Genomic DNA, 71,876 nt, shown 5'->3' on the forward strand with positions numbered 1-71,876 from the left:
GTTCAAATTTGACCCGCTTTGAGCTGGATCGATGGAAATTTGTCTTTTTCACGAAGGTGGATCAAAGCTTTTGACACCCAAACATTTGGTCAATTGTACATTAAATATGTCATAGTATATTAAAAAATTGATTTGGTCCAATTTTGCAACAAATATATAGTAGGTCCTTCACAAAAAAACTCATTTTGGGCACTCGAAAAATGGAAAATGAAATTTTCGTCCAAAGAAAATCAAAACTTTCTTAGAAAACATTGTTTGTCATTCCAAGATGCACCCCTCAGCAAAATATGATATTACCTGAACAAACTATGCCATGAATGTTGCCATAACAGTGATCATTTGCCTTGATAATTCACTTGTGAGAACACTTTTTTAAGACATTTTTCATAGTCCAAGATTATTATTTTTTCTGGATACTAGATCACATATAATGACACGATGCGAAGGTTTTCAATTCTTTTGATTTTTTTGAATTCCTTATGCCGGTTTCAAAATGTGGCCAAGTTTGTCGGTATGACCGTTCTTATCTAAGGGTGGAAGCTCGTGATTTTTGTGGTGTTTCTAGGACCAAATATACTTGTGTACCTAAAAATGATTTTTGTAAAAAAATAAAAAGCAAACTATGAGACAGCTGCAGTTCAATTTTGACCCGCTTCCAACCGAATCGATGGAAATTTATCTTTTTCACGAAAGGTGGATCAAAGATTTTGACACCCAACAATTTGGTCAATTGTACATTATGGCCTAGTATTTTGTAAAATTGATTCGGTCCAATTTTGCAACAAATATATGGTAGGTCATTCACAAAAAAACTTATTTTGGGGATTCGGAAACTGGAAAATAAATTTTTCGTTCAAAGAAAATGAAAACTTTCGTAGAAAACATTGTTTGCCTTTCCGAAATGCATCCCTGTGCAAAATATGATATCATTTGAACAAACTATGCCAAGAATGTTATCATAATAGTGATCATATGTCTTGAAATTAATGAATCTTCATACATGATAGCTCATTTTTTAGAACACTTTTTTTAGACATTTGTCGTAGTCCAAGATTGTTTATTTTTCTGGATACTAGGTCACATATAATGACACAATATGAAGTTTTCACTTTTTTTATTTTTGTTCTAATTTCTTATGGCGGTTTTAGAATGTGGTCAAGTTTGCTGGTATGACCGTTCTTGTCTAGGTTTGGGATCTTGTGAAATTTTTGGTGTTGTATGATCAAATGTATATTTGTGTATCTAAAAATAATTTTTGAAAAAAATAAAGAACAAACTATAAGTTCAAATTTGATCGGCTTCGAGCTGAATCAACGACAATTTGTCTTTTTCATGAGAGGTGGAATATATCTTTTGACACTCAACTATTTGGTCAATTATACATTAAATATGACCTAGTATTTCAGATAATTTATTTGGTCCAAATAGGCAACAACGATTTGGTAAGTCCTTCACAAAAAAACTCATTTTAAAAACTCGAAAAATGAAAAATGAAAATTTTATGCAAAAAAAAACAAATACTCTGTTTGAAAACATTGTTTGCCATTACAATATGCAGTCATGTGTACAATAAAAGATAATTTTTTTTATTTTTCATGTAAAAAATTATAACTACATGTGCTCTATTCTTATTGACGAAATTAGGGGTGGACTCATAACGCGTCCTTGCAGCGGCAACCTCTCGTGGTCCTTGGTGATGATCCTCACGTGCTCGCCCTAGCCTCGCGAGGGTCTTCCTTCTTGGCTTGCTGATGGGCCAAGAAAGGCTTGTAGAGCGCGTCGGGCGTGGAGACGCAGACCGACTGGCGTGGGTACCCCCGGTCACAGGGGCCGATAGAGTTTATCATAATTTATTAAACAAATGAAAATAATTATTTTTTCAAACTTTTTTCTTTACAAGAAACTACTTTTTGTTCAATTAAATTGGTAACAACTTATTTTTAAATAGTATCCAACGGCAATATCGAGTATATCTTGATTTGATGTGATATTAGTCATATTTATTTATAATAAACTTTTTTACTTATTATAGCTCATTTCTTTAGCATGTTATCTAAATAAGAATGGTATATTTGTTTTCATATTTTATTAAATTAAACGTATATCAATGAAATATTAAAATACAGTAATAGGTTTATAGACCTCTTGTGTCTATCAAATGTAAATACACTTGCATTTAGTTATATTATTATGACCAATTTTGTAACGAATTTGTCATTGTTATCAATTTTTGTTTGGTACATTGCATTAAAACCATATTTTGCAACTAGATTTATCATATATGCCATTGTGATTAAATTTAGTTTGATACATTGCTCTTTAGAATCCTCACTCGTTAAATCTACCTATACATATTCAAGTGCATTTTAGTATCTTCAAGACCTGAGAGTACATTTCTTGTAAAAATCTTGACAAGGTAGTCTAGAGTTTGTGGTGGTTTATAAAAAATATCCCAATGTATGAGATTGAATCTACGAAGATATAAGTAGTTTGTCCATGAAATGTGAGCTCGTTTCATGTTCTTTTCATTTTCAAGTATGATTTTCATGTACCATGACGTTCATATACTTATCATGCAAAGTTTGCATGCTTACTGTATGATCCAATAAATATTTTTGGAAATAAGCACACAAGAGAATTTAGGTTGCAATATTTTTTGTGTTGCTTTTTCCTAGGTTTGACACCAATTTACATAAGTTTTGTAAAACTATCTATACCTACTAATAAAAGAAAGGGAATCGTTTCCCACCCGTGCGCCGGCCGAAACGATGCGCCGGTCGCCCCCTGTCGCGCGCGGGTCCTTGCAACATTTTCCCCATCCACGCGCTTCTCCGGTCAATGGATGCAACATTTTTCGTCTAAATATGTTGCAACCTGCGTTGTTTTTGTTGCAAGCGTTTTTTTACTATATTTTGTCTCAGTAAAAAAGCTGCATATACGTTTGAGTGCAACTCTAGTTCGTCGGATTTTTTGTTACAATCGATGTTTTTTTACTTTTTGCTACAACCGTGTTAATTTTTGCTACAACCCGCATCATGTTTTGCTGCAACCGTTCACTAAAAAGTTGCATACACGTCACGTAAATTTTTGTTACAACCGGCGTTTGACTTTTGCTACCACGTACCATCAGCTTCGTTTTTTTGCTACGATCACGTAGATTTGCTACAAAATTTGTTTTTTGTTGCAACCGTTGAAAAAATTGCTGCATGGCATCGAAATTTTGCTGCATAGGAAGAAAAATATTGCATACGGATCCAACGATGCGGACGACGCGGGGTTGGTGGATCCTGCGGCCCGCACGCGGCCGGCCGAAAATCTGGACCGGCGCACCGGCGCAGATCACCCCCCTAAAAGAAATAGGTATTCTTAGTCCGTCTTGTTATTTTATAAAAAAATCCTGATGTTTCGATTTTTTTCTCCCGTTGCAACGCACGAGCCCTTTTGCTAGTAATTATATATTATCTCGTCTATACTGGTTTTACATATACCATTATAGATCTTATAGAAGTTACATGTTTTTTTTCGAGAACCACCTTTTGATGTTATTTTTTGATCCAAAAAATTCTAACCTCTTGGTGGTCCATCTTGTAGCTGTGGTCATTATTTAGTGTCATGGTGGCTTTATTCCTACACGGAGGAGCTCGGGCAACATATATACCTGAAGGACTCTAGATGTCAACGAGAGAGGGGGGCATAGACCCAAATTTAATCTTTTTCCTAGATACTTTTAGAGGAAAGTACGGATATGTAAGCTATATAGATATGCAACTAGGTGATGCATCCTATACGACAAGTTACAACAAGCAAGAAGGTACATAATGGAACAAACAAGGAAGTAATAATAAACTAAAGCTAGGGTTAGGAGACAACCGAATGTAATGGAGATGAAGATGTAATCTGAAGTACACACTCTTGAGGGAGTGTTAATCTCCGTTGGAAACAACTCCCATGACAAATTATCACGTATGTGCTTCTAACTTCGACTGCTTCACTGAATCGAAACTCAGACGTTCTCCTTACTAAATCTTGTTCAAAATCGAAGCTACGTTGTCTTGACATGGTTGAGTTCTGGCACAATCTTTATATGGCCCCACACAACCTCTATGATGTGGGTTCGGCCGACGAGCATCTATGGTGAAATTGGAGTTGCTTGCTCACGGTTTTAGGTAAGATGATGTGCCTACTTGGGGAGAAATGATGACGATGACACATGTGTGATACCTCGACAAGGCCCTCCTTAGATAGATGTGTATTGGTTCATGGATTGTGGTTGTTTTTTACTTGTTTTTCCATTAATTAACCAGACAATTCTCACTTGCTGATTTAAGTGGATAAAACAAATCTTTTGCCTCGGTATAAAATTGTTATATCACATGCGTGCAATGTCTCTTTAAACTAAGGGCCTTATCAAACCATCGCGAGGCATTTGTAATATTTTAATACAACATCCATAATTGAAATGCAAGAAAGTACATGATTTTATCAAACAGACCTCTGTCATCGTCCCAAACCCAAAATACCGCCAACACGGTTACAAATCCGTTTGGTCATCCTTGCTGCTCTGATACACCCTACTCCGCCGGGCATACACCTCAACCGTCATGTGTTCGGCAAAATGCATGTCCTAGTTTTTTTAGATTATTTTTCTCATTTGCAGGCAAACAATGGATTCATCGGATGATGACTTTGATTAGTAGGAGTTTGATCAGTACAAATTCAAAGAGTTCATTCGTCTGTTAAATATTAATGATGAGCATGATGTTGCCATGATGGTGATGATGAGCATACATGAATAAATAGATAAGCAAATCTTGTTCTTAGCTTCAAGGTTTCAATAAAAGGTAGAATATTAGTTGCGTGAGATAGGGAAAGTGGCACGAAGAGTCTCTACCGTGACTACTTCAAACCCATCCCGATATTCCATGAGTTCCTTGTTTGGCGTTGCTTCCGGATGAGTAGTAACTTTTTCTTGTGCATGGTGGATGCTTTGAATAATTATGATCCCAACTTCATGTCGAGGCAGGATTGTTACGGAAAACTGTCACTCACTCTTATTCGTAAATGCACGGTTGCTCCGAGGATGCTTGCATATGGTAAAAACACAGATGCTATTGATGAGTATGTCCGGATGGGGGAGAACACATGCTTTGAGGCCATGGAGAAATTTGCCTACACCATAGTGAAGGTGTGCGAACCGGAGTACTCAAGGACAGGTCAATAGCGATTGGACTAGAAAGGGGTTTTCCATGTATGCTCGGTTCAATCGAGGCCACAAAAAAAGTTCACCATCATATTTGAAGAAGTAACATCAATTAACTTGTGGATTCGCCATGCTTTCTTTGTCATGACAGGTTCTCACAACGACATCAATGTGTTTCAACCGTCTTCCTTGTCCTAGAGACTTGTGACAGGGATACTATGACATGCAAGTACACCATCAACGAGCATGGCTACAGAAAGGAGTACTACCTTAACAATGGTTTATGGTATCTATCGATGGCGGGTGGCGTTTGTGAAGACTATACACAATCGCTAACATAGCAAACAATGTCCCTTTGAATAAACATAAGAGGACAGTAGAAAGGATGTAGAGATGACATTTGAAGTGCTCCAAGCTTGTCTGGTATTTTGGTGGAGTTACAATTATGTGGGATCTAAAGACACTGTGGGAGGTCATGACATGTTGTGTAATCCTACGTGACATGATTGTGGAGGTTGAATAGCACAAACACATGATTTTGAGAAGGACACGGTGGATCATGACCCCTACTGGCAGGAGGGCTCCAATTTTATATGTTTCTTCTAGTTTTGTTAGGGTGTGTATTTTGGTGACAAAGACGAGACGACGACGGCTTCGTGAAAATGGAATAAGGTTCTCCCTGCCTAGCCCATGTTTCACTGATGCGTCTAGCATCGTCGGTAGGTGTGTGAAGGTATGTCTCTAGCGGATCTCGCTGGGATTCGGTCAGTGGTTGTCTTTAGTGGATTCATTTGGGTCGAGTCTTCGTTCGTCTATGTGAGTGTGTCTTCATGTTGAATACCTTCGATCTATTCTTTTCTTCATCGATGTCGATTGTTGTTTTGGTGTGCTTGGTCCGATAAGGCCTTAGCACGGCGTCATTCCACCCGTGTATTGCAACAAGTTTTGTGTGGCTCCAGTGAGGGAAGGGTGACGACGGTGGCGTGCCTTCAGTTTGCTTTAGTGCATGTTGTCGTCGTAGGCGGTCTATGGGTCTGGATGTAATTTTTATTATTTTTGATGTTCGTCGTATGTACTACCATGATTGACGACGGATGGATCGGAAGTTCTCCCGCATAATTAAATAGAAGGAAAATCTAACTAACCGCGTCGCATTTTGTCATTACCGTGCGAACGGCTTGCAGACCGGTTTGTGTGTGCTCTCTTCTTCATACATGCATGCAATGATGTCATCAGATTTATTTTAAATGACCGGAATTTAATTTTTTTTATCTCTTAAACCGTTAATTCGATCAATGATCCGTTTTCGCCGTTGACTTTGTTTGAACGAAATCTTCAAAACTAGATACCATGTCGACATGTTTCGACAACTTTTTTTTTGCTTGTACTTACTACATTTGTTGTACTTATTTGTCATATTAGTAAGTACTTATTTGTCTGACGAAAAATAACTTAATCGCCATATTTTTAAAAACTGTGTATAATATGACATCTCGACGTAATCAAACTGGCAAGCACAAACAACTTTTTTTAGGCGATTACGCGCAAAAATATGACAACTCAACATATTTAAAATCGGTGACCACAAGAATATTTGGTCATCGTTTGTAAATATGACAACTCGGCATAGTTAAACTAACAAGCACACAAACTAGTTTTCTGACAAAGTTGTATGTAAATATGACAAGTTGGTATATTTTAAATTGACAAACACAACCTATGACATGCTTTTATATCATGTACAATGAAATCTGGTACAGAGCTTTTTTATACGAAACAACATTAAAAAGTGACAATCAAATTATTATTTTCAGGCAAGTAAGTGGTTAATAATATGACAAGTGGGTCCAAAATTGTGACAAGTATGAACGAAAAATAATAATTGACAGAACATATCAACATGGGATCTAGTTTCGAAAAACTCGTCCCGAGAAAGTCAAAGGTGAAAGCAGATCATCAATTGAATTAACGGTTTTATAGATAAAACCTTTTGAATTTCAAACATGAAAGGGAATCTTGTGTGTGGTGTCGTATATTTTCTAGTTACGGATAGCTCATCCATGTGATCCACTTAAAATGCATTAATAAGGAGATTAGTTGACCGCCGCACGATAAAACTTACATGCGGCGAGTGACTCCCTTAAATGAATAATGGAAATGGTACCGCACAATTTGTGTAGCAGAGTAGAGTTCCAGCTCGACACTGTGCACTGTGGCCTACATTCTGAGTGAGGCGAGTCTCTGCAGATGAAAAGCAGAGTTCCAGCTGAGAAGCAGAGTAGCGAGCAGAGAAGAGCAGGAATGAATAGATAGCTCATAACTCATCTTGCGACGAATGAATAGAATATGCCGTTTGTTTGTTGCTGGGTGCATTCTCGTGCTCGTGCGATCAGCTGCTTCTGTTTGGGTTGCGTTTGCATGGTTCTCCCGCGTGTTCTTGTGCCACGCGTCGCGCCGCCATTGGGGACCCTGGATTAGGCAACTTCCCTCTCTCTCTCTCCCACCACGAGCCTCTCGCTGGCCACCTCAGCTCAGGCCTCACTCCGCCTCCATTGTTCCACCGATTCCCTCCCCGGTTCTCGTTTCCAGACACTCCAAACCCCGCCATGGCGGAGCGGCTCGCGTCCTCGGCCACCCTCCTCCCCAGCGCGGCCTCGCCGTCCTCCTCGACCCGCCGCGCCGCCGTCGCCTCCGCCGGGCTCCGCCTCCGCCCGTCGCCGTCGCGCTTCTCACAGGTCGGTTCTCCTCATGCACATCAGGTTCGATTGCACCTACCGTTGCCGAGCTGCTTCCTTACCAGTTTCTAATATTCAACTGCGCAAGGAAGGCTGCGAGGAGAGCCCGCGGTGGCGCCGCCGCCGCTGGGGTGGTGCCGCGGCTGCGGGTGGTCCGATGCATGGCGGCGTCGGATGCCGCGCAGCTCAAGAGCGCGCGGGAGGACATCAAGGAGATCCTCAAAACCACCTACTGCCACCCCATCATGGTACTCCTGTCCTGCTCACCTCTGGCTCTACTCTCTAGCTAGGCTGCAAATCGATCATCTTATTAGTTCCTGCTAACAAACCGACAGCATATTGCATTGCACACCGAAACTGAATCTAAACAAGGCTTGAGCCCTCAGAGCATCTCTATCAGATCACTCAGAAATCACATGACCATTACCGCATCAAAAATTTCATCTGTGTCCATCAATAGTTTTATGAGCGCAAAAGCAGGGGCACGCTCGTCCGCCACCACCGGCGCCGGCGGTGAGGCTGGGCATTGGGCTGGTCGCCGGCTGCCGCCGCCTCGCATTGATCCAACGGACGGGCGACGAAAACAGTTGGTGCGCCACGCCGCAGCCACCCGTGCCTCTGTTTCTTCTGCTCTGCTGTGTCTTTTGGATGGAGCACGAGGTTGGCCTGTGTGCTTTGCTTGTTGGAATCTTGGCATCATCGAAGCTGCTATCAAAAGAAGTTGAGATGAGTGCTTCACATAGCTAGGGGCCACATGATCCATGCTCGGAATCTCGGATTAGTGTGCTCGCCTTGGATCAATTGGCCGTTGTCGCCACCAAGCAAAGTCTCGTGTGCGTCGAAGCGCAGCCTGTTTTCTCTCTAGTAAAACAACTAATTAATGTGTGAAGGTCACGGAAAACACTGGCTAACCTCATTCCTCGATGCCGTGCCCACTGCCTCCTCTGAGTAATTTTGCTGAGCCCATTGAGACTGCAAACAACATCCCAGTAGGAGTCGAGGAGAGGCTCCCTAACACTTACAGGAGTGAAGGGTGCAATGCCATTGATTGATACCTGATGAAGATGAGCTCATGTACAGGCATAATTGTGATGCATCAAATGATACGAAACGAGTCTCTTCTTGCAAAAAAAAAAATGAGTGAAGGGAGGATATCGTCAATTCTAGGACACAAACCTAAAAATTCTGATCATCATATATACATGTCGTCACACATCATATGCAGGTGCTAAAACTTTCTGTTATGTTCCAGGTCCGTTTGGGATGGCATGATTCAGGTACATATGACAAAAATATCGAGGAGTGGCCACAGAGAGGTGGAGCCGACGGAAGCTTAAGATTTGATCCTGAGTTGAGTCATGGAGCCAATGCTGGTATTTTGTCAGGCTAATTTTCTCAAACCTTGTACCTTGGCAAGTGTAGGGTAGTAGCTAACATACTGTACTGGGATGTCTTGTTGCCAGGTCTTACTAATGCTTTAAAGCTCATTCAACCAATCAAGGACAAATACCCAGGTATCACCTATGCCGATCTGTTCCAGTTGGCGAGTGCGACAGCAATTGAGGTTTCTGCCTTTTCTCTGCTGAATTATCTTACTTGGTCATTCTGACAGTTGACCAGCAGGTTATATGAATGTGTTAATTTCTTTTGTCGATCTCATTCCAGGAAGCCGGTGGCCCAAAACTTCCGATGAAATACGGGAGGGTAGATATCACAGCACCCGAGCAGTGTCCACCTGAGGGGAGGCTTCCTGGTTAGTGCTTCTGACAAATTCATCATTTTAACAGCGGTGTCTTCTTGTGCGTTTAAATGTCTGAATTTACAATTTGGGAGAGTACTTATCAAGGTAAATAAATTGACTGATTTCAAATGGGAATGTTACGCAGACGCTGGTCCACGCATACCTGCTGAACACCTTAGGGATGTATTCTATAGGATGGGCCTTGATGACAAGGTGTGGGATGATGCGAGGAATTTGAAAAAAAAAATCATGTCTGCCCGCTTGTGTTACTGATAACTTGAGGTGTTTGTGCAGGAAATTGTCGCATTGTCCGGCGCACATACACTTGGAAGGTCACGCCCTGACAGGAGTGGCTGGGGAAAGCCAGAAACAAAATACACAGTATGTTTTTCAATTCGGAGTCAAAACTCAAAACCCAAATCGTGCTTTAAAAATCTTCGCAACATTGTTCCTACTTGATTCTGATTAGTTTCAACTGGTCGCCAATCATCTGGCCAAAACTAAGCTCTTACTTTTACTGTGTGTCTACAGAAGGACGGGCCTGGTGAACCTGGAGGGCAATCATGGACAGCTGAATGGTTGAAGTTTGATAACAGCTACTTCAAGGTGGGCCCCATTTTCTATTTTTCTTTCATGCTTTGCTGATTAAAATTTTCATTGGAGCCCTGATCATTTGAGATGCGAACAACAATTTCAGGACATAAAAGAGCAAAGGGATCAGGAGCTTCTAGTATTGCCTACAGATGCTGCACTATTTGATGACCCATCATTCAAGGTAAACCTGATTGCCGTCACTTTGTTACCCGTGATGATGCTATGAAACAGTAATACGTAAATTCACCTTTTGCGCACGCGCAGGTATATGCCGAGAAGTACGCAGAGGACCAGGATGCATTCTTCAAAGACTACGCCGAAGCCCATGCTAAACTGAGCAACCTTGGTGCAAAGTTTGATCCTCCTGAGGTGAGCCCGCCATCCTCCCATGTCCATGCCTAAAGAGCAAATGCAGTAGAAAGGAAGTCAAAATATTTAGGCTCTTACATTCGACATGGCAATCTTTATGGCCAACTTCTCCTAAAATTGGTAAAACCTGACGCATGATAATGATATTAACCTGAAGGGATTCTCGTTGGACGATGACAAGGGTGCCGCGGCAACCGACGAGAAGGCGGTTGCTGATCCAGAGCCAACGGTTGTTGCTCCAGAGCCAATGGTTGCTGCACCAGCCCCAGCGGATGCTACTAATGGCGCAGGACCGCAACCAGAGCCCTTCGTTGCCGCCAAATACTCTTACAAGAAGGTTTACCCCTATACAATCTATGTCTGGCTGAAAGATGTTTGGACGGGGCATGCTACTAAAGTATCACGCCAAAATTACAAAATAGATGGCTTTGAGAGGATCTTTGATAATATTTGAAAATTATTTGACTGTGAACTTTTGCAGAGAGAGTTGTCCGACACGATGAAGCAGAAGATCAGAGCCGAGTACGAGGGCCTTGGAGGCAGCCCGGATAAGCCTATGCAGTCCAACTACTTCCTCAACATTATGATCGTGATCGCAGGATTGGCATTCTTGACGTCTCTGGTCGGCAACTAAGATCGGTGGTCTGATGAGTCTCTTCTTTTTCATCTGGTGTAATTAACCATTTTCCAGGGACTGGTGTGTCGACATGCAAGATGACCAAGGCAATGCTTTTGGTCATCTTACCTTGTCTTGAGTTTTCATCATTTGAAGTAAAGTGAGGCAAACCTAGTAAATTGCTGGAAACCATGGGATGTTTCCTACCTTTTTGTTGTCTTGCTCATCTTACATCATCTCGATTTTTTTGTTGCACTTGTGTTTTAAAAATATTATCATGTTTTTTGGAGGCTTTTTGTTTTTGTTGCAGCATTTTAACATTTATGTATGATAAATTCCCTAGCTGAGCATTGTGGAAATGAATATAAGAGATGTTCCTACGTAATTACGTATCAACCTTTCCTGCCCCCTGGAATGGATATATTGTCCAAATGGTATAAGATAAGTGTGGTTGCTGGGCTAGAAGGAACCCGGGACACAGGCCCACCTACGGACCTACCCGTACTTGTTGATCAAAAGAAAAACTGTGTCCAGGTGAAACTATCATGGTCAAAATATCCTCTAATGTCAAAGGTGTGACGTGGCATAAAAACACATAGTGCAAACCTATAGAGTACAGTAGAAGTACTCTAGAAAAACTCAGAGAATAAGAAGTAAAAGTACCCTTAAACCAAGTATTAACAGACTAAACTGTGTAAATTTGGAAACTGCAGAGGGTAAAATTGTATTTGAGATTGTAATACGGACAAGAGTAAAACCGGTACATGTTACTAGTTGGTATGCAGAGAGTGCAGTAGAAGAGCATATACTGCAGGGCAGTGCACAAACGTTACGAGTACAGGAAACATTATTGGTTGGGTGGATGAACTGGACAAGTGACACGTGCATCTGAATTCTAGTCAACTTAGATCTGGGCTGTTGATACCAGAACCATTGTGTCAATATTGATGGAGGGATATCCCTACAAATAATTAACCTACTAGTGATTATCCTTCACCCAGTGTCATGGCTAATTGTCAAGCAAACCATAGCAAACCTATATATGCATATCATACATGAACTTTTGAGTAGCCTGTTCCAGGGAATTGAGCCATAAGCTATAACCTATAATGGTTGAGGAACAGATCTTATTTTAAATTCGGTATTACTGTTGATACCAGATCCTGAAACCACAGTTCCCACAAAATCCTTCATTTAGTTCCTGCATATGTACATTTCATCACAACCTATCATATACTATTTCCCATACAAGAATCTGTTATGAGACCAAGTATGGGCACCTGTATTAATGCACAGTAAGAGATAAAACAGAAATGTTGCCTTGAATCGAACAATGTTAGCATATAAGCACATAATGGCACCTTCTCTTTTTGCCAAATACAGAGAATGCCGAATGCACACAAAAAAATTCAAAAGAAGAAACACATACATACTGAAGGATTACCACGACCCTTTGGTGGACTATCTCTGTTTCTCAAAGATTCCCTTGGTTTGTCTGAACTATAATCCTCTCACCCCACACAGATCATTCGCATAGCTGATAGGTTACACCGAAGAAGATCTACATACATATTTGCATTGCTGGATAATAAATGGACACCTATAGCATTTCTGCCAAAGTTCAGGTACCAAGTTCCAGTTCCTCGGGATTTCCTGCTTTTTGTCCTGATGCACATTACTTCAGTTACAAAAAGTGTATATAGAACAGAAAAGAAAGTACAGAACAACAATCAGCAAACACGGTTCTTTGTTTGCTAGTATCTCCCAGCGGAAAATTCAGCAAAATATGAAGAGGGGAGATAAGCTCATATTTGCATAGCATATTGTGGACAGCAAAACTTAACAGTGCAGCAGACATCCTGGTGGTGTTTGAATTGCTTAACTTAACTCGGAACAAAAACACTGCACTATCATCAGCCTATCGCTGCCACTTTGGTGGAAAATCCATATAGTTCAGCAAAGTACAAGATCACAACCAAGCTGAGAACGCCGAAATCGCCCCCCCTTTTGCTGCAGAAGAAATTACCAATGGCATCTGCAACCAGCAGCTTGAATGGATTCGAAGCCCGTGATCCTGTGGCTTGGCTAGGGTTTGGCGGGATCCTGGCTGGGGAGCGAGTCTGCTCCTCCAGTTCCGGCTCCGGCAGCGGCTGCGCGCTTGCGGGCGATGAAGGCCTGGAGGACCTCGCGTCGCCGCGCGGCCTTGGCGCGCGAGGGCTCGATGTTGGCGTAGGAGAGGCGGGCGGCGACGGCGATGAGTGCGGCGCCGGTGAGGAAGAGGCCGGCCGTGGCGGCGCGCTGCCGCCGGGTCGCCGTGTACTGCAGCCACACCATATCTTAGTCCTACGCTGCCCTCGCGAGTGTGGAAGACGGAATGGGATGGGCTCGCGTACGTAAAAGATATGGTGAAGACGGATTGAGGGCAGTACGTCTGCGCGTGTCGAGAGCGCACATTGCGAGCAGAGTTTTCTTCAGGTTCAGACTTGAAGAGCAAAGCAAAGAGCAAGAATTCAGTGTTCAGACAGATTGGCATGGCGTGTTGTTGATCCATCGGCGGCGAATTAATCAAGTCGCATCATCAGTTGATGGACGGAGTAATTTAATTACAGCACGCACGCATGAATTGCTCGATAGTAGTGCTAAACACACTGTCTAATTGATCCAGCCTGTCTATCGGCGAGGAGTTTGGGCAAGGTTGACGGTGGCGCTGCTGCTGCTGTGGGCGGGGACGTCGTCGTCGTCTTGGTCTTGGTCTTGGGCGCCGCTTCTGCTGCTGCTGGTGCCGGCGTACTCGTCCTCCTCGGCGATGGGGTCGAGACAGCTCTCTGCTGCTTGGCGGAGGCGGAGCCTCTGCAGTCGCACCACGTGGAGTGTCTCGAGCGGGGCCGCCTCGTCGGCGGCCAAGTGGACGACGGCGCAGGTTCTCTCGGCAGCGGCAGGGGCCATGAGTTGAGTATACCGGTGGGCTTCTTCTTGTGCGATCAGTTGCCGTTGCAGAGGCGTGCCGAGAGGGTTCTTGGCCTGCTGCTGCAGCTGTGCGGCGGCGGCGGCGGTGGTGGTGGTGCACGGGTCTGGTGGGTTCAGCGATGAGAAGAGAGCAGCTCTGTGCTTGTTGTTTATATAAAGCCGGCGACGGCGACGGCGAGGCCCACCCGTCGGCGTCGGATGGAGTTGAGTGGTGGAGCACGCGAGCGATTTTGTGGTGGCCGCCCGCGTTTGCGCGCAGCTTGCGTCCGTTTCAGTCGCTCTCCTCTCGCGGCCAAAGCAAGCCACTTGAGATGTGCCACGTACGCCCTTTCTCCGCAAGTATCTTCTTTCTTCTTGTAAGATGGTGCCACGTGCGTACGCCTTCTCGTCTACCTCGGCCACTCCTCTGCATCAATCAATATATTCATATGGGTGGTCAAGGTTGGCACGGGCATGCAAAACGTGTTCCTCTCACCGGCCGGGCGCCCTGCTTCACTACACCTCGGCCACTCCTCCCACGGGAAGCTCACTTGTTATCTAACAAAAATAAAATACATTTTACAACTCAATTTTGAACGAAATATAGACGGTTTCATTCATATTTATAGAAATTCAGAAACATACATAAAAATCTAAAAATACCACGTCGCCGTCACCGTCCCGAGCCTAGTTCATGCCGAGGAGCTTGTAGAAGGGCCGTGTAGTCGTCGTCATCGCTCGGAAGGCCACCGTCGTCCTTGCTGCAGCCTTGTCCTGGGTCGCCGCTGTGGGCGGGATTGGTCGGTGCGGGCGTCTCCTCGTCGTTGTCGAAGAGAACGATGACGTTGTTCTTGTCGCGGTTGCGGCGCCGCTCGGCGATTTTCTCCAGAGCGCGGGTTGGCGCTCCATCTCCTCCCGCATGTAGTCGTCATGCGACAATTTGAGGCCGGCGTCGAGGTCGTCTGCCATGGCCTCAAGCTCCTGCTTCATCATGACGGTCGCCGCCGGCTCCTTCTTTGGCTTGACAAAGTGAAGCCTGCTTGTGCGCGTCGGCGGGCAAAGACTCCCGGATCCGCGTGATCTCGGCCTACCGCTCCGCGTCGGAGGGCATGGGGACACCGTCGGTGCTCAGACGCCATGCGCCCAGCATGCGCATGTGCGGAGTCGTCGGGTAGTTCGCCTCATGGAGAAGGCGCACCTCACACTCGTGCAGAAACCGGCGGCGAAGCTGTTGGCCGTCGCTTCGTCGCCGGGGAATCGTTCCGCCATGGCCTTGGAGGAAATTACCGACGATGAAGGCGAGAGAGATGGACATGGATGGCGAATGTGCGGCGAGTGACGGCGAGGCATGACTTTTATAGCAGGGAGAAGGGCGGGAGCGGTGTGTATGCGTGGCGGGAAAGGGCGGGATGTGTGGCGGCTCTCCATCACCGCGTCGCTAGACCCTGTAAACCCAACCGACTGCATGGGAGCCAAGGTGATTAGAACGAAGCCTCTCGGCGACGCATAGTCACTGACTTGGCGCGGTATTTTTTTGCCACGGGCGCGCTGGGTTTGGCATGGGTCCGTCGACGCCAATTTTAGCCCGAACTGGCAAATTTTGGACTCCCAAGGGTGCGACCGGGCAATTTTCTTTTGCACCAGCAATAAAAAAGAGACTTGAGGGGCCTATTTGGGTTGAGCGATTGGAGATTATCTAACCCCTGATTGTTGTTTCCACTCCCTTAACCCCCTTGATGTATATACGTTGGAGTCCGAATTAATTTCATTTAAATTATGCAAATTAGAGTTCAAAACAAGAGCAAACGTGTTTGAAAAAGTAGATACGTTGGAGACATATCAAGTGTGTGTCTCGAAGCGATGGAGGGTGATACAACAAAAGTGCAATAAGTTTTGTGTAACCCTTGAGAGCATCCAGACACGTTCCGTGAGTGACCTTGGTATCAAAGATATGGTTTACATGTGTCACTTTCTGTATTCATTTCCGTTATGCTTGCATGTCCATTTGCTCGTATGCTTGCATGTTGTTTATTTAGAGGCATTTAAGCCCAATCTGATGGTAAGTCCTTCAACCTCATTCATTATTGGATGGTCATCAACGGAGAGGAGATGTTCAAGACACAATATGCCGCTGTCAAAGGACGTGAGGGGGAGGAAGCCGTCGAGGAGCATGGGGATAGAGAGAAGCCATGGTCGCGACCAACCTCAAGAAGGAGGACAAACATAATGCGGCATCAATTGCCTTACATGCCACCTTGGAAGGCATGATGAGCAAGAAGGACACAAGAGAAAAGAAGCGTCGACAAGACAAGGGAGATTAAATGAATGCGGTAAGTGGTAAGTGTGCTGGCATGATCATGGTTGAGATGGCATGATCAAACTTCTGCCCTTATTTATATGCTGGTATGTGCGTTGTTTGCTCGCAAATGCGTCAGCATAAATTGTGCGATGGTTTTTTTGGAGGCTGACATCTATACCAGTCATTGGCAATGCCGTAGGTATAAAATTTGGACGATGACATGGCCACTCACATGATGTGTAATCGTTGATCTTTTTAAAATTTTGTGTGGGCATTAAATGTGTTTTGTGTGGACATTAAATGGGTTTGTGCATCGAACGCATTGCTGACCCAAACATAAAGAGAGGTGGCGACGAGCAGACAGCCGACTCAGTCAGGCAAAAAAAAAACATATGTTTGCTTAAATCGGCGCGTTGGAGCTGCTCATAGGTTCAAACTTGATAGGGGAGAGCAGAGCAAAGATCAAGAATGAGATAAGCTCTCCAGTCTTCACTAGCATGACAGATTGGCAGCAAATTTAGAACAGTTGTTGCGGCAAAGTTTGTGAGCCGTCGGCAGCAAAATAAGCAACTCGCATCATCAATTCATGGATGGAGTAATTACAGGTCGCACGCATGAACTGCAGGGGAGAAGATACACATACCACAACCTACAGAGGAGTACTAGTAAACATGTAAATGATCCAGCCTATCGACGACGGCTTTGCTCAAGATGGACGGCCGTAGTTGTGCTGGTGTGGACAACGAGCGTGGCGGCGGGGACGTCGTCGTCGTTGTCATCTCGGCTGTTGCCACCGTATTCCTCATCCTCGGCGATTGGGTGGAGGCATCCCTCCGCCGCGCGACGGAGGCGGAGCCGCTGCAGCCGCACGACGTGGAGCGTCTCCGGCGGGGCCGCCTCGTCCGCGGCGAAGCGTCCCAGGCCGCAGGATCTCTCGGCGGGGGCCATGATCGATTTGATGGCTACACTACACCGGTGCGCGGAGAGGTTGCTTCGCCTGCTGCAGCCGCGCGGTGGTGGGTGGTGGACCGTCAGTTAAGCAGATGCAGATGCAGAGCGGAGCAGAGCAGTATCTTATCTCTTCTACTTGTCCGATCGTGCCACGTACGTATCGTCCACTCCTCTGCATCCATCATATGCACGTGGACGTGTGCTCCTACTACACATTACGTGGCCTAACATGCCAGTTTCAGCCACGGGCATGCAAAACGTGCTTTCAATCGTGTTACTTATACTTCCAACTTTATAGCGCTAATTGACATGCAAATACATACTCTAATTGCCACAACAGCTCACCCGTTTCGGCCTAATTCAGCCATATATCTACCGTTAATTAAACGACGGACGTCGCTTTCGAATCACAGTTACAATCTTGCTCCCTCCTCACTTTTTCAAAATAATTGCACCCTCTTTTTGTTGCTTTCATTTTGTATTTCTGTTACTCGCTAGTCAGCTCAGCTAGCTCTCGTGCAAAAGTTAACGATGCTACCAGGCACTACTGATCCTACAAAAAGTAACACGTTTTTTTTCTTGTTTGAACCAAAAAACATCTAGAAGCAGAGCGTGCGTGCGTGCATACACGTGCATGGTTGTTTGCTTGTATGCGTACGTGTTTTGCAAGGTTCATGAACAAAATCTCCTATGTAGGTGTGTGTATCTTTGTTAGGTACCGTTCCATTGCTGCAAAATACAAAAAAAAAAAAAACGCGCCCCTCCCAAACCCTGGCGCTGCCACAAGACCTCTCCCAAGGTGGCAACCCCTCTTCGACATTACAAGAAATATGCACGTTTATAACAAAATATATTGAACAGGGGTCAAATTGTTCATAGTTCTATGACCAAAAATTGCCACATGATCATGGTGTGTCTAAAAAGGTCTTGACCCTATGACATTATGACAATTTCTTCTGAGAAGGTTAACATTCCATTTCACCAAATGGCCATAAAAATGTATAGCTCTATTCATGCTCTTATTTCAGGTCTGACATGACCAAGCTAATAAGGTTATATGCTTGAATAGACGTGACTGGATAGACATCTCGGTAATTTGGCTTGCATGTCGTGTACAAATGTTAATTTTGTGTCTAAGCCGCATAGCATAACTAAACTAACGTGTGAGACCCACATATTGTGTGGCAAATGCAGCTGGCTACCGAAACCCACATTTGACGTCTGGGACCGACTAAGAGGCTCACCAAATGACTGATGGGACCCACTAGCCCATGGGCCCATGCATGACATGCTACTAATTCTTTCATATATTTGTTAGATACAAGGTACACATATACATAAAATAGTTAAACAAGATATTTGTCTGGCTCACATTTAAATTATATTCAATAAATAGTTTATAATGAATTGAATGTCTAAAAGATGGTCAAGAGCACGACGGCGAGACGATGCATCAATGATCGCAAGCTACAACTATTTTGCATAAATGTTGTCAGTTCATTTTCCGCTTGTGATGCAAATTAAACTCTTGATTATGCTTAAAAATGTTGTCACGTTCATTTTTGGCTTATGATGCAAATTTAACTTCTTAATTATGGTGTTACCCTTAATTATGCATTAAAAATGGTGCCATGTTCATTTTTGGATTGTGATTCAAATTTAACTTCTTAATATATATTCAGTCACACACCTGATTTGACAAACACATAATATTTAGATATCTAGATATTTAGATGTCACTACATATAGAAATATCATAATATATATTCCTCCACATACCTTAATTCATCGACGAATGTGATATTATGATTTTACTAAGAGTTAGGGGAAGAAATTATTTAATGTGTCAAACTAAAATCACCAAAAGAAAATATGCCTTCAATCTTCATCTTAACACAAAAGGAGCATTTGTAATGATAAAACCTTTTCAATCTTTGTACTTGTACGAACCTTTATGTTCACATATTTGATAGATATTATAATTATCTGAGAAATAGTTATTTTCTAGTCCTTTGAGAAAAAACAATAAAATAAAAATAAAAGCATCATAATGCTAAGATGTATTAATAGGAAAATAACAAATATTTTGTGATAAAACAAGTAAATTGGAAAAGGTAAAAAAGCTCAATATAAATAATAAATATTGTACAAATAATAGGATACAAAAATAAGTTTCAGAATATATGGTCCTCATAAAAAGAATTTGAATCATGATAATAATATAATTACGGCATGCGGATATTGTATTACTGGAAATCAAGATTTGAGTGTGAGAATATTGGATCTTGAAGTGTGGAATCTTACATTCGTGTATTTATAATGGTTTTAATTAGATTTACTATAAAAACAAAGATCGGAGGTGAGAGTGTATCTAATCGCGTAACTGCCTTTTTCTATTAAAATTGTTTTACATGAACCCCATTTAGAAAAATTAATAAAATCCAGAGCTGAAAATTATACTAATTCTCTATCTCTCCTCAAATCAGTTGATTGTAGGATATAATATATTGTGCTACTTTGAAATATAAGAAATAACATTTTAAAGTCTAATTTTAGTACAACTATTCATTTCTCTCGTTGTTTGCACTAATTAATATATATAGAAAAGCCCAGGCCAGATAATATTGAAAAGCAATATATGAACATGCATCAAACACTTTTTTCATAAAAACTTGCGTTGTTAGAGATTGGGCTCGATTGGCCTGTGAAATGCGACTTAGAAGGATGATTATTGAAACTGATGCAAAATAATTAGCCAATCTATGGAAGCAGAAGAGAAGTGGAAGGTTAGCGATCGCTTGCTTTCTACATGAACTTGATGAATTGAGTGTGAATTTCTGAACTAGTTAATGTCGGACGATAAACCAATGCATTTGCACACATGTGTGATGTACGATCTAGTGCTAATAGGAGATGGTGCCTCTGGATAAATTGGAGTACTTCTTTATTCCTTTCTTGTTGCTTCTAAGACGACTAGTTAGTTAATTCCGATCTATGTCAAAAAAAGTTAGTTAATTACAGGGACGGAGCTCCATTGTAGGCAATTGGGTCAATTGACCCCAGTAAAATTAGCAACTCTTTCACTAATTTAGCACTAATCATTACTCATTTATAAATGATGACCCCATTATGATAGACATTGACCCCGTTAAACCTTTTTTCAAGCTTCGTCACTGGTTAAGGCCCTGTTGAAACCACAATAGATTATAATAATCTGGATTATGAAGATAGATTATATAATCTGGTTTATGAAAATAATGTAGGTGGACATGTTTGAAGGTCAGATTATATAAACTGTAATTCAGGTTTTATATTATACAATGACATGTGTGCCCTCTATTTTTTAACTGCAAAGGTAATAATCTAGGTGGATATGTTTGGAGGACGGTGACGGTGGCAGTAGGTAATTATCTCTAAGTTTCCAAGGATAATGGGTCATTACTGATCCATAATCTGATTTTAGCTGGGATAGAGTAGATTATGAGTTTTTAATAATCTGTCCGTCTAGTTTTTATAAACTGCAATATAATCTGTTCTGTTTGAAGACATAATAGATTATAAAAACCGAATTGTATAATTTGTGTGGTTCCAAACAGGGCCTAATTCAGGGGATTGATTCGTAAAAGAAGACCAAAAGTCGTCCGTATTTTCCAAAGTGTAGAAGAAGGAATGGCATGGACTGACCCAAAAGATAAAAAAAAACGGTGAAAACGGATTACACGTAATATGTCTTCGCGAGTCGAGAGCGGTGCACAGAAGAAGCAGAGTTTTCTTCAGGTTCAGAGCTGAACAAGGAGCAAGAAAGAGATCTTCACTAGCATCAGCATGGTTGACAGCCAGCAAATTCTCACAGTTGTTGCAGCAGTATCCATTGATGGCAGATAAAATGGATGTGCTAATTACAGCTCGCACGCATGAACTGCGGAGTACATTCACATACCACGGATACAGAGGAGATCGACTTCCTACTAGCTAGTAGTGCTAAACACTGTGTCTAGTTGATCCAGCTCATCCACGACGACACTGGCCAAGGTGGACGGTTGCGCTGCTGCTGTGTGCGCTGGGCGAGCGCGCGAGGACGTTGTCGTCGTGTTCGTTGCTGCTGCCAGCGAAGTCTTCCTCCTCGGCGATGGGGCGTAGCCAACCCTGCGCCGCGCGGCGGAGGCGGAGCCGCTGCATGAGCACGAGGTGGAGGGTCTCCGGCGGGGCCGCCTCGTCGGCGGCGAAGCGGAGGACGGCGCAGGATCTCTCGTCGGGGGCCATGGCTGGTGGGTGCCGATGTGTCGTGTCTTCTCGTATGGTCAGTTGCAGTTGCAGAGAGGTTTGTGGTGCAGCTGTGTGTTTGGTGGTGGTGGGTTCAACGATGAGAAGAGAGCAGCTCTGTGTTTGTTGTTTATATAAAGCCGGCGACGGCGACGGCGAGGCCAACCGGCGTCAGAAGGAGTTGAGTGGTGGAGCTCGCGATCGATGGACGATTAGTGGCCGCCCGCGTTTGCGCGTGCGCACGCAGCTTCCTTCCAGTTCATTTCAGTCGCTCTCCTATCACGCCCAAGGGAACCCACTTGGCATGTGCCACGTGCTCCCTTCCTCTGCAAGTAGTATCTTCTCTCTTCTTGTCTGATGGTGCCACGTACGTTCACCTCCGCCACTGTGCAGCAATCATAGGCACGTGGACGCACTACACGACGCATACATTGCGTGGCCTAACACTAACACAGTAACTTGCTAGTGTCAGGCACGGGCCTGCAAAACGTGCTCAATTAATACTTCCTCCCACTGGCCGTCCTGCTTCACTACGCTGCTAGTACCACAATCACTCAGGACAGCACGCATGCTTCCCACGGGAAGCTCACTTGTTTTGGCCTAACTGGCGCACGTCGTAACCTAACAAAAAAGGATGTCAAGCAATGGTGGCAAGGGACTCGAAGGGTATCCATATTGCATCGGCATGCTGGTTTACTAGAGACGCGCGCATTGCTGCACGGCGAGAAAAGAGGTAATATTATCGATGGTGTTTAAACTTGTCACTGATGTTCATTTTGATGCTTGAATTTCAAAAATATATAGAACTGGTTCTAGAACTGGGCACAAACGTTCAAATACAGTGATAATCCTATCTACATGACGTATAATGCGCTGACATGACACGCCATTTTGATTAGCATGCACACATGGCGTGAGAGACACTTTTAACAAAAGACTTGCTTTATATATCTCTCTATGACCAGTGGACCCACATCTCAACACAAAGAAAAAACTCAGTTAAAATTTGTTGTACAAATGATTTGGATTAGCTTTCACGCGATAGCGGACAACGTGTGCTAGCCGTCCATCCGATTAAGATTAGGTGTACAAAGTGTTTAAATGTCATATCTATATAAATAAACCGACGCACATATTTTTTAGGGATACTCATATGGTTTTAATGGGCTCGAATCATTGCGGTCAATGTTAGTTTTTTTCTTAAATTTACAAAAGTACGTAAATTATAATGATAGTAATAAATATAAAGTTGAAAGACTAATGTGTTATAAATACAAATACATATAAAATATAACTTATTTAGCATAATGTTCAAGTAATTTTAAATAGTATAAATGTACTATTTTTGGACAAATCATACAAACTAAATTATGTTTCTTATTATAAAATATTTGTATAGTTTATAATATCGAAAAGAAAAATCACAATTTAGAATTATATTTTTATTATACAAAAATGTAAATATTATATGCACATTTTGTAATTCCTAAGTTTGTTGTTTAAGAATTTTTCACATAACAAAAAATATTCATAACAATGCAAAATTTAAAATTATTTTACTATTATAAATATTTACATCTGAGTATATTGCAGTTATGTAAAACTTATGAATATGTGTCACGCGTGAAAGTTATTATAAACAAATATTAATAAAAGTGTGAATATTTTTAAATTACTTGAATAATTTATAAATAAGTTATGCTATTTGTCAGTATAATATCTATGATACATGAATATTTAAATTTTATTTTTATTACTGTGATCATAGTTGACAAAGTTTTTATAAATTCCTAATAAAACTAACACGTCTTTCTAGACGTACATTAAGAGTCTTTATCGCCGTCGAGTATGAGGAAATTTGGAGGCAAAGTTGCTAGCTAATTCTGTGTTGGAAATATGCCCTAGAGGCAATAATAAATTAGTTATTATTATATTTTTTAGTTTATGATAATTGTTTATTATCCATGCTATAATTGTATTGATTGGAAACACAATACTTGTGTGGATACATAGACAAAACACTGTCCCTAGTAAGCCTCTAGTTGACTAGCTCGTTGATCAAAGATGGTCAAGGTTTCCTGGCCATAGGCAAGTGTTGTCACTTGATAACGGGATCACATCATTAGGAGAATCATGTGATGGACTAGACCCAAACTAATAGACGTAGCATGTTGATCGTGTCATTTTGTTGCTACTATTTTCTGCGTGTCAAGTATTTGTTCCTATGACCATGAGATCATATAACTCACGGACACCGGAGGAATGCTTTGTGTGTATCAAACGTCGCAACGTAACTGGGTGACTATAAAGATGCTCTACAGGTATCTCCGAAGATGTTCGTTGAGTTAGTATGGATCAAGACTGGAATTTGTCACTCCGTGTGACGGAGAGGTATCTCAGGGCCCACTCGGTAATACAGCATCACACACAAGCCTTGCAAGCAATGTGACTTAGTGTAAGTTGCGGGATCTTGTATTATGGAACGAGTAAAGAGACTTGCCGGTAAACGAGATTTAAATAGGTATGCGGATACTGACGATCGAATCTCGGGCAAGTAACATACCGAAGGACAAAGGGAATGACATACGGGATTATATGAATCCTTGGCACTGAGGTTCAAACGATAAGATCTTCGTAGAATATGTAGGATCCAATATGGGCATCCAGGTCCCGCTATTGGATATTGACCGAGGAGTCTCTCGGGTCATGTCTACATAGTTCTCGAACCCGCAGGGTCTGCACACTTAAGGTTCGATGTTGTTTTATGCGTATTTGAGTTATATTGTTGGTTACCGAATGTTGTTCGGAGTCCCGGATGAGATCATGGACATCACGAGGGTTTCCGGAATGGTCCGGAAACGAAGATTGATATATAGGATGACCTCATTTGATTACCGGAAGGTTTTCGGAGTTACCGGGAATGTACCGGGAATGACGAATGGGTTCCGGGAGTTCACCGGGGGGGGGGGGGAAACCCACCCCGGGGAAGCCCATAGGCCTTGAGGGTGGCGCACCAGCCCTTAGTGGGCTGGTGGGACAGCCCAAAAGGGCCCTATGCGCCTAGAAAAGAAAATCAAAGAGAAAAGAAAAACAAATACGCATAAAACAACGTCGAACCTTAAGTGTGCAGACCCTGCGGGTTCGAGAACTATGTAGACATGACCCGAGAGACTCCTCGGTCAATATCCAATAGCGGGACCTGGATGCCCATATTGGATCCTACATATTCTACGAAGATCTTTATCGTTTGAACCTCAGTGCCAAGGATTCGTATAATCCCGTATGTCATTCCCTTTGTCCTTCGGTATGTTACTTGCCCGAGATTCGATCGTCAGCATCCGTATACCTATTTCAATCTCGTTTACCGGCAAGTCTCTTTACTCGTTCCGTAATACAAGATCCCGCAACTTACACTAAGTTACATTGCTTGCAAGGCTTGTGTGTGATGTTGTATTACCGAGTGGGCCCCGAGATACCTCTCCGTCACACGGAGTGACAAATCCCAGTCTTGATCCATACTAACTCAACTAACACCTTCGGAGATACCTGTAGAGCATCTTTATAGTCACCCAGTTACGTTGCGACGTTTGATACACACAAAGCATTCCTCCGGTGTCAGTGAGTTATATGATCTCATGGTCATAGGAATAAATACTTGACACGCAGAAAACAGTAGCAACAAAAAGACACGATCAACATGCTACGTCTATTAGTTTGGGTCTAGTCCATCACGTGATTCTCCTAATGACGTGATCGAGTTATCAAGCAACAACACTTTGTTCATAATCAGAAGACACTGACTATCATTGATCAACTGGCTAGCCAACTAGAGGCATGCTAGGGACGGTGTTTTGTCTATGTATCCACACATGTAAATGAGTCTTCATTCAATACAATTATAGCATGGATAATAAACTATTATCTTGATACAGGAATTATAATAATAACTATACATGTATTATTGCCTCTAGGGCATAATTCCAACAGTCTCCCACTTGCACTAGAGTCAATAATCTAGCCCTCACATCACCATGTGAATTACATTGTAATAAATCTAACACCCATACAGTTCTGGTGTCGATCATGTTTTGGCCGTGGAAGAGGTTTAGTCAGCGGGTCTGCTACATTCAGATCCGTGTGCACTTTGCATATATTTACGTCCTCCTCCTCGACGTAGTCGCGGATGAGGTTGAAGCGTCGTTTGATGTGTCTGGTCTTCTTGTGAAACCTTGGTTCCTTTGCTAAGGCAATGGCACCAGTGTTGTCATAGAACAAGGTTATTGGATCCAGTGCACTTGGCACCACTCCAAGATCCGTCATGAACTGCTTCATCCAGACACCCTCCTTAGCCGCCTCCGAGGCAGCCATGTACTCCGCTTCACATGTAGAATCTGCTACGACGCTTTGCTTGGAACTGCACCAGCTTACTGCACCCCCATTAAGAATAAATACGTATCCGGTTTGCGACTTAGAGTCGTCCGGATCTGTGTCAAAGCTTGCATCGACGTAACCTTTTACGGCGAGCTCTTCGTCACCTCCATACACGAGAAACATCTCCTTAGTCCTTTTCAGGTACTTCAGGATATTCTTGACCGCCGTCCAGTGATCCACTCCTGGATTACTCTGGAACCTACCTGCCATACTTATGGCCAGGCTAACATCCGGTCTAGTGCACAACATTGCATACATGATAGAGCCTACGGCTGAAGCATAGGGGACGGAGCGCATATGCTCTCTATCTTCATCAGTTGCTGGGCACTGAGTCTTACTCAATCTCGTACCTTGTAACACTGGCAAGAACCCTTTCTTGGACTGTTCCATTTTGAACCTCTTCAAAACTTTATCAAGGTATGTGCTTTGTGAAAGTCCTATCAGGCGTTTTGATCTATCCCTATAGATCTTAATGCCTAGAATGTAAGCAGCTTCTCCTAGGTCCTTCATAGAGAAACTTTTATTCAAGTAACCTTTTATGCTCTCCAAAAGCTCTACGTTGTTTCCAATCAGCAATATGTCATCCACATATAATATTAGAAATGCCACAGAGCTCCCACTCACTTTCTTGTAAATACAAGATTCTCCAACCACTTGTATAAACCCAAATGCTTTGATCACCTCATCAAAGCGCTTGTTCCAACTCCGAGATGCTTGCACCAGTCCATAAATGGATCGCTGGAGCTTGCACACCTTGTCAGCATTTTCAGGATCGACAAAACCTTCGGGTTGCATCATATACAACTCTTCCTTAAGGAAACCATTAAGGAATGCCGTTTTGACATCCATGTGCCAGATTTCATAATCGAAAAATGCAGCTATTGCTAACATGATTCTGACGGACTTAAGCATCGCTACGGGTGAGAAGGTCTCATCGTAGTCAACTCCTGGAACTTGTGAAAAACCCTTTGCCACAAGTCGAGCTTTATAAACGGTCACATTACCGTCAGCGTCCGTCTTCTTCTTAAAGATCCATTTGTTCTGAATAGCCTTGCGGCCTTCAGGTAGTATCTCCAAAGTCCACACTTTGTTCTCATACATGGATCCTATCTCGGATTTCATGGCTTCTAGCCATTTGTTGGAATCTGGGCCCACCATTGCTTCTTCATAATTTGCAGGTTCATTGTTGTCTAACAACATGATTGACAAGACGGGATTACCGTACCACTCTGGAGCAGCGCGTGATCTCGTCGACCTGCGTGGTTCAACAGAAACTTGAACTGGAGTTTCATGATCATCATCATTAACTTCCTCCTCAACCGGCGTCGCAACGACAGAGGTTTCCCCTTGCCCTGCGCCACCATCCAGAGGGATGAGAGGTTCGACAACCTCGTCAAGTTCTATCTTCCTCCCACTCAATTCTCTCGAGAGAAACTCCTTCTCGAGAAAAGTTCCGTTCTTAGCAACAAACACTTTGCCCTCGGATTTGAGATAGAAGATGTACCCAACTGTCTCCTTTGGGTAACCTATGAAGACGCACTTTTCCGCTTTGGGTTCCAGCTTTTCAGGCTGAAGCTTTTTGACATAAGCATCACATCCCCAAACTTTAAGAAACGACAACTTTGGTCTTTTGCCATACCACAGTTCGTATGGTGTCGTCTCAACGGATTTTGATGGTGCCCTATTTAAAGTGAATGCAGCTGTTTCTAATGCATAACCCCAAAATGATAACGGCAAATCAGTAAGAGACATCATAGATCGCACCATCTCTAACAAAGTACGATTACGACGTTCGGACACACCATTACGCTGTGGTGTTCCAGGCGGTGTTAACTGCGAAACAATTCCACATTGTCTTAAGTGAGTACCAAACTCGAAACTCAGATATTCACCCCCACGATCAGACCGTAGGAACTTGATCTTCTTGTTACGATGATTTTCTACTTCACTCTGAAATTGCTTGAACTTTTCAAATGTTTCAGACTTGTGCTTCATCAAGTAGACATAACCATATCTACTTAAATCGTCAGTGAAGGTGAGAAAATAACGATATCCGCCGCGTGCCTCCACGCTCATCGGACCACACACATCGGTATGTATGATTTCCAACAAGTCACTTGCACGCTCCATTGTTCCGGAGAACGGAGTTTTAGTCATCTTGCCCATGAGGCATGGTTCGCACGTGTCAAGTGAATCAAAGTCAAGTGACTCCAAAAGTCCATCAGCATGGAGTTTCTTCATGCGCTTTACACCAATATGACCCAAGCGGCAGTGCCACAAAAATATGGCGCTATCATTGTTTACTCTAACTCTTTTGGTCTCAATGTTATGTATATGCGTATCGCTATCGAGATTCAATATGAACAATCCTCTCACATTCGGTGCATGACCATAAAAGATGTTACTCATAGAAATAGAACAACCATTATTCTCAGACTTAAAAGAGTAACCGTCTCGCAATAAACAAGATCCAGATATAATGTTCATGCTCAACGCAGGCACTAAATAACAATGATTTAAGTTCATCACTAATCCCGATGGTAGTTGAAGTGACACGGTGCCGACGGCGATTGCATCAACCTTGGAACCGTTTCCTACGCGCATCGTCACTTCGTCTTTCGCCAGCCTTCGTCTATTCCGCAGTTCCTGCTTCGAGTTGCAAATGTGAGCAACAGAACCGGTATCGAATACCCAGGCACTACTACGAGAGCCGGTTAAGTACACATCAATAACATGTATATCAAATATACCTGATTTTTCTTTGCCCGCCTTCTTATCTGCCAGATACTTGGGGCAATTGCGCTTCCAGTGACCCATACCCTTGCAATAGAAGCACTCTGTTTCAGGCTTAGGTCCAGCCTTGGGTTTCTTCGGCGGATTGGCAACAGGCTTGCCGCTCTTCTTCGAATTGCCCTTCTTGCCTTTGCCGTCTCTCTTGAAACTAGTGGTCTTGCTCACCATCAACACTTGATGCTCTTTACGGAGTTCAGACTCTGCGACTTTCAGCATCGCAAACAACTCGCCGGGAGACTTGTTCATCCCTTGCATGTTGTAGTTCAACACAAAGCCTTTATAGCTTGGCGGCAGTGATTGGAGGATTCTGTCAGTGATAGCTTCTTGCGGGAGTTCAATCCCCAGTTCAGCTAGACGGTTTGAGTACCCAGACATTTTGAGCACATGTTCACTGACAGACGAGTTTTCCTCCATCTTGCAAGCATAGAATTTATCGGAGGTCTCATACCTCTCGATCCGGGCGTTCTTCTGAAAGATAAACTTCAACTCCTGGAACATCTCAAATGCTCCATGACGCTCAAAGCGACGTTGAAGTCCCGGCTCTAAGCCATACAAGACTGCACATTGAACTATTGAGTAGTCCTCCTTACGTGCTAACCAAGCGTTCTTAACATCCTGATCAGCCGCAGCGGGTGGTTCATCTCCTAGCGCAGCATTAAGGACATAATCCTTCTTTCCAGCTTGTAAGATTAGCTTAAGATTACAAGCCCAGTCTACAAAGTTGCTTCCATCATCTTTCAACTTAGCTTTCTCTAGGAACGTATTAAAATTCAGGATGACACTTGCGTGAGCCATGATCTACAACACAAATATATTCAAAGTGGGCTTAGACTATGTTCAAGATAATTAGAGTTCAACTTAATCAAATTATATGCTAAACTCCCACTCAAAAAGTACATCTCTCTAGTCATTTGAGTGGTTCATGATCCACTTACACTATCCCAAGTCCGATCATCACGTGAGTCGAGAGTAGTTTCAGTGGTAAGCATCCCTATGCTAATCACATCAACTATATGATTCATGATCGACCTTTCGCTCTCATGTGTTCCGAGGCCATGTCTGCACATGCTAGGCTCGTCAAGCTTAACCCGAGTGTTCCGCGTGCGCAACTGTTTTGCACCCGTTGTATGTGAACGTTGAGTCTATCACACCCGATCATCACGTGGTGTCTCGAAACGACGAACTGTAGCAACGGTGCACAGTCGGGGAGAACACAATTTCGTCTTGAAATTTTAGTGATAGATCACCTCATAATGCTACCGTCGTTCTAAGCAAAATAAGGTGCATAAAAGGATTAACATCACATGCAATTCATAAGTGACATGATATGGCCATCATCACGTGCTTCTTGATCTCCATCACCAAAGCACCGGCACGATCTTCTTGTCACCGGCGCCACACCATGATCATCCATCAACGTGTTGCCATCGGGGTTGTCGTGCTACTTATGCTATTACTACTAAAGCTACATCCTAGCAAAATAGTAAACGCATCTGCAAGCACAAATATGTTAGTATAAAGACAACCCTATGGCTCCTGCCGGTTGCCGTACCATCGACGTGCAAGTCGATATTTCTATTACAACATGATCATCTCATACATCCAATATATCACATCACATCATTGGCCATATCACATCACAATCATACCCTGCAAAAACAAGTTAGACGTCCTCTAATTTTGTTGTTGCAAGTTTTACGTGGTGACCAAGGGTATCTAGTAGGATCGCATCTTACTTACGCAAACACCACAACGGAGATATATGAGTTGCTATTTAACCTCATCCAAGGACCTCCTCGGTCAAATCCGATTCAACTAAAGTTGGAGAAACCGTCACTTGCCAGTCATCTTTGAGCAAAGGGGGTTACTCGTAACGATGAAACCAGTCTCTCGTAAGCGTACGAGTAATGTCGGTCCAAGCCGCTTCAATCCAACAATACCGCGGAATTAAGAAAAGACTAAGGAGGGCAGCAAAACGCACATCACCGCCCACAAAACCTTTTGTGTTCTACTCGAGAAGACATCTACGCATGAACCTAGCTCATGATGCCACTGTTGGAGAACGTCGCATGGGAAACAAAAATTTTCCTACGCGCACGAAGACCTATCATGGTGATGTCCATCTACGAGAGGGGATGAGTGATCTACGTACCCTTGTAGATCGTACAGCAGAAGCGTTTAGAGAACGCGGTTGATGTAGTGGAACGTCCTCACGTCCCTCGATCCGCCCCGCGAACAATCCCGCGATCAGTCCCACGATCTAGTACCGAACGGACGGCACCTCCGCGTTCAGCACACGTACAGCTCGACGATGATCTCGGCCTTCTTGATCCAGCAAGAGAGACGGAGAGGTAGAAGAGTTCTCCGGCAGCGTGACGGCGCTCCGGAGGTTGGTGATGATCTTGTCTCAGCAGGGCTCCGCCCGAGCTCCGCAGAAACACGATCTAGAGGAAAAACTATGGAGGTATGTGGTCGGGCAGCCGTGAGAAAGTCGTCTCAAATCTGCCCTAAAAGCCCCATATATATAGGAGGAGGGAGGGGGACCTTGCCTTGGGGTCCAAGGGACTCCCAAGGGGTCGGCCGAGCCAAGGGGGGGAGGACTCCCCCCCAAACCGAGTTGGACTTGGTTTGGTGGGAGGAGTCCCCTTCCCTTCCCACTTCTTCCCTCTTTTTTTTTTCTTTTCCTTTGATTTTCTTATCTTGGCGCATAGGCTCCCTTGGGGCTGTCCCACCAGCCCACTAAGGGCTGGTGTGTCCCCCAAAAGCCTATGGGCTTCCCCGGAGTGGGTTGCCCCCCTCCGGTGAACTCCCGAAACCCATTCGTCATTCCCGGTACATTCCCGGTAACTCCGAAAACCTTCCGGTAATCAAATGAGGTCATCCTATATATCAATCTTCGTTTCCGGACCATTCCGGAAACCCTCGTGACGTCCGTGATCTCATCCGGGACTCCAAACAACATTCGGTAACCAACCATATAACTCAAATACGCATAAAACAACGTCGAACCTTAAGTGTGCAGACCCTGCGGGTTCGAGAACTATGTAGACATGACCCGAGAGACTCCTCGGTCAATATCCAATAGCGGGACCTGGATGCCCATATTGGATCCTACATATTCTACGAAGATCTTTATCGTTTGAACCTCAGTGCCAAGGATTCGTATAATCCCGTATGTCATTCCCTTTGTCCTTCGGTATGTTACTTGCCCGAGATTCGATCGTCAGCATCCGTATACCTATTTCAATCTCGTTTACCGGCAAGTCTCTTTACTCGTTCCGTAATACAAGATCCCGCAACTTACACTAAGTTACATTGCTTGCAAGGCTTGTGTGTGATGTTGTATTACCGAGTGGGCCCCGAGATACCTCTCCGTCACACGGAGTGACAAATCCCAGTCTTGATCCATACTAACTCAACTAACACCTTCGGAGATACCTGTAGAGCATCTTTATAGTCACCCAGTTACGTTGCGACGTTTGATACACATAAAGCATTCCTCCGGTGTCAGTGAGTTATATGATCTCATGGTCATAGGAATAAATACTTGACACGCAGAAAACAGTAGCAACAAAAAGACACGATCAACATGCTACGTCTATTAGTTTGGGTCTAGTCCATCACGTGATTCTCCTAATGACGTGATCGAGTTATCAAGCAACAACACTTTGTTCATAATCAGAAGACACTGACTATCATTGATCAACTGGCTAGCCAACTAGAGGCATGCTAGGGACGGTGTTTTGTCTATGTATCCACACATGTAAATGAGTCTTCATTCAATACAATTATAGCATGGATAATAAACTATTATCTTGATACAGGAATTATAATAATAACTATACATGTATTATTGCCTCTAGGGCATAATTCCAACAGCTACGTCTATTAGTTTGGGTCTAGTCCATCACATGATTCTCCTAATGATGTGATCCCGTTATCAAGTGACAACACTTGCCTATGGCGAGGAAACCTTGACCATCTTTGATCAACGAGCTAGTCAACTAGAGGCTTACTAGGGACAGTGTTTTGTCTATGTATCCACACAAGTATTGTGTTTCCAATCAATACAATTATAGCATGGATAATAAACAATTATCATGAACTAAAAAATATAATAATAACTAATTTATTATTGCCTCTAGGGCATATTTCCAACAGTCTCCCACTTGCACTAGAGTGAGTAATCTAGTTCACATCACCATGTGATTTCAACGAATCAAACACCCACATAGTTATGGGGTCTGATCACGTCTTGCTCGTGAGAGAGGTTTTAGTCAACGGTTCTGAAACTTTCAGATCCGTGCGTTCTTTACAAATCTTTATGTCTTCTTATAGATGCTGCTACTATGTGCAATTCGGAAATGCTCCAAATATCTACTCTACTATACGAATCTGTTTCACTACTCATAGTTATTCGGATTAGTGTCAAAGCTTGCATTGACGTAACCCTTTACGACGAACTCTTTAACCACCTCCATAATCGAGAAAAATTCCTTAGTCCATTAGTTACTAAGGATATATTTTGACCGCTGATCAGTGATTCAATCATGGATCACTTTCTGTACCTCTCAACAGATTTTGAGTCAAGGCACACATCAGGTGCGGTACTCAGCATGGCATACTTTAGATTCTACGGCTAAGGCATAGAAGACGACCTTCGTCTATTCTCTTTATTCTGCCGGGGTCGGGTTTTGAGTCTTACTCAAATTCACACCTCACAACGCAACCAAGAACTCCTTCTTTGCTGATCTATTTTGAACTCCTTCAAAAACTTGTCAAGGCATGCATCTTGTTGAAACTTCCATTAAGCGCTTTCGATCTATCTCCATAGATCTTTGATGCACAATGTTCAAGTAGCTCAATCCAGGTATTCCTTTGAAAACTCCTTTCAAACAACCTTGTATGCTTTAGAGAAATTCTACATTACTTCTGATCCACAATATGTCAACCACATATACTTATCATAAATTCTATAGTGCTCCCACTCACTTCTTTGGAAATACAAGTTTCTCATAAACCTTTTACAAACCCAAAATCTTTGATCATCTCATCAAAGTGTATATTCCAACTCCGAGATGCTTGCACCAGTCCACTGAAGGATCACTGGAGCTTGCATACTTGCTAGTATCTTTAGGATCGACAAAACCTTCTCGTTGTATCACATACAATGTTTGCTCAAGGAAACCGTTGAGGAAACAATGTTTTGACATCCTACGTGCAATATTTCATAAATAACGCATCAACAACTAACATAATTCTAACAGACCTTTAGCATCGCTACAAGTGAGAAAGTCTCATCATAGTCAACTGTTTGATCTTGTCGAAAACATCTTTGCGACAAGTCGAGCTTTTCTTAATAGTGACTTATCACCATCATCGTCTGTCTTCTTTTAAAAATCCATTTTACTTCAATAGTCCTACGACCATCAAGTAGTTCTACCAAAGTCTACACTTTGTTTTTACACATGGATCCTCTCTCGGATTTCAGGGCTTCCAGCCATTTGTCGGAATCTGGGCCCACCATCGCTTTCTCCATAACTCGTAGGTTCACTGTTGCTCAACAACATGACCTCCAAGACAGGGTTACCATACTACTCTGCAGCAGTACGCGACCTTGTCGACCTACGAGGTTTGTAGTAACTTGATTCGAAGCTCAACGATCACCATCATCAGCTTCCACTTCAATTGGTGTAGGCGCCACAGGAACAACTTCTTGTGCCCTGCTACACACTGGTTGAAGTGATGGTTCAATAAACTCATCAAGTTCTACTACCCTCCCACTCAATTCTTTCGAGAGAAACCTTTCCTCGAGAAAGCATATGTTTCTAGAAACAAACACTTTGCTTTCGGATCTGAGATAGGAGATGTACCCAACTGTTTTGGATATCCTATGAAGATGCATTTATCCGCTTTGGGTTCGAGCTTATCAGACTGAAACTTTTTCACATAAGTGTCGAAGCCCCAAACTTTCAAGAAACGACAGTTTAGATTTCTCTAACCCTCAGTCTATACTGTGTCATCTCAACGGAAATACGTGGTGCCCTATTTAAAGTGAGTGCGGTTGTCTCTAATGCATAACCCATAAACGATAGTGGTAATTCGATAAGAGACATCATAGTATGCACCATACCAAATAGTGCGTGGCTATGACGTTCAGACACATCATCACACTATGATGTTCCAGGTGGCATGAACTGCGAAACAATTTCCACATTGTCTTAACTGCGTACCAAAACTCGTAACTCAGATATTCATTTCCATGATCATATCGTAGACAATTTATCCTCTTGTTACGACGAACTTCACTCTGAAACGGAATTGAACTTTTCAACATTTCAGACTTGTGATTCATTAAGTAAATACTCCTGTATCTACTCAAATCGTCAGTGAAGTAAGAACATAATGATATCCACTGCGTGCCTTAGCACCTATTGGACTGCATACATCAAAATGTATCACTTCCAACAAGTTACTATCTTATTTCATCTCAATGAAAACTAGGCCTTCCTCATGTGGTATGATTTGCATGTCACTAGTGATTCGAAATCAGGTGAGTACAAAGATCCATTAGCATGGAGCCTCTTCATGCAATTTATACTAACATGACTCAAGCGGCAGTGCCACAAGTAAGTGGTACTATCATTATTAACTCGTATCTTTTGGCACCAATATCATGAACATGTGTAACACTACGATCGAGATTCAATAAACCATTTGAAGGTGATTATTCAAGCAAATAGAGTAACCATTATTCTCTTTAAATGAATAATCGTATTGCAATAAACACAATCCAATCATGTTCATGCTTAACGCAAGTACCAAATAACAATTATTTAGGTTTAACACCAATCCCGATGGTAGAGGGAGCGTGCGACGTTTGATCATATCAACCTTGGAAATACTTCCAACACGTATCGTCACCTCGCCTTTAGCTAGTCTTCGTTTATGTCGTAGCTTTCATTTCGTGTTACTAATCACTCAGTAACCGAACCGGTATCCAATACCCTCATGCTACTAGGAGTACTAGTAAAGTACACATCAACATCATGTATATCAAATATACTTCTTTCGACTTTTGCCAGCCTTCTTATCTACCAAGTATCTAGGGTTGCTCCGCCTCAGTGACTGTTCCCCTCATTACAGAAGTACTTAGTCTCGGGTTTGGGTTTAATCTTGGGTCTCTTCATTAGTGCAGCAACTGTTTTGCCGTTTCACGAAGTATCCCTTCTAGCCCTTGCCTTTCTTGAAACTTAGTGGTTTTACAAACCATCAACTATTGATGCTCCTTCTTGATTTCTACTTTCGCAGTGTCAAACATCGCGAATTGCTCAAGGATCATTGTATCTATCCTTGATATGTTATAGTTCATCACGAAGCTCTCACAGCTTGGTGGCAGTGACTTTGGAGAACCATCACTATCTCATCTGGAAGATTAACTCCCACTTGATTCAAGTGATTGCCGTACTCAGACAATCTGAGCACACGCTCAACGATTGAGCTTTTCTCCTTTACTTTGTGGACAAAGAACCTTGTTGGAGGTCTCGTACCTCTTAACAAGGGCACAAGCATGAAATCACAATTTCATCTCTTTAGAACATCACTTATGTTCCGTGACGTTTTACAACGTTTTCGGCGCCTTGCTTCTAAGCCATTAAGTATTTTGCACTGAACTATCGTGTAGTCATCAGAAACGTGTATGTCGGATGTTCATAGCACCCACAGACGACGCTCGAGGTGCAGCACACCGAGTGGTGCATTAAGGACATAAGCCTTCTGCGTAGCAACGAGGACAATCCTCGGTTTTATAGACTCAGTCTGCAAAGTTTGCTACTATCAATTTTCAACTAAATTTTCTCTAGGAACATATAAAAACAGTAGAGCTATAGCGCAAGCTACATCGTAATTTGCAAATACCATTAGACTATGTTCATGACAATTAGTTCAATTAATCATATTACTTAAGAACTCCCACTCAAAAAGTACATCTCTCTAGTCATTTGAGTGGTACATGATCCAAATCCACTATCTCAAGTCCGATCATCACGTGAGTCGAGAACCCGCAGGGTCTGCACACTTAAGGTTCGACGTTGTTTTATGCGTATTTGAGTTATATGGTTGGTTACCGAATGTTGTTCGGAGTCCCGGATGAGATCACGGACATCACGAGGGTTTCCGGAATGGTCCGGAAACGAAGATTGATATATAGGATGACCTCATTTGATTACCGGAAGGTTTTCGGAGTTACCGGGAATGTACCGGGAATGACGAATGGGTTCCGGGAGTTCACCGGGGGGGGGGGGGGCAACCCACCCCGGGGAAGCCCATAGGCCTTGAGGGTGGCGCACCAGCCCTTAGTGGGCTGGTGGGACAGCCCAAAAGGGCCCTATGCGCCTAGAAAAGAAAATCAAAGAAAAAAGAAAAAAAAGAGGAGGTGGGAAGGGAAGGAAGGACTCCCACCCACCAAACCAAGTCCAACTCGGTTTGGGGGGGGAGCCTTCCCCCCTTGGCTCGGCCGACCCCTTGGGGCTCCTTGAGCCCCAAGGCAAGGTCCCCTCCCTCCCACCTATATATACGGAGGTTTTAGGGCTGATTTGAGACGACTTTTCCACGACAGCCCGACCACATACCTCCACGGTTTTTCCTCTAGATCGCGTTTCTGCGGAGTTCGGGCGGAGCCCTGCTGAGACAAGGTCATCACCAACCTCCGGAGTGCCATCACGCTGCCGGAGAACTCTTCTACCTCTCCGTCTCTCTTGCTGGATCAAGAAGGTCGAGATCATCGTCGAGCTGTACGTGTGCTGAACGCGGAGGTGCCGTCCGTTCGGTACTAGATCGTGGGACTGATCGCGGGATTGTTCGCGGGGCGGATCGAGGGACGTGAGGACGTTCCACTACATCAACCGTGTTCACTAACGCTTCTGCTGTACGATCTACAAGGGTACGTAGATCACTCATCCCCTCTCGTAGATGGACATCACCATGATAGGTCTTCGTGCGCGTAGGAAATTTTTTGTTTCCCATGCGACGTTCCCCAACATTCTGCTCATTTTTCCAGGCCGAAAGGCTGCAATTTTTATTGTTTAGTTTTCCTTTGTCCTGGCATATATGGGCCCGTTGTCATGGTGACATTCATAAAGAAAGCAATGTGTTCTAAGCGGGTCACATGCCACGTGTGCATGTTGGTCAAAATATAGTGCCACATTAGCGTATTATACGTTTATTAATGAGATTATCACCGTATATGCATTCTTATGTCAAGTTCTAAAACCAATTTGACATATATTTCAAGTTTACGCACTAAAGTAAACATGAGTGACAAGTTTAAGCACTAATGGTGATATTGCCTCGAAAGAAAACATATAGTATCAGTTTAGTCTAATAGAAACACGGTGTGGGCACGGTCTTGGAGACACACTTGTATATGCGGCACAAAGGCAACTTCAAGGTAATTTTAAAACCGGAGACAAACGTGAATCAGGTTTATGGAAGTTTGGATCATTAGAGCATCTCCAACGATAGCGCAAAAAATCCACGTCCAATAATTTTTTTTAGACATAAATACATTGTGAGTGTCTTAACTTGTCCGACGCGGTCACTTTGGTTCCTAAAGTTGAAAAATGCGTAAAATCGGTGCCGTAACTTGTATCTCCGTTCAAATACAGTGCATCCTCGCGTATTAAGTCGTATGTAGCACAAACGTGGCAAGTTAGAGTTTCGTGGCCCACATGTCAGTGGCCGGTGGCGCGTCGTGGTGATTTTCTTTTACGGTCCCTTAATCCCCTATCTCTTCTATCTGAGTCGCACCGCTTCGTGCCCTCTCCTCTTCTCCCGATCATTGCAAGGCGGCGGCGAAGCTGGTGCGGCACGACACGGCGACCGGCGGCGTCCGCGGCGATGGATGGCCCGCGTCGTCGACGTCCAGGCGAGGGACCTCCTTCCTACTGTTAGTACCTTCATTTCTCTGTTGTTCCTCCCTTTTCAGGCGTAATAGGGCTAGGGTTTTTTGGGGGTTATCAAGGAGGGGACTTTTTATTTGAAAGGGGATGATCTTGGATATGTGGCAGTGATAGTTCTCTTATTTGTGCAGTACAATTTGATGGAATGTTCTGAGTTGAGATCCATCACAAAGGGTTTTTCTATGGAAGTGATAGCAACATGACCTACATGGATCATGAAATCGACTGGTTTGATGGTTGTGACACTGATAGTTGGTCAATTCTGTGGATTGACGATTTCCTTCTCCAATTGGGATATAATAGAGTAATCTCCAAGATTGATGTGTACTGGAGCAAACCTAGGAATTCTATGTGTGATGGCCTACAGTTGATTGCGTCTCATGCAGACATTGTCCTTATGATTGCTGCAACAGTGGATCACAAAAAACTTGCTCCTACTGGTAGATCATGCTGACACCCTAGAGTCAGTAAGCACTGATGATGTGTTGGGAGTGGGGATGCATGAGCTCCCAAGGGTTATTACTCCAGTTAAGTCGGCAAAGGGTAAAGAAAATGTACCCAGCTTTGACAAACCAGAAATTCCAAGACATATGAGATGTAACTACAAGAAAGCAAAAAAGATTTATGTCATTTGGTGAAGGCAGTAGCTCACATGTTACAAATCAGGAATTTGAGGAAGAAGATGGCAATTGTGAGACTGATGATAGTGGTGCTCAAGATGCAAATGATAGTAGTGAAGAACATGGAGATGATGCCAATGAAGAAATTGAAACAGATGAGGACTTTTATGAGAGTGATTGTGAAGTAGCAGAAGGTGATGATGATCTGTTTGATAACAATGTAGACAAAGATGTTGATGATTATAGAGAGAAGGAGATTGTGCAGGACTTTGAAGGTGAACTTCCTGAAGATACCTTAGATGGCAACCATTTGAACCTGTCGAAAGAAGAAGGAGACAAGCTTAGGCACAAATTTAGCACATTCAATCCATCTACTGACCTGAAAGCACCGGCTTTTAAAGTTGGCATGGTTTTTGGTGACATGAAAGAGCTCAGGCTTGTTGTGGTTGCATACAGCCATCTCTACCGGCAAGGAGGAGGGGGGGGGGGAGAAATGACGTCGGCCTTCTGTCCTCCTCGTCTAGATCCACGTCGGCCAAGGACGAATCGAAGAAGATGGCGCCGCCGCCGTGGTCGCGTGTATAGAATTAGGGATTTCCTTCTTTGATTTGGGAATTGAGGGAACTAACCGTATACATGGAGAACAAGGGCTTTTTTGCGACTTTAAACTAAACTGCAGGGGGTTTCCCGTAAAAGAATCAGCATTACATCACCACGACGCGCCACCAGCCACTGACATGTGGGCCACGACAATCTGACACTGTATTTGAACGAAGGGACAAGTTACGGCATCGATTTTGCGTATTTTGCAACTTTAGGAACCAAAATGATTGCGTCGGACAAGTTAAGTCACTCACAGTGTATTTATCTCAATTTTTTAGCGCGTCACTGTAGCAGTTTTGAAGCGCGGGGACCGGAGCATCTCCAACAGACACGCGCTAGTGCGGCGCCCAATCCAGTCCGATCCAGCGGTCCCATCTCCAGCCGCTCACAGTTTGCTGCGCGCGCAAGCCGGCGCACCAAATATGCTGCGCGCGATAGCGTTTTTAAGCGCGCGCCCAGAAGTTTTTAGCGCGCGCAGCGTTTTACAGCTTCTGCTGGAGCAGTCCGGCGCCCAAAAAACGAATCTTTTAGCGCGCGGAGCAGTTTTTGGGCGCCTGTTGGAGATTCGCTTAGTTTGTCTGATTTTGACCGCCTTGACCCACCAACCGCCGCCCATCCGTCCTTCTCACGCCCTCCATCCCACACGCATTGTCGTTTGCCGCGACGCATTCATGTCGACCCAGAGCATGCAACACTCATCATTGAAATCATGATTTGACCGGGACGGGAAGGCGACACAGACGAAGCGACCTATCAGGCCTTGCCGCTTCAATGTGGACGCCGCAACCCGAGGAACCAACTTCAGCAGCTGCATCGCATTGAAGCGGGCTGACCGCCCCATCGCCTGACATGATCGCATCTATTTAAGCCGCGCTCCGACGCCATGGAGCGGGGCACCGAACATTACTCCTCGCTCACCCTCCATTCGTCTTTCCTTCTCTACCTCCTCTTCAAGCCAAGCTAGGGGCGATGCCTAAGTCCTGGTTCTCCGCGCCGATAGGCGGCCCTCGGGGGAACTCGTCGTCTGGCGGATCCTAGAGCCGCCGCCCTCGATCACGAGGGTCATTGGCATCCCCGACGACGGGCTCCTCCGGCAAGGAGGAGAGAGTCATCTCCCCCCGCAAGGAGGTGTGGTCCTTTAGCGACTACTCCACAAACGCTAGTCGCGACAAGGTCGTCGCGAGGGCTTCGACGGCCACGTCTTCAGTGGCTGCGGTGGCACTCCTCACGGCATAGCTTGAGCCGAAGTGGCTCCTCTGCGAGCGGCATGCCGCCGCCGGACAAGGCTGTCGCGGCCCTACGGCGCTGTTCAGCCCCTCGAGGGACCACCGTGACGACGACGATGACAACACCGACGAATACGGCGGTGCGGCAGGGCAGCGCGACCATGCGTACGACGTGACCATCCGTTGTAGGGTTTAGTTTTTTTTCTAAATTTTTAATTGAACGCTGGAAATATAAAAAACTTTATGTAAATTATATCCAAACTTGAATGAAATCCATCCGGTTTCTATGATTTTTGCACCGTTGGTTCGAGTTATGATAAAAATACATGCGTTTAATGCTAAATGGTACCCTCCTACATCCGTATTATTTGTGGACTGGTTCCTTGAAAAAAAATTGCTAAAGAAAATTTACGGGCCCGAAATAAATACCGTCTAGTACTTTAGGAGTAGAAAACATTGAATGACAGCATATGTTGTGTTGGTCCCCTCTCCGTCTCCATCTCCCCGGTCATTTCATTTTCACTGCAGCATTCATGCATGCATCGTACTCCACCTAGAGCACACGCCCTAGTGTATTGCTAGTGTCTAGCGGTGGTGGAGGAGCCTCAAATTTATTTGCCTTTCCGTGCACACAACGCTCGATTTCCTTGCGTTGCGTTGCGTTGCGTTTGCGTGTGTACGGCAAGGTGAATTGATGAGCCTTGCCCTACCCTACCTGCTGTCACTTTTTCTTTCTTTACTTTCCGTTGAACAAGCAAGAGCAGAGCAGCAGCAGCAGCTCGCCCTTCACTTTCCCCCCGATCTCAATTTTCATCTCATCTCATCTCATCCCATCCACGCCAACGGAACGGACGGACCAATCTCTTAATTTCTTCTTCTTCGTCTTCTTCTTTCCGTGTCCGTCCACCATTGCTTGTTTCTTTCTTTCTTTTTTTCTATCCGCTCTGTCTTCTTCTTCTTCTCCTCCTCTTGGTGATAGTGACAATGTGGCTTGGGATCTCCAACTCCAACTCCAAGCAAGGGCAAGCACAAGGATCTGCAGCAGTGCTCGCCATAGTTTGCGTATGCACCATATCTTGCATGTCGATGCTGCCTCTCGCTGCAGCCACCATCCATCACGGTACAACTTCTTCTTCTTCTTCTTCTTGTTATATATGCTGTGCTCTGCATGTGCTTGGCTGATTCTTTTTCTTTGGGATGGGATGCCTTGTGCTGTGCAGAAGGAGGTGCACAAGGAAGTGGACGCGGAGGAGGGAGCCCAAACCCAGCCAACTCGCTGGTGGCGCTGGTGAACGCCGACCGAGCAGCGGCCAAGCTGCCCGCCCTCCCCACCACCAAGGGCCTCGGCTGCATGGCGCTGCAGTGCATCGCCCGCTGCCTCGCCCTCTCCCCCGCCACCGCCTGCGCCGCCCACGGCACGCTCTCGCCGCCCTGCCATCCGCCAGAGACGGACATCACGCAGGTCTACGCCGCCAACTGCGGGGTCGAGCTGCCCACCGTCGACGTCATCACCGGCCGCGTCCTAGGATGCAGCCAGAGCATCGATGAGGCCGGCGCCAACGCGACGGCGACGGTCCGCAGCAGGGAGCACGCGCAGGTGGGCGCCGGCGTCGACCGCGGCGTCTTCTGGTGCCTCCTCTTCAGCAGCGGCAGCCCCAACTCCACCTTCAAGCTCGAGGCCGCCGGCAGGGGCATCGGACAGGACCACGGCTGCTTCAGCGACCCCGACGTCGCCCTCTCCTCCTGCACCACCTCCAGCGCCGCCGCCCAACACCAAACAAGACGAGTCGCCGCCGGCTTCTTTGCTTCGACTCTGCTTCTTCGATTCCTGCTGCTATTCCTCCTTTAGCTCTAGCTCCAGTAAACTCTGTACCAACTGAATTATTATTAAGCTAGCAGAGACAGATAGATACTACTATTACTCTTGTAATTTTCCTATTCAAACAGTCAGTCAGTGATGATTTCTTTTCTTCCCACTCCCATTGTGATCATTTTTCAAAACATTTGGGATTCGTTTAAATTGGCCGCTGTGAATCCAAGATGCAAAGCACAAACAAACAAATGCAGTAACAAACAAACATTTGGGATTATTTCGAACCGCAATTTAACACCCCACCTGACCTTCCCGGGCCTCGCTGCTTCAATGCCAGAGCCAAGTCCCGAGGAACCAACTCCGACAGCTGCACCACATTGAAGCGGGCTATTTAAGCCACGCTCCGACGTCGTGGAGCAGAGCACCAGACCTTCCTCCCCTCTTCACCTCCTCGCATCTTTCCTTCTCTACATCCTCTCCGAGCCAAGCCAACGGCAATGCCGAAGTTCTGGTTCTCTGCGCTGGCATGCAGCCCCGACGGGAGCTCATTGTTTGGCAGATCGTGGAGCCGCCATCCTCGGTCAATTTTCATATACTTACTTGACAGGTTTATTTTGCTTGCTTGCCATATTAACTGTTTAATTGTGTCACTTGCCACTATACTTATTTGTCAGATTTATTATGATAACTTGCCACATTAATAGTTTAACCGCGTCAGTTGCTACTATACTTGCTTGTCGGATTTATTTTACTCGCTTGCCACATTAACAGTTTAACTATGTCATTTTCTACTATACTTGTTTGTCAGATTTATTTTACTTGTTTGCCACATTAACAGTTTAATCGTGCCATTTGCCACTATATTTATTTGTCGTATTTATTTTGCTTGCTTGTTTGCTTGTCACATTAACAGTTTAACCGTGTCATTTGCTACTATACTTACTTGTTGGATTTATTTTGCTTGCCATATTAACAGTTTAACCGTGTCATTTGCCACTATACTTACTTGTCGGATATATTTTTCTTGCTTCTCACATTAATAGTTTAAAGCGTGCCACTTGCCCCTATACTTACTTGTCAGATTTAGTGTACTCACGTAACATATTAAGAATTTGACCATTTCATTTGCCACTAGATTTACTTGTGGGATTTATTTTGCTTGCTTGCCATATTAATAGCTTAATTGTGTCAGTTGCAACTATACTTACTTGTCTGATTTATTGTCCTTACTTGCCATATTAAAATTTTAACCCTGCCACTTGCCATTATACTATGCTTATTTGCAACATTTACAATTACCATGTTGTTTTGACAATACCATTTTTTTCACGGACAACTACATATTGTTTTGATATAGTTACTTGGTTGTTTGGACAAGAATTGTCAAAAGATGTTGTTTTAATACAGCTACTACATTTTCTAAGAGCAACTATCAGATTATTTTGATATAGTTACCAGGTGTGTACAAAGTAATTGCCAAATAAAATCTTTAACATAGTTACCGAGCTTTTTAAAATATACTTACTAAAATTTCTATGAGGAATTGCCAAATTGTTCGACCCAACTACGTGATTGTTTATTTAATAGTTACCGACTTTTTTAGAACAATCGGATAGGTTGTTCAGAAAGAACTAAATTTGGTCACAAACAACTTGTGAGTCCTCTATTCTCTAATTTCTGCCGTATGTAATCCTTTGTGAGTAGGGTTCAAGGACAAAACTTGTTGACTATCTAGTTGTGTGATACTGCACATCTGTTTTGGAGTATAAAACACTTGAAAGAAAATTGTGCTCCTCAAAAACATTTGATGCAGTTACCATATACTCCCTCCGTTTCAAAATAATTGTCACACATTTAGTACTAAATTAGTATAAATTTTACAATAGATCAACGACACTGTATAAATTTTACACTAAATCAACGACACTGTATAAATTTTACACTAAATGAACGACAATTATTTTGGGATGGAGGAAGTAGTAGTTTGTAACCTCTACATTTTGTGAAAATTTACTTGTCAAAAAACTTATTCTTAAACCGGATATAACAACAAAGAGAGGAAGAAAGTGTGTGTCCTTAGCGTTAACATGCAACTTTAATACAGTAATTTGGATGTCCACGATACAGCGGGTTCTTGCACTGTAGTTGGGCTCTTGCAGTATTACTTTCTCTGTATCTGAATAATTATAGTTAAAAAATAACAATTGTAATTATTTAGATACAAAGAAAGTACTCCCTCCGTTTTAAAATATAAGTCTTTTTAGAGATTTCACTAGGAGACTACATACGGAGCAAAACGAATGAATCTACAGTCTAAAATATGTCTAAGTACATCCGTATGTAGTTTATAGTGTAATTTTTAAAATGTCTTATATTTAGAAACGAAGGGAGTATTATATTAGCACGTCCGTACTTTAAGGCTTTGTACCGTTCTACAGTTGAAAGTGCCGCACCACTTAATCATGCACCTATAAAAATCTGCCGTGTGCTGAATATAAAAATAGAAATAAAAGAAATAGTCATGGGTGGACAGCCCCGCATCAGATCCCGGCCATGCGCATGCTGCAAATTAGTTTTTTCTTTCTTTATTAGTGGATCCCCTAGTATTTGGGAATCTCTGATTGCAGAATTTATTTTAACTAGCAAAAGTGCTTGCAACGGGACAAAAAAATACCACACGTTTTTAATCTTTTTGTAATTATTTTGATTTATTAAAATAATAAGCTAACTAACTAATATAGTCAGTCCTGTCCTATTTTGTTGAGAAATCAACCCGTCCATTGTTAATTCCATCATGATGAGAAATTGAGCGGGACAAGCAAAGCAAAACAAAGAGACTACGTGAATTGATCAATGAAGTGCTGTCTTATTTCACTCATATGGTAGAGAATGTGGGATCAGATAACAAACTGAAGGTGGTGTTCCATTCTCTCTCTCTACAACAATGCAATCTTACATTCAATACATTTATTCATCAGCAAACAAATTCCCACAAAACAAAATTTCTTGCCCATGCTTGGCACACGGTTGGAAGCATGGAGAGGGGATCTCACCAGATGATGAGTTCCTGCCGGAGGAGGGGATACGATGAGGGGAGCAAGGGTTAGGCGCCTCTATCTGGTCATAAGGAGTCGCCGTTGCCGCGCCATAACCTCGGGGTTCCCCGTGTGAGCCATGGAGGCCCGCCTCCACCTGCAAGTACTTCGCTCCGCCGTGCCTTATCCGCGCGCCACCGTTGTTCTGCATCGAGCAGACCCATCATCCCAAGTCGCTATAGCTGTCGCGTTGATTTGATCCAGAAGGTGTGCTCGAGCGCCGAAACGAGGGCAACAAGCGGGCAGAGGTACGACCGCGGAGGCGGGTGGGTTGAGATCGACAACAGTGGTGATTGAGGTCGGCCGCGGCGGCGAGTGGTGTGACAGCGGCCTGGGCACAGGCCAGGGTGGACCAGGGTCGACGCGATGCGCTCGAGCGCCGCAACGGGGGCAGTGAGCGGGGAGAGGTACAACCGCGGAGGCGGGTGAGTTGAGATCGGCAGCGGTGATGGTTGAGGTTGGTCGCGGCGGCGAGTGGTGCGGCGGCGGCCTGGGCACAGGCCAGGGTGGCCCAGGGTCGACGGAATAATTTTTGCAGCGAATCGTTTTTTTCCTTTTGCGTTGCAGATAAATGATGGAGCGCGGGTTGAATAACAAAAATTACAGGACTTTTTTTGTAAAAATGCCATGGTGGGTTTTTCGACGAAAGCAATAGCCGCTTTATTATTATAATAGCAAAAGGGCCCGTGCGTTGCAACGGAAGAAAAAATACCACACGCTTGACACACGGTTGGAGGCATGGGGAGGGGATCTCATCAGATGATGAGTTCGTGCCGGAGGAGGGGATACGATGAGGGGAGCAAGGGTTAGGTGCCTCTATCTGGCCATAAGGAGTCGTCGTTGCCGCGCCATAACCTCGGAGTTCCCCGTGTGAGCCATGGAGGCCCGCCTCCACCTGCAAGTACTTCGCTCCGCCGCGCGTTATCCGCGTGCCGCCGCCGTTCTGCATCGAGCAGACGCATCATCCCAGTCACTGTAGCTGTCGCATTGATTTGATCAGAAGCTGTGCTCGAGCGCCGAAACGAGGGCATCAAGCGGGCAGAGGTACGACCGCGGAGGCGGGTGGGTTGAGATCGACAGCAGTGGTGGTTGAGGTCAGCCGCGGCGGCGAGTGGTGTGGCAGCGCCCTGGGCACAGGCCAGGGTGGACCAGGGTCGACGTGATGCGCTCGAGCGCCGCAACGGGGCAGTGAGCGGGGAGAGGTACGGCCGTGGAGGCGGGTGGGTTGAGATCGGCAGCGGTGGCGGTTGAGGTCGGCCGCGGCGGCGAGCACAGGCCAGGGTGGCCCGGGGTCGACGGGAGTAGGCGATGCGTACGGGTATAATTTTTGCAGCGAATCGTTTTTTTCCTTTTGCGTTGCAGATAAATGATAGAGCCTGGGTTGAATAACAAAAAATACAGGGTTTTAAAAAAAATGCCGCGGTGGGTTTTCCAACGAAAGCAATAGTCGCTTTATAATTAGGTATATAGATATATATAGATTTTTTATTCTCTTGTAAATGACATGTCTATTATTTCAAAATAAAATCATGTATCCGTTAAAAACCCATAAACTCCGTGAAAAAGAAAACGCGTACGGGCAAAAAGAAGAAAGAAACTACATACTGTCGACTCTCTTTGATTCAAGGCAGGACTCGGAGTCCTCATCATGAGACTAGAAATCAAAGCTTCTTCTACATTGTTGAGGTTGAGTCCTGTAAATCGATCTCCGCATCAATTGTTCGAGTCTGTTCCATGGATTTTGCAGTCGCCTCGCCGAGCGCCTGCCCGCCATGGGCCTTTCTTCCGAGGGACCTGCTCTTCCACATCTCCGGCTGCCTGCACGACGCCCGCGACTTCATACGCTTCAACGCCGTCTGCCAGCCGTGGCGCGACGCGGCGGCGCCGTTGACAGCCCGCCACCACAAGTTCCGGCCGTGGCTTGTCTCGCAACACCCCGATCGCCGCAAGCTCATGCATTCCCCGGTGTTCTACACCGGGAGGATCGTCTCTCCCAAGGCGGCTATGAGCGCCCACCCCATCTACGACTGCAACCTTCTCCAGGGGACGTCGTCCACCGATGCAACCGCCTGCGTGGCCGGACCGGACGGCTCATCCTTGCACCGCTTCACTACGCGTCCCCAGACGGCGCTCCAGGACCTCGCCACCGGAGCCGTCACCAGATTATTGCCTCCCTTTCCCGATGACAACCGTGGGATCGCGCGGTGTATGATTGAGGACAGCCCACGGCGTCGTGTACGGCGACGGCACAGTCTTTCTTTACAGCTTTTCCATGAAGCTGATCCCCGAAATGAGTATGACCACGTCCGTCTTCACGGCGGCCATCATGCATCCCGGTGACACGACATGGACGACGGTCATGCAAAAGAAGAGGATGGACCGGGGCGTCGTGGTCCAATACCTCCGCCGCATATCACGACGGGAAGGTCCTGGTGTGGATGGGCAAGGACTCTTGGTGCGTCTTGACGCCGGATTCAGCAGCCGACGCCGGCGACAAAGAAATGATCATGCTTGAGACGACGATTGAGACGCCCAAGGAAAGACGGTACATGCTTACCAGCAACTACGTCTTCGAGTCCCGCGGCGAGCTGCTGTGGGCGTCGGTCTTGCTCGAGTACGAATGGTTCCGTAAGAATTTGCGAGCCTCGTGGACCAGCGACTCCACCGTACCTGCCCTAGCGGTGATGGTGCATGCGCTAGAAGAAGAAGACTCGGACGACGGCAATGGCAAGATGCGGTGGGTGGAGAGAGACAGTCGAAGCTTGGATGATCGTGTCTTGTTCCTGGCCGGGGTTCCCATTTCCCAACGAGCTTTGCCGCGGATGCTACCGAGGAAGGCATGGACGGCGGGTGTGCCTACTTTGTCTCCCATCATGTCTTGTTTAGATACATCCTCATCGAGCATGAAATCAAACGTGTGGAGGCACCGCATATCGAAAATATTTCCCCGAATGCGCACATGTGGCTCCGGCCACAACCTGTAGTTGCTCCAATCCTGGGAATCCGAGAAATACTTGGCCTCCAACAAGACAACAGCAAGCCGTGAAATGAGTAATTAGGCGGATGTATTTGTGAAATATGGAATTTAGTACTAGCAACTGGATGAAATTTTGCTCAAAATTGCTTCTAGAGAGTTTCATCAGACTTGATATCAGTCAGCATTGAACATATTTTCTTTGCAATACGACGTGTCTTGTTTCTTGAGGTATATGTAAATATACGGAGTAATGGTTTTTTTTCTTGCTAGTATTCTCGAGGGGACGCACGAGACTGGCGACTACGGGGGCGACTGGGGCGACTGACGACTACGGGGGCTCCCAGGGCCCTGCCGTTCCATGATCGCCGCCGGCGACCGGGCGACGCCAGCACGACTGACCAACGCCAGGTCGGAGGTAGGTTCTGGGCCTTAGCCAACGACGTCGACGACGAACGAGAGGATGCGGTTCCGGATCAGCATCAGGTAAACTCCCCTACTCCATCAGACCTTGTATGCGAATCCTTGCAGCTAGGTTATACCGAGGAAAAAGTTGCACAGAATATAGCTTGCGTCGTTCCTTCATCCGATCACGCATGGTCTGGGCTGGGGGATCAAAATGACGACAAGGTAGAGGCACTTCGGCGTATCGTGCATCGACGAACTGCGGCATCCGCGATATGACCGTGGAAAGGCCCACTTCCAAAGGTACGACTACCGGCATTGACACTAGCTGATTTCATTCATTCTTGGAAGGCCGTCCCAGTCCGATGGAAGAATAATCGAGCTGGGTCGACGGTGCGTCCGCCGGCGGCGGCCTCGTCCCAGTCAGATCTCGGGATCCGTGAAAAAAGATGCATCGTTTGAATTCTTTGATAGGCCAAGATGGGCCATCAATTGAACTGCAAGGGCCTGACACAGCTGGGTATGAGGCCGAGTTGTGCTCGGTTCATAGCCCAGAAAATCTTGTTGTTCCCAGATCGGACTCTGTTACATACAAGGAAAAAACTGAACAAATAAAACTGGGAACCAGGGATCGCCAGCAGGAAACAGATCGTCTTTCTCGTTCGACGCCTGGTTTCCCTTCCAGATCGGGGCGAGCTCGCCGAGTGCCGGCGATTTCTTTGTCGGAGATCGAGGCCGCGCGTGGTGGTGCCCAGATGTCCATGAATCCTACCTATGAACCTATGCAACCTGCAGCGACGCAGAATTCAGGGACAGGGCCTGTTCCACCAATACAACGTCCTGCAGATGGGGATCGTTCTCTTCCGGCTGCAGGAAAAGAGAGCCAAGGACGTGGCACTGGACCAGCTAAACCTGTACGAGGTATAGGGTATAACCGAGGTGGTGGTGGCTACCAGGGATTTAGGAATTCTGGACAGCATTGGAACGAGAACTACAACGGTCAAGGTGGTGGCCGTGGACAGTGGAACGCGGGGGGGGGGGGGGGGGCAGGGGGGTGCTAATCAGTGGCACCGACCCTTCCAACCTCCGGAAGGAAATTTTGTCGAAGGTGCTAGAGGTTCGAACTTTCGCCAGCGTGGGGGTGATGGACTCCGCACTTTCGGGCGAAACAATTTGTTCCCGAAGTGGAAGGAGGTTGCACAAGCGACAAATGATGGGGGTCCAGGTAATACTTCCAATGCTGCAGAGATTATTCCACCTAACTCGGCTGAAGATAGAGATACCGCACGTGTCAATAAAGCAGCTCGAAAGAAGAAAAAATTGACGTGTTACAGGTGTGGAGTTTCTGGACATTTTGTGGTAGATTGTACTACTGAGATATGTGATATTTGTCAGAAACCAGGACATGATGATGCTACATGTCCCCTACTTTCAGCTCCCAAACCAGTAATTAATATCTATGGTGTATGTCAAAGTAAGCTTATGTTCTTTGAGACACCAGGATCCTCATCAGCTCTAGTTCCGCCTCGCCTTGAGAGTTCAAGAACGGGACTCGTAAAGGTCACAAACGGAACACTGACTGCAGAACAAATCTCCCAACAGCTGAGAAGGCTTGTGTCTGAGACATATCAATGGGCACCAGATAAGATAGATGACCAGAGTTTTCAAGTAGAGTTTCCAAGAAGAGAGGATCTTCAACGGTTGCTTGCATTCGGGGTCAGTAAGGTGAGTGATAGCAAATGCTTACTTGAGTTTGAGGAGTGTAAAAAGCCGGAACCACAGGGTACACGGTTACAAAAGGTTTGGATTAGATTTTCAGGCGTTCCAGAGATTCTTCTTAAGGACTTCCTAATTGTATGGAGTCTTGGGTGTTTGATTGGTAAGACAGATAAGGTGGATATGCCATTTACTCGAAAAAGGGGTATAGCCAGAGTGCGTGTGATGGTCCTTGATGTTGAGTACATACCGGACTATGCACCGTGGTCTTATGATGGAGTTCATTATGAGCTTGATGTAGAAGTCGAGAAGGAGGCCCAACAACAATTACATGACGGTGATGTTAAAATGGCAGATGCTGATGATCGAGATAAGGACCGGGGTGGTGCCGAGGAGGATCAGTCCGACAAGTCTAATCACAACGCAGAACCACCATCGTCCTCTGCTAAGGATAAAACACCTAACAGCGTAGGTACTCCGTCTTCTTCAGTTTCACCTATGGCTACCTTACGGCTTGGATCTTTTGAGATGCCTAAGCCTACTAGCTTATGGGCGGAAGCGTGCGTGGAGGAGGAAATATTGCCCGGCATAGACGAAGAAATATCACGGGAGGAAAAAAATACCTCCCCTTTATTGCGTTTGTCACACATGGAGGGGGTGGCCAGGACAATCAGCTCAACTAATCTTTGCAACAACGACGACAATCATCTCAAGCAGGCAGCGTCGACTAAGATATATAATCAGATGGTGCACCAGGGGGACATGCAAGTTACAAGCCATAATGATGTGAAGGCTGAGACTAAAGACATAACAAGTACAAACAGCAAAGTAAGTGCTAATTTTTCTGTTGGTCATCAGGTTGGGGACGAGAGTGACATGGAATCCATGAAGCAATTTACTACCACGGCTGGGTCAAGTGGCAACATCAGCAAAGCAAGTGCTGATTCTTCTGTTATACCGGCTGGAGGAAAACCAGCGTCTAATGCTTCCATGCTTAAACAGAAGCCGCAAGGTACCACTCTACAAATACCGGGACAGGTTCTGCAACCTTCATCTCAGCAGGATGTTGCTGCTGACTTTAAGGCGACAGGACGAGAACACACAACTATATCTCCAGACGATGTGATATCTTTTGGAGGAATTCCAGATCCTACTACCGAAGAACTACGGTTCAGTCAACGTATCCAGGAGCAGCCGGATGCCGATGACATGTTACTAGCGTGTGCCTCGAGGGCAGCAAAGCTTCGAGACGTCGAGGCAGCTATAGGTATGCAAATTAATCATACTGCTTCAATACTTCATTTTACAGAATCAGAGATTGTACAAAATGCTAGTAACATAGGAATTACTATGGGTTCATCTAGCAAACAATTAGCTAAAACCATTAATGATATTTTGGATTTAGAAATGGATAGAACTATAGAGTTTATTCAAAATCTAGCAGCGGTAAAGCTTATGGATGATAAAGAAGTTAATGAATTAGGAGGATTAGAATTACAAAAGGTATGTCAAAGTTTACTACACTTAGAAGGAGAGGAAGAGGAGGTGGATGGTTCGGAATTGGAGGGGTATACGGCCTCTTTATTTCCTTGTACACATTCACCAACAATTAACCAACAAGGTACAACTCAAATTATTCAGGAAAAAACAAAGAGACCTTGGAAAAGGAAGGTTTTTCCCAAATCGGCGGTTAGGAGAAGTGCTAGAGTGAAACAAAAGAAAAAAATTCCATGATGATTTATGAAAGGAATATTCTGGAATAGCAGAGGTCTAGCAGACTTGGCTAAAATAAGGTTCCTTAGAGACACATCGCTCGAATATAAACTAGATTTTATGGCTCTACACGAAACTGGTAGAGATAATTTCACATCCCAATTTTTAAATGCTTTATCAGGAGGGGTTGACTTTGATTGTCACTGTTTGCCACCAAGGGGTAGATCTGGTGGAATCTCACTTGGTGTCAAATGTGAGACGTTGGAGGTGATGAGTGTGGTTTACGGTGAGTTTACCGTCAAGTTTCGTGTGAGATCGAAACTTGATGGTTTCAAATGGGCTTTGGTGGCCGTATATGGTGCGGCGCAACCAGAACTAAAACCTCATTTCCTTGCTGATCTAGTAAGAATTTGTGGAGAAGAAACAATCCCAATTATGGTGGGGGGAGATTTTAATATAATCAGGAGGTCTGAGGAAAAAAATAACGATAATTATGATGAAAGGTGGTCACTTATGTTCAACATGGTTATTGAGAGTCTTGATCTGAGGGAGATTGAACTCTCAGGTAGGCAATTTACATGGGCGAACTCCCTACCGGTACCAACGTATGAGAAGTTGGACCGAGTACTAACTACTGTCGACTGGGAACAGAAGTATTCCTTAGTCACAGTACGAGCATTACAAAGAGCCATCTCAGATCACGCACCTCTCATGGTTGACTCAGGGGAGGCCAACCATGTAGGTAATAAAAGTGTCTTCTCATTTGAATTAAGTTGGTTCGAACGAGAAGGCTTCATGGATCTCATAGCTCAGGAATGGGTTAGAAACTTGGGCAGATCTACAAATATTGATAGATGGCAGAACAAAATAAGACATCTACGCCAATTTCTAAGAGGATGGGCGAAAAATCAGAGTGGTATTTATAAAATAGAAAAAGAAATATTGACTCGCCTGATTGATGAATTAGATGTCAAAGCTGAGTCCACGCAGTTAAATAGGTCAGATAGGAATAATAAGATTAATGCTGAAAAAGAATTGCAAAAATTGTTAAGAGAAGAGGAAATGAAATGGGCACAAAGAGCTAAAGTGACCAAGGTAGTTCATGGAGATGATAATACCAAATTCTTTCATATGATTGCAAATGGCAAACATAGAAAGAAAAAAATAATCCAACTTGAGCAAGATGAAGGAACAATAGTAGGTCATGAAAACTTAAAACTATACATATCTGAATATTACAAGAGACTATTTGGACCTTCACAAGAGACGTTGGTCTCACTGGATGAAAGTTCCAATCATGACATACCTCAACTTAATGCAGATGAGAATGAGGTCTTATCTGCTCCCTTTACAGAGAAGGAGGTTTACGATTCAATAGCACAGATGAAACATAATAAGGCTCCGGGACCAGATGGGTTCCCAGCAGAATTTTATAAAAAGTGTTGGCATATTATTAAAGGTGATCTCATGCCTATGTTTCAGGATTTATTCGAGGGTCATTTGCAGCTTTTCCACCTTAATTTTGGAACAATTACGTTGTTGCCAAAAAGGGTGGAAGCCATACGCACTGAACAGTTTAGACCAATTTGTCTGCTCAATGTGAGTTTCAAAATTTTCACAAAGGTTGGCACAAATAGACCGACGAAGATAGCACATTCAGTAGTCCAACCGACTCAGAGTGCGTTTATGCCTGGGAGACATATCCTTGAGGGGGTTGTCGTTCTTCATGAAACGTTACACGAAATCCATACAAAGAAATTAGACGGAATTGTCTTTAAAGTAGATTTCGAAAAGGCTTACGATAAGGTAAAATGGTCATTTCTTCAACAGGCCTTACGAATGAAAGGTTTCAATGAAAGATGGAGAAATCAGATTGATGCTTTCATACAGAAAGGGAGTGTAGGACTTAAAGTAAATGATGACATAGGTCATTATTTTCAAACTCATAAGGGATTAAGACAGGGGGACTCAATGTCTCCTGCATTATTCAACATAGTTGCCGATATGTTGACAATAATTATTGCGCGAGCCAAAGATAAGGATCAAGTTGGAGGACTCATTCCACACCTTGCAGATGGTGGTGTATCTATATTACAATATGCGGATGATACAATTCTATTTATGGAACACGATATGGCTAAAGCAAGGAACATGCAATTATTATTGTGCCTATTTGAACAACTATCGGGGCTCAAAATTAATTTTAACAAAAGCGAAATCTTATGCTTTGGAAAGGCAAAAGAGGAGCAACAAGCTTATAGGCAGTTATTTGGTTGTGAACTGGGATCACTTCCGTTTAGCTATCTCGGGATCCCTATTCATCATAGGCGTCTGACAAATAAAGAATGGAAATGTATCGAAGAAAGATTTGAGAAAAAATTAAGTTGCTGGAAGGGCAAACTTATGTCATATGGAGGGAGGCTTGTATTAATTAACTCCGTGTTAACAAGCTTACCTATGTTCTTACTGTCTTTCTTTGAAATACCTGTAGGGGTTCGAAAAAGACTAGACTTTTACAGATCTCGTTTCTTCTGGCAAAGTGATGAAGCTAGGAAGAAATACATATTAGCTTGGTGGGATATTATATGTACTCCCAAAGATCAGGGGGGTTTGGGCATCGAGAATTTGGAAGTGAAAAACAAGTGCTTGCTTAGCAAATGGTTATATAGGTTATCCACAGAATCTGAAGGAATGTGGATTCAAATACTCCAAAACAAGTACCTGAATTCTAAAACTTTAGCTTTGGTTACAGCTAGACCAAATGATTCCCCCTTTTGGAAAGGGCTAATGAAGATAAAGATGAATTTTTTCAATAGGGTCAAATTTATACTTGGTAATGGGGCCTCAACAAGGTTCTCGGAAGATACTTGGCTTGGGTACACACCACTTGCAATTCAATACCCTATGCTATACAATATAGTACAACGTAAAGAGGAGTATGTATCCACGGTACTACAATCTATACCCCTTAATATGCAGTTCAGGCGTGCTTTAGTAGGAGCTCGTTGGGATGCATGGTTGCATTTGGTTGAAAGAATCATGCACGTGCACTTATCTGAACAATCAGATACTATTAAGTGGACTTTAACTAAGAATGGCGTATTCTCAGTAAAGTCCATGTATGCACATCTGATAAATACCGGAATCATAGCTAGATCATTACCTATTTGGAAGATTAAGGTGCCCCTTAGAATTAAATTTTTTATGTGGTTTGTACACAAAGGGGTCATACTAACCAAAGATAACTTACTTAAGCGCAGTTGGAGAGGAAGGACTAACTGTTGTTTTTGTGAGCAAAATGAAACAATAAGACACCTTTTCATAGAATGTCCTCTTGCAAAATTATTATGGAGAACTATTCAAATAGCTTTTAATATTAGCCCTCCTACATGTATGGGTTCAATATTTACAACGTGGCTTAATGGAGTTGACGTTAAGATATCAAAACTTATCGGAATTGGGATATGTGCTTTGTTTTGGGCTATATGGAATACCAGGAATGATATGATCTTTAATGGCAAGAACTTCAACAATTTTTTGCAGGTTATATACAGAGCAACGTCTTGGATCCGTACGTGATCATTACTCAGTCTTGCGGAGTACAGGGATCTTATGGATATTGGGTGCAACCGATGGAAGATGGCCGCACGGGTTATCTTCAACCGATTTGGATGGCGTGCTAATAATAGACTAGATGTATAGGCATCGTATATTCTAATTTTAGATACGCCGGATGTGGCAACTGTTTACTATTTCCTTCTTCCTTTCTTTTGCACTTTGGGCTGTTCGAGCTCTGTGGACTTATGATACTATTTTATTTATCTTTAATAATATGGTTGCATGCATCGATTGATGCAGAGGCCGGAGGCTCGTTTCCTCCTTGTAAAAAAAATGAACAGTAATGATACATCACCTCTATTAGTTAATAGCTACAACTCATTATATAATTTTCACTTTCTTTTTGTACGCTTTGAATTTATAGTTTTTAAGCTTACATTCGCTTTCCATTAGTTTTAGATTTTTTTATAACAACTATTTATTTATATTTTGGCAATGTTTATGTGTTGAAGAGGCGCAATGGTTACAATAGCCGAGACTAGAACGATGTGTATAAGTGCCTTCGGAAAAGTGGAGATGGAGGTATTGACCCCCTGCCTCTTAAATGCATTCCAAGTGCTTTACCATTTGAACTACATCCCCTTACATACCAGCTTTATAGAGTATATTATTTCCTAATTACCAAATCTAATGAATTACATCTTTAAGCAGGATGATCTTTTTTACAGACGTTTAAACATGAGAGGATAGAAGATAGTGCTTCCCAGCCAAATAAAAAGGATCCACAAGTCGTTGCCCCGGTCATTCAATCAAGGTCAACTCTTCCAACTCTACATATTTTGCAATACAGATACATAATCGATGAGTACACATGAGGGGAATATGGAGCTTAGATCTGTCTCTCTTGATATCCTCCTCCTTTCATTAGGACTAGATAGCTTGTCGTAATATTATTAGCATACATGATTCTATATGATCCACAATAAAAGTAAATCACTGTTATCGCCCCTCCTTCACCGGACCCGAGCAAAAATTCTTGTAATAGACACTCGTGAAGTCATCGTACTAGGGCCTCATTGGACGAGCGCACCATAACATAAATCATTTTTGTTGGATATAATATAGATTGAAAGGATCAAACCGATAGACACACGAACGAAGATTGAAGCCAAGCAGATCCATTGAAAACCGGCATCGACCAAATATTGTGAGATCCACCGAAACATCGCCACAACCCTCTAACGACGCTAGACGCATCACCGGGATGGTGGTATACGGGAAGAACATTATTCTTTCTTTAGGAAGCTGTCGTCACCTCGCCTTCTTGAAAAGGACACAAACCCTATATAAACTAAAAAAACACCTAATACGACGCAGGAACCCTCCTATCGGCAAGGGCAGGGTCCATCGTGCCTTCATGGCCATAGGGCCACCAGGGACAAGGCAGATCGGCGGCTGCACTGATGAAAAGCAGAGGTATTATAAGTTTTTCCCTTCTAGGAGGGGGCGGTGGGTGTGTCGTAACTCTGATGCATTTTTTTCTTGAAATCAGCAAACAGTTAGTTATTTATAAAAAAATAAAAGTAGGCCATGATGTGAATAAATTCTAAAAAATAAAGAAATGTTGGGAGTAACATAGGACTCGTGCACCACATTGATGGATGCCACATATCTTATCTAAAAAAAAATCTTACTTTAACATTAAATTGTTTGAACTCATCCAAAAAAGTATTATTTTCCTAAAAATCATGATCTGGTTTGATTTTCAAATGAATTATATATAACTTATGGAACTTTCAGAAGTTATGTGGTATATTTTTTGAGGGATATAGGTGATATGTTTTCCCAAAAAATGGTCTTATTTGTATTATCGTCATTTTCTCCTCCATAAACTACTAGGAAATTTTGAATTCTATTTAATTTAAACTAGGATCTTAAAATCACACTACTTTCAATGATTCAAATTGTAGTTTCCAAAAATGTAAACCATATTTCATATACGTGCCAGGCTTCTCGTGTTGAGATAAACTGTGGAAGGAAAACATATCTAATATAAAGTGTAGTCCACAAAAAAGAAAAAAACATGTACATACGGACTGAAAGAGGAAAGAAGGAAAATCAACTTAAACTCGGTCCTATTGTCAAAAAAAAAAAGGTTGAACTTGGTCCTCACGAGTCCTGAATCGTGATGACTCTTAAATAAATCGACCTGCTTTGCTCGATTCTGTTCCATGGAGTCCACCATCTTTGAGATCCGAGTTAAAGTTCATGGATGACAATCAAGTCTGGGACTTGGTTGATCCGCCGCCTGACGTAATTGCCATTGGTTGCAAGTGGGTCTTTAAAAACAAAACCAATGTTGATGGAAATGTTCAGATCCATAAAGCTCGGCTTGTCGGTAAAAATTATGGACAAGTTCAAGGAATTGACTACGACGAGACCTACTCGTCGGTAGCGATGCTTAACTCGGTTAGGATCATACTAGCTATAGCTACATATTTTGATTATGAGATATTACAGATGGATGTGAAAATGGCTTTCCTTCATGGAAATTTACAAGAGGATGTATACATGATACAACCTGAAGGCTTTGTCCATCCAAATAATGTTAGTAAAGTATGCAGTCTCAAGAGATCCATTTATGAATTGAAGCAAGCAGCTCGGAGATGGAATATTCGTTTTGATGAAGTCATCATTGAATTTGGATTCATCAAGAACGAACATGACTATTGTTTATACAAGAAATCTAGTGGGAGCTCGGTAGTATTTTTGATCCTGTATGTGGATGACATAGTGCTGATCGGAACTGATGTTCCGATGCTAAACTCAGTCAAGGAATCATTGAATGGAAATTTTCAAAGAAAGACCTTGGAAAAGCAGTGTACATTTTAGACATCAAGATTTATAGAGATAGACCAAGAAGGCTTCTCGGCTTAAGTCAGAGCACGTACATAGACAAAGTGTTGAAGCGGTTCAACATGAGGGAGGCTAAGAAAGGGTTCTTGCCCATCTCACATGGTATAAGGCCAAGCAATACTCAGAGTCCTATGACTTCTGATGAGTGAAACCAGATGAGTATGATTCCCTATGCTTCGACAATATGATACATCATGTATGTCATGCTATGTACTCGGCCTGATGTTGCCTATGCAATAAGCTTAACAAGCAAATACCAGGCTGACCCGGGTGAGAGTCACTCTACAGCGGTGCAAACTATCCTGAAGTACGTAAAAAGGACTAAATATATGTTCCAAGTTTATGGAGGTAAGGAGGAGATCTGCGTAAAGGGTTACGCTGATGCTAGTTTCCAAACCGACAGGGATGATTGTCGATCGCAAACTGGATTCGTGTATGTCATGAATGGAGGAGCAGTGAGCTGGACGAGTTCTAGGCAAGATATGTTGGGAAACGTTGCATGGGAAACAAATTTTTTCCTACGCACACGAACACCTATCATGGTGATGTTCATCTACGAGAGGAGATTAGATCTACGCACCCTTGTAGATCGCTAAGCGTGAAGCATTAAGAAACGCGGTTGATGTAGTGGTACAACTTCGTGATTCAAATCACCGTCGTCCCATGATCCGTTCCACGATCCGTTCCGATCTAGCGCCGAACGGACGGCACCTCCGCGTTCAGCACACGTACAACTCGATGCCGATCTCGGCCTTCTTGATCCAGCAAGAGAGACGGATAAGTAGATGAGTTCTCCGGCAGCGTGACAGCGCGCCGGTGTTGGTGATGATCTATTCTTGCAGGGCTCCGTCCGAGCTCTGCAGAAATCTAATCTAGAGGAAGAACTACGAGGTGTAGGTTTGAGTTGCACGTGGCAAAGTTGTGTCTCAAAATCCCTAAACCTCTAGTATATATAGGAGGAGGGGAGAGGCAGCCTTGGCGCACCAAGGAAACCCTCCTTGGGTCGGCCGAAGTGGGAGGGAGGAGTCCTTCTCCAATCCCACTTGGATTAGGACTCCTTCCTTATTTTCCCACCTCGTTTGAATTATCCACTTTTTCCTCATGGGCTTTTCTTGGATGACTTTGTCAGCCCATTATACCTTATTGTACATCCAATAAACCCACATGGACCCCTTGGGGCATGGTGGGCCCACCCAGTGGGCCCTCAGAACCCATTCGTCACTCCCGGTACACTGCCGGCAATGCCCGAAGACTGTCCGGAATCCAAACACCAACTTCCTATATATCCATATTCGTTTCCGGACCATTCCGGAAATCCTCGTGACATTCCTGATCTCATCCGGGACTCCGAACAACCTTCGGTCACCAACACATATAACTCAACTATACTAAAACATCATCGAACCTTAAGTGTGCCTGCGGGTTCGAGAACTATGTAGACATGATCCGAGACACTCCTCGGTCAATATCCAATAGCGGGACCTGGATGCCCATATGGTATTCCACATATTCTACGAAGATCTTATCGGTTGAACCTCTGTGCCAAGGATTCATATAATCCCGTATAACATTCCCTTTGTCCTTCGGTATGTTACTTGTCCGAGATTTGATCGTCGGTATCCGTATACCTCTTTCAATCTCATTACCAGCAAGTCTCTTTACTCGTTCCGTAATACAAGATCCCATGACTCACACTTGAGTCACATTGCTTGAAAGGCTTGTATGTGATGTTGTATTACCGAGTGGGCCCCGAGATACCTCTCCATCACACGGAGTGACAAATCCCAGTCTTGATCCATGCTAACTCAACGGACACCTTCGGAGATACGTGTAGAGCACTTTTATAGTCACCCAATAACGTTGTGACGTTTGATACACACAAGGTATTCCTCTGATGTCAGTGAGTTACATGATCTCATGGTCATAGGAATGAATACTTGACACGCAGAAAACAATATCAAAAAAATGACACGATCACATGCTACGTTCATAATTTGGGTCTTGTCCATCACATGATTCTCCTAACGATGTGATCCCGTTATAGAGTGACAACACTTGCCTATGGCCAGGAAACCTTGACCATCTTTGATCAACGAACTAGTCAACTAGAGGCTCACTAGGGACAGTGTGTTGTCTATGTATCCACACATGTATTTGAGTTTCCAATCAATACAATTCTAGCATAGATAATAAACAATTATTATGAACAAGGAAATATAAAAATAACTAATTTATTATTGCCTCTAGGGCATATTTCCAACAAGCATTGATACGTCTCCAACATATCTATAATTTTTGATGGTTTCATGCTATTATCTTGTCAAACTTTGGATGTTTTGCATGACTTTTATATATTTTTCGGGACTAACTTATTAACTCAGTGCCAAGTGCCAGTTCCTGTTTTTTCCATGTTTTTGACCCCTTTCAGAGGAGGATTTTGAACGGAGTCCAAATGGAATGAAACTGCCAAAAAGATTTTTTCCGAAACAGAAAAAGATCGGGAAGCCGGAGAATCAGGGCAGGGTGTGTGCAGGGACCCCACAAGCCCTCATGGTGCGGCCAGGGGGGGCCCGCGCCTCCCTGGCTTGTGGGATCCTTGGGCCACCTCTGCGCTAGGTTTTGCGCCTATATATTCCCTAAAATCCCAGAAAAAATGAGGAGATCATCGAAAGTACTTTTCCGCCGCCGCAAGCTTCTGTCTCCGCAAGATCCCATCTGGGGCACGTTCTGGTGCCCTGCCGGAGGGGGGATTCGGACACGGAGGGCTTCTTCATCAACACCATGACCTCTTCGATGATGCGTGAGTAGTTCACCATAGACCTACGGGTCCATAGCTAGTAGCTAGATGGCTTCTTTTCTCTCTTTGATCTTCAATACAAAGTTCTCCATGATCTTCATGGAGATCTATCCGATGTAATCTTCTTTTGCGGTGTGTTTGTCGAGATCCGATGAATTGTGGATTTATGATCAGATTATCTATGAATCTTATTTGAGTTTCTTCTGATCTCTCTTATGCATGATTTGATATCCTTGTAATTCTCTTCGAGTTGTGGGTTTTGTTGGGCCAACTAGATCTATGATTCTTGTAATGGGAGAAGTGCTTGGTTTTGGGTTCATACCGTGTGGTGACCTCACCCAGTGACAGGAGGCACTCATCGTGTTGTTGCCATCAAGGGTAAAAAGATGGGGTTTTCATCATTGATTTGAGATTATCCCTCTACATCATGTCATCTTGCTTAAAGCGTTACTCTGTTCGTCATGAACTCAATACACTAGATGCATGCTGGACAACGGTCGATTTGTGGAGTAATAGTAGTAGATGCAGAAAGTATCGGTCTACTTGTCTCGGACGTGATGCCTATATGTAAGATCATTGCCTTAGATATCGTCATGACTTTGCGCGGTTCTATCAATTGCTCGACAGTAATTTGTTCACCCACCATGATATTTGCTATTTTGAGAGAAGCCTCTAGTGAACACTATGGCCCCCGGGTCTACTTCACATCATATTTTCAGCCTTACACTTTTACTTCGTTGCACTTTCCGCCTTCAGATCTCACTTTGCAATCAATCTTGAAGGGATTGACAACCCTTCATAGCGTTGGGTGCAAGCTCTTTTGTGTTTGCGCAGGTACTCTGGACTTGACGCGATTCTCCTACTGGATTGATACCTTGGTTGTCAAACTGAGGGAAATACTTACTGCTCCTGTGCTGCATCACCCTTTCCTCTTCAAGGGGAAAACCAACGCAAGCTCAAGAGACGACAGAAGGATCTTTGGCACCATTGCCAGGGAAGGACTTTTGTTGCCGTAGCAGAAGGATTTCTGGCGCCGTTGCCGGGGAGGATCAAGTCAAGAACTCATCCAAGTAAGTGTCGCAAACTCATCTCTTGCATTTACTTTTTTTGCCTCTCGTTTTCCTCTCCCCACTTCCGAAAAACAAAATTTACAAAAAAATATTTGCCTTTTTCGTTTGCCTTTTTCGTTCGCCCTTTTCTTCTGCTTGCCTTTCCTTTGCTTGTGTGCCATGTGCCTTCAATACGGTTGCATCTTCGCTTTCTGAAAATCTAGTGATATGGATCCTCATCCACTTGCTAATCTCTTTAAGAGATCCAATTATGTTGATCCAACTGCTAGTGAGTTGAGTGCACTTGACTATCTTTATGGAGTTTTGCTTGAGATGCGTGAATCTAAAAATTGTGAGGAAGAAATTTATGAAGTGATTGACGAGGGCTGCTTGGATGAAAAGCATGATTGCAATGGTTTCACTATAAATTCTATTAGTGACAATCATGCTAAAAATATGCAAAACCCTAAGCTTGGGGATGCTAGTTTTGCTATGTCCACTACTTATTGCAATGATCATGAGTGGGGCGATGATTTTTCTTATGATCTTGAAAATTTGTTTAAGCCTCATGATGAATATGATGTTTGCAATATTATTGAAAGTGGGTTTGGAGAAGTCATGACTTTAGTTGATGATAATCCCACTATTTTTGAAGAGCGTCAACTTTGCATGCATGTGGATCATGAAAAGAATATCCTATGTGATAGTTACATTGTTGAATTTGAATATGATCCCACATGTAATTGCTATGAGAGAGGAAAATATTGTGGTAGAAACTTTAATGTTACCAAATTACCTCTCGTTATGTTGAGATTGCTATTGTCTCTTCCTTCTTCCTTGCATTTGGTAACTATTGGTTGTCTTGCCAATTTGTTTTCCTATAAAATGCCTATGCATAGGAAGTATGTTAGACTTATATGTGATTTTCACATGCTTCATGATGCTCTCGTTGTGCTTCAATTCTTGTCTTTTGTGTGAGCATCACTGAATTATCAATGCCTAGCTAAGGGCATTAAACGATAGCGCTTGTTGGGAGGCAACCCAATGAATTTATCTTTTTCTTTCTGTTTTGTTGCGTCCACACCATCACAATTCTGTTGTGATTGTGTTTTTTGTGTTTCTTTTTGTGTTTGAGCCAAGCAAAGCCTTTATGATTAGTCTTGGTAATATTGGTTGTTTGATCCTACTGGAAAAGACAAAAACTTTTCGCTCACGAGATGATTTTTCATATTTATTCAGAAAAAGCTTTTGAGTTGATTCTTTTTGCTTCTGATTGATATGCTTTTTCCCCAGACCGTCGTAATTTTTCAGATTTTTTGAGGTACCACAAGTATACGGAGTATACAGATTGCTAGAGACTGGTCTGTTTTTGTTGAGTTGGTTGCTTGTTTTGATGAAACTATGGTTAGTATTGGGGGGGGGGGGGGGAGGGGTACTAGCCATGGTAAAGTGAGAATACAGTAGCCCATCATCAATATAGATAGAATTCAAGTTTTCTACAGTACCAAAAGAAGTGGTATTTTGTTTTCTTGTACTAATGTTATCACAAGTTTCCGTTTAAGTTTTGTGTTGTGAAGTTTTCAAGTTTTGGATGACGTTCTCATGGACAAAGAGATAAGGAGTGGAAAGAGCTCAAGCTTGGGGATTCCCAAGGCATCCCAAGCCAAATTCAAGGACACCAAAAATCCTAAGGTTGGGGATGCCCCAGGAAGGCATCCCCTCTTTCGTCTTCAATCCATCGGTAACATTACTTGGAGCTATATTTTTATTCACCACATGATATGTGTTTAGCTTGGAGCGTCTTATACCATAGGAGTCTTTTATTTTTGTTGTGTCACAGTCATCCTTGCTGCACACCTTTTTGAGAGAGAGAGACATGCACTCATCGTGATTTTGCTAGAATGCTCATTGTGCTTCACTTATATCTTTTGAGCTAGATACTTTTGCTCCAGTGCTTCACTTATATCTTTTGAGCTAGATACTTTTTCTCTAGTGCTTCACTTATATCTTTTGAGCTAGTTACTTTTGCTCTTGTGCTTCACTTATATCTTTAGAGCACGGCAGTGTGTGATTTGGTAGTTGGCTTATGCTATGAAAGCAGTCCCATGTGCTAGGTACCCAAAGGGGATGCAAAAACTTCTATCTTCATGTGCATTGAGTAGAAAGAAAAGTTTTGATTCCTCTCAATTAGTTTTGAGACATGGATTCGGGAATATTAAAAGCTATGTTAGTAGGGTGTTGTGAATCTAGAAATACTTGTGTTGAAGTTAGTGATTCCCGTAGCATGCACGTATGGTGAACCGCTATGTTAGGAAGTCGGAGCATAATTGATCTATTGATTGTCATTCTTTGTGTTTAGGTCGGGATCGCGCAATGGTTTACATCTACCAACCCTTCCCTCGGAGTATGCGTTTAGCACTTTGTTTTGATTACTAATAAAAACTTTCACGACAAGTATTTGAGTTCTTTATGACTAATGTTGAGTCCATGGATTAGATGCACTTTCACCTTCCACCATTGCTAGCCTCTCTTGTGCCGCGCAATTCTCGCCGGTGCACAAACCCACCAAATTCCTTCCTCAAAACAGCCACCATACCTACCTACTATGGCATTTTCATAGCCATTCTGAGATATATTGCCATGCAACTACCATCTTTCCGTCTCATGACTTGTGCCGTCACTCTCATATTGCCATTGCATGATCATACTAGATCGTTGCACATCCCGGTACATTGCCGGAGGCATTTCCTATGGAGTCATCAACATTGTGATCTTTGAGCTTTGAGTAACTAAAAATGTGATGATCATCATTATTAGAGCATTGTCCCATGTGAGGAAATAAAAAAAAGAGAGGCCAAAGAGCCCAAAAACAAAAAAAAAGGGAGAAAATAAAAAAAGAGGCCTAAGAGCCCAAATAAAAAAAGAGATGAGAGAAAAAGAGAGAAGGGACAATGCTAGTATCTTTTTCCACACTTGTGCTTCATATTAGCACCATGTTCTTCATGATTGAGAGCTTTTTGCTTTGTCACTACCATATGCTAGTGGGAATCTTTTATATAACTTAGCTTATATATTCCAATGACGGGCTTCCTCAAAATTGCCCTAGGTCTTCGTGAGCAAGCAAGTTGGATGCACACCCACTAGTTTTCCTTTTGAGCTTTCACATACTTATAGCTCTAGTGCATCTCTTGTATGGCAATCCCTACTCATTCACATTGATATCTATTAATGGTCATCTCCATAGCCTATTGATACGCCGAGTCAATGTGACCATATCCTCCCTTTTTGTCTCACAACCACCACCACACTCTATTCCACCTATAGTGCTATATCCATGGCTCGCGCTCATGTATTGCATGATAGTTATAAAAAGTTTGAGAAAGTAAGAGTGCGAAAACAATTACTTGGCCAATTCCGGGGTTGTGCATGATTTACATTAGTTGTGTGAGGATGATGGAGCATAGCCAGACTATATGATTTTGTAGGGATAACTTTCTTTGGCCTTGTTATTTTGAAAGTTCATGATTACTTTGCTAGTTTGCTTGAAGTATAACTGTTTTCATGTCAATAGAAAACTATTGTTTTGAATCGTATGGATCTGAATATTCATGCCACGTGAAAGAAGTTGCAAAGGACAACTATGCTAGGTAGCATTCCACATCAAAAATTCATTCTTTATCACTTCCCTACTCGAGGACGAGCAGGAGTTAAGCTTGGGGATGCTTGATACGTCTCCAATGTATCTATAATTTTTGATGGTTTCATGCTATTATCTTGTCAAACTTTGGATGTTTTGCATGCCTTTTATTTATTTTCTTGGACTAACTTATTAATCAAGTGCCAAGTGCCAGTTCCTGTTTTTTCCATGTTTTTGACTCCTTTCAGAGGATATTTTTTTTAAACGGAGTCCAAACGGAAGAAAATCCCCGAAAAGAATTTTTCTGGAACGAAAGAAGATCGGAGAGCTTGGGGGCCAAGCCAGAAGAGCCCCAGGGGCCCCACAAGCCCCCACCCCGCGGCCAGGGGGGCCGCACCATGCAGGCTTGTGGGCCCCCTGGAGGTCCCCTGACCTAGATCTTGCGCCTATAAATTCCCAAATTTTCCCAAAAAAATCAGGGGAGCATCGTAATCACTCTTCCGCCGCCGCAAGCTTCTGTCTCCGCAAGATCCCATCCGGGGCACGTCCTGGTGCCCTGTCGGAGGGGGGATTCGGACACGGAAGGCTTCTCCATCAACACCATGACCTATCCGATGATGCGTGAGTAGTTCACCATAGACCTACGGGTCCATAGCTAGTAACTAGATGGCTTCTTCTCTCTTGGATCTTCAATACAAAGTTCTCCATTATATTCATGGAGATCTATACGATGTAATCTTCTTTTGCAGTGTGTTTGTCGAGATCCGATGAATTGTGGATTTATGATCAGATTATCTATGAATCTTATTTGAGTTTCTTCTGATCTCTCTTATGCATGATTTCATATCCTTGTAATTCTCTTCGAGTTGTGGGTTTTGTTTGGCCAACTAGATCTATGATTCTTGCCATGGGAGAAGTGCTTGGTTTTGGGTTCATACCGTGCGGTGACCTCACCCAGTGACAGAAGGGGTAGCGAGGCACGCATCATGTTGTTGCCATCAAGGGTAAAAAGATGGGGTTTTCATCATTGGTTTGAGATCATCCCTCTACATCATGTCATCTTGCCTAAAGCGTTACTATGTTCGTCATGAACTCAATACACTAGATGCATGCTGGATAGCGGTCGATGTGTGGAGTAATAGTAGTAGATGCAGAAAGTATCGGTGTACTTGTCTCGGACGTGATGCCTATATGCTAGATCATTGCCTTAGATATCGCCATGATTTGCGCGGTTCTATCAATTGCTCGACAGTAATTTGTTCACCCACCGTGATATTTGCTATTTTGAGAGAAGCCTCTAGTGAACACTATGGCCCCCAGGGTCTACTCCACACCATATTTTCAGCCTTGCACTTTTTACTTCGTTGCACTTTCCGCCTTCAGATCTCACTTTGTAAACAATCTTGAAGGGATTGACAACCCCTTTGAAGCGTTGGGTGCAAGCTTGTTTGTTTTTGCGCAGGTACTCTCGACTTGACGAGGCCATCCTTTTTGTTCGATACCTTGGTTTTCAAACTGAGGGAAATACTTACTGCTCCTGTGCTGCATCACCCTTTCCTCTTCAAGGGAAAAACTAACTCAAGCTCAAGAGACGACAGAATGATCTCTCGCACCATTGCCAGGGAAGGACTTTTGTTGCCGTAGTAGGCACCACCATGCTTCTAGGACGCCAAAGCATTCACGAAGAGCAATCTCTAGGGTACCAAGCACCCAAGGGTAAGAAGCTTCTCAATCTTTTTTACTTCCACGTATTACCGTGGAGAACTCAAACCGATGCAAGTAATGCAATGGCAAGAACACTCGAAGTGGTCAAGTCCCTCACACTCAAATCCCTCCACAGAAACAAAAGTTATGGCGGAATATGAAAGGAAGAACAATGAGCTCACAAAGAACTCCAATATCAAGATCCAAGGGGTTCCCCTCACATAGAGGAGAAAGAGATTGGTGAAAATGTGGATCTAGATCTCCTCTCTCGTTTCCCTCAAGAACTAGCAAGAATCATTGAAGGGATTGAGAGTTAGCAAGCTCAAAGAAGGTCAACAATGGGGGGCAAATACGAGCTCAAGAGTTAGAGACCACTGGGGAAGAAGACCCCTTTATATAGTGGTAGAAAATGTGACAATTTTTTATCCGTAAGTTGTGCACGAGAGGTTGTACCGCTCGGGGGAGCGGTACTTCCGCTTTCACGGAAGTAAAGGCCAGGAAGCCAGCACACATGCGACAGAGGGGAGCAGTAGTTTCGCTGAAGCGATACTACCGCTCCAACCAGCGGTACTACCGCTACTCACTCACAAGGAAGAAACAGAGCAGAAGTACAGCTCAGGACAGTACTTCCGCTCCAAAATAATTGCTAAGCAGAATTAAAAACTGGAAACATAAGCGGAAGTGAGGTTGAGAGTAGGGAGCGGCAATACCGCTCTACTCCCAACGGTACTTCCGCTCGAGAGAGAAAAACGGCCCTACCACTAAAACTGCCATAACTTTCGCATACGAGATCCAAATTGAGCAAACTCAAGCTTGTTGGATTCAGGACGACAAGAGCTATCCAACAGGAAATCTTAAGAACATGCAGTTATGAAAATGCCAATGATGTAGAGATGTGAAACCTATATGAATGAAGAACCGGTAAAAACTCTAACATCGAAAACATCATAGAAGATGCACATGAACTCCGTTTTCGAGAAAATCGAGCTTGTCATAAAGATGAGCATAATCTCCAATACTCACAAAGAGAAACACCAAACAAGAACCAATAAAAATGATGCAATGATGCAAAATGTTTGAGCTCTCAACGAACGGTATGATCAAGCTACTCACTTGAGAGCCCCCCTTGACAGTACGACAATCTATCCTAAAATTGAAAACCTATCAAGGACAAACATGTGCCTTGTGCATCTTCCACTTGAGCTAGATGATGACTATGTTGTCCTCCTCAAGATGGAACACTTTTCTTGATTGCGCTGGCTCGATAAAGACTTGCAAACTGCTCCCCCATACTCCACTATGGGTGAGCCACTCTTCATCACCTATTCACAAGTCCATTGCCACTACAATGGATGTAAAGCTTCAAGCATGATATCCTCGTGGTGCTCCACTTGAACTTGCACACCGCATTCTTCCATTGGTTGAATGAGATCTTCATCTTGACGCAAACCCATGAAAACACATCTAACCCTACGTAGAACTCTCATGAAGACCATGGATTAGTAGACAAAGTGTAATGGACAATGCTTGCCATACCATGGGATCACTTGATTCTTTTCGGTACATCTTGTACACTTTGTGTGTTGATCAACTTGATTTACTATTTGACTTAGTCTTGATCAACCTTGTGTCTTTATTACCAAATCTCTTGATAAAACATTGAATGCCACCTTGGTCATCATATAAACTCCTTAAAACCAACAGATGGACTTCAAGAAGTGCCTATGGACAAATCCTTCGAATATAACTTAAGGCAACCATTAGTCCATATGCATTGTCGTCAATTACCAAAACCACATATGGAGAAATATGCTCTAACACAAACGCTACTCCATAGCTGGGTAGTTATAAAGGTAGGTTTTGGGCTTGTCTAGACCCATGCTGCAAGACATTGTCGAGCAAGATGCGATTTGCCCCTCCGATCAGAAGAGATATACTCTGGGCCCCTCGTGTGATCTGACCAAGATAAGCATGGCCATGTGACAAGGATTATGAGATAATCTAATTTATGGTCGGCATCACTCGAACGAAAATGTGGCTGGGCTAGCCCAAGGATGGCAAACTCGCCTTGATCCCAACAACATATATCGTGTGGCAAAAGGAACATAAGTATGAAATATAGGTTCACCTAACCAGATTCATCGGACATTTGGAGTCGGCACGCTTTGCTAGAGGCCGCTACCGACTAGTCGCGCCAGATGTGATCTCACTCGCGACCAAGTGAACGAGAACCTAAGGGATCACACGCTTAAGGGAAGGAACACGTGGGCTTTAGGATCCGTGCGAGGCCCAAGAGTTGAGCCAGCAACGGATGCCTATATATAGTGGAAGTGCGGCACACTTATTCAGTTGATCGCTTCGGCACCATCATTAGGGCTTTGCATGTGTTGCAACTAGCCACCTCCACTCGCCGCCGACTGTGTGATCGAACCTAGTATTCCGCCACACGATGTTCCTCCTAGTAGCCCCAAAAATTTTTCCACAACATTCTTCATGGCCTTCTCTTCCATGCTCTGTAGGTCTTGTGGATCAATCTCTGCAATATCAACCTCCCATTTCACAATTGTATCTCTCTTAATGTCCCGCACGCTACCATCACCTAGCTTCGCCTTAGAAGGAAGGAATTTGACTATGAATTCGAAGGTCCGAGCACCATCGCCCCTGTTTGTCAATGGCGGGCAGTGTGAGCTAGCGGAAACAGACGGGACACAAATCGCATAGGTTGTAAAGGATGCACATTAAGGGATTGCCTAGTCGATGTGGTTGTCCCCGGCGGCTCCACGGCGGTCAGCCCCCCTCCTCCCCACTCAAGTCTGGATTAGATCGACCAAAAACAAAGGGAAACAGAGGCGATGCGGTGAGATCTAACTCGACAGGAAGGGGAACAGGACAAGGGTTCCGGATTCACTCACCACAGCCGCCGCCGCCGCCGATAACGAAAGCTCCGCCGCTGCTGTCACCGATAACAAAAGCTCCGAAGCCGTCGCCGGCTCACCGCCGAGAACCAAGAGGAGGGGGTGGGAGCAACAGTATTCACCTGATGCACTTCCAAGTGAGGCCCGTAACTAGATGCACTGTCAAGTGAGACACACGTGTCTTAAACATAACCTCACTCCCGTTGACAACCATTTTAATCGTCCGAGTGGAAATTGG

The 71,876-nt window shown here is 43.9% G+C and overlaps 6 protein-coding genes across 7 annotated transcripts; 2 read left to right on the forward strand and 4 right to left on the reverse strand.

The window, feature by feature from the left end:
* The first annotated feature begins 7,520 nt into the window (after positions 1-7,520).
* On the forward strand, positions 7,521-11,544 carry LOC123404272 (probable L-ascorbate peroxidase 8, chloroplastic). Of its 2 annotated transcripts, XM_045098196.1 has the most exons (12): positions 7,650-7,935; positions 8,028-8,183; positions 9,188-9,308; positions 9,399-9,499; positions 9,601-9,688; positions 9,822-9,889; positions 9,971-10,057; positions 10,208-10,282; positions 10,374-10,451; positions 10,535-10,639; positions 10,797-10,976; positions 11,121-11,544. In XM_045098196.1, the coding sequence occupies exons 1-12, from the start codon at positions 7,807-7,809 to the stop codon at positions 11,271-11,273; spliced, it is 1,341 nt and encodes a 446-aa protein (XP_044954131.1). In that variant the 5' UTR covers positions 7,650-7,806; the 3' UTR covers positions 11,274-11,544. The 2 variants fall into 2 exon arrangements, with proteins under 2 accessions (XP_044954130.1, XP_044954131.1); XM_045098195.1 differs by having other exon boundaries at positions 7,521-8,183.
* Positions 11,545-13,040: 1,496 nt separating this feature from the next.
* On the reverse strand, positions 13,041-13,696 carry LOC123402087. Its single transcript, XM_045095956.1, has one exon. The coding sequence runs from the start codon at positions 13,587-13,589 to the stop codon at positions 13,341-13,343; it is 249 nt and encodes an 82-aa protein (XP_044951891.1). The 5' UTR covers positions 13,590-13,696; the 3' UTR covers positions 13,041-13,340.
* Positions 13,697-13,789: 93 nt separating this feature from the next.
* LOC123402086 lies at positions 13,790-14,362 on the reverse strand. Its single transcript, XM_045095955.1, has one exon. The coding sequence runs from the start codon at positions 14,199-14,201 to the stop codon at positions 13,926-13,928; it is 276 nt and encodes a 91-aa protein (XP_044951890.1). The 5' UTR covers positions 14,202-14,362; the 3' UTR covers positions 13,790-13,925.
* A 2,629-nt stretch (positions 14,363-16,991) lies between these two features.
* LOC123404148 lies at positions 16,992-17,552 on the reverse strand. The gene has a single exon (XM_045098068.1). The coding sequence runs from the start codon at positions 17,446-17,448 to the stop codon at positions 17,188-17,190; it is 261 nt and encodes an 86-aa protein (XP_044954003.1). The 5' UTR covers positions 17,449-17,552; the 3' UTR covers positions 16,992-17,187.
* A 3,511-nt stretch (positions 17,553-21,063) lies between these two features.
* LOC123403865 lies at positions 21,064-21,855 on the reverse strand. Its single transcript, XM_045097783.1, has one exon. It carries the CDS (start codon positions 21,712-21,714, stop codon positions 21,460-21,462), a length of 255 nt encoding a protein of 84 aa, XP_044953718.1. The 5' UTR covers positions 21,715-21,855; the 3' UTR covers positions 21,064-21,459.
* A 19,804-nt stretch (positions 21,856-41,659) lies between these two features.
* LOC123402470 lies at positions 41,660-43,322 on the forward strand. The gene is made up of 2 exons (XM_045096394.1): positions 41,660-42,466; positions 42,567-43,322. The coding sequence occupies exons 1-2, from the start codon at positions 42,331-42,333 to the stop codon at positions 43,193-43,195; spliced, it is 765 nt and encodes a 254-aa protein (XP_044952329.1). The 5' UTR covers positions 41,660-42,330; the 3' UTR covers positions 43,196-43,322.
* The last annotated feature ends 28,554 nt before the right edge of the window (positions 43,323-71,876 follow it).

The sequence above is a fragment of the Hordeum vulgare genome, chromosome 6H, assembly GCF_904849725.1.
Source record: "Hordeum vulgare subsp. vulgare chromosome 6H, MorexV3_pseudomolecules_assembly, whole genome shotgun sequence".
NCBI classification, from domain to species: domain Eukaryota; kingdom Viridiplantae; phylum Streptophyta; class Magnoliopsida; order Poales; family Poaceae; genus Hordeum; species Hordeum vulgare.

What these genes read in the sequence shown, in the direction of transcription:
- LOC123404272 (XM_045098195.1), top strand. Translation starts at nt 7,536, where the DNA reads ATGAATAGAATATGCCGTTTGTTTGTTGCTGGGTGCATTCTCGTGCTC. An exon ending in CGAGTGCGACAGCAATTGAG is followed by an intron (nt 9,500 to 9,600) that starts GTTTCTGCCTTT and finishes ATCTCATTCCAG; the next exon opens with GAAGCCGGTGGCCCAAAACT. An exon ending in CAAAGTTTGATCCTCCTGAG is followed by an intron (nt 10,640 to 10,796) that starts GTGAGCCCGCCA and finishes ATTAACCTGAAG; the next exon opens with GGATTCTCGTTGGACGATGA.
- LOC123402087 (XM_045095956.1), bottom strand. Translation starts at nt 13,589, where the DNA reads ATGGTGTGGCTGCAGTACACGGCGACCCGGCGGCAGCGCGCCGCCACG.
- LOC123402086 (XM_045095955.1), bottom strand. Translation starts at nt 14,201, where the DNA reads ATGGCCCCTGCCGCTGCCGAGAGAACCTGCGCCGTCGTCCACTTGGCC.
- LOC123404148 (XM_045098068.1), bottom strand. Translation starts at nt 17,448, where the DNA reads ATGGCCCCCGCCGAGAGATCCTGCGGCCTGGGACGCTTCGCCGCGGAC.
- LOC123403865 (XM_045097783.1), bottom strand. Translation starts at nt 21,714, where the DNA reads ATGGCCCCCGACGAGAGATCCTGCGCCGTCCTCCGCTTCGCCGCCGAC.
- LOC123402470 (XM_045096394.1), top strand. Translation starts at nt 42,331, where the DNA reads ATGTGGCTTGGGATCTCCAACTCCAACTCCAAGCAAGGGCAAGCACAA. An exon ending in TGCAGCCACCATCCATCACG is followed by an intron (nt 42,467 to 42,566) that starts GTACAACTTCTT and finishes TGTGCTGTGCAG; the next exon opens with AAGGAGGTGCACAAGGAAGT.